Source organism: Anas platyrhynchos, chromosome 2, assembly GCF_047663525.1.
Source record: "Anas platyrhynchos isolate ZD024472 breed Pekin duck chromosome 2, IASCAAS_PekinDuck_T2T, whole genome shotgun sequence".
In the NCBI taxonomy this organism is placed as follows: Eukaryota; Metazoa; Chordata; class Aves; order Anseriformes; family Anatidae; genus Anas; species Anas platyrhynchos.
In genome coordinates, this window is record NC_092588.1 from 83,232,590 (window position 1) to 83,304,678 (window position 72,089).

The following is a 72,089-nucleotide window of genomic DNA, read 5'->3' on the forward strand; positions in this document are numbered from 1 at the left end:
CAGGGGAGAAGAGGGAGGAGGAAGAAGGTGAATAGAAAGTACAGTCTATCTTTCTTGAGAAAAGGCTGAACCTAGGTTCTGTTTTTCTGTGAAGTCTTTCTGCACTAATTTCTAGAAAAAGAGCAACGTCCTTCTGCACATGCATCATGAGGACAAAACCCTCCAAGTCTTTATGCAGTATAGCTTTAGACTAGTTTTACTGTAAGAGGAAATTGAATTTTATTCCCCGGTGAAAAGGATAGTGACTCCCTGTATATTGGGAAAAGCTTGTAGATGTAAGGATGCACTAATAATTTTGTTAGTCTTTATTGGTTCAGCAATAATTCCCCCAGCCTCCCTAGTGATTTTGTACCACAGCCAAGAGTTATTCACTCGGCCACTGAAAATACTAATTCAATGCTATCATAAATGTTACTGCCAGATTCAGCTCATTCTAAAGAGCAGTATTACCAATAATTATATCCTTTCACAGCAAATCGATGTATCTAGACAAAAAACAGAAAGCACATCTTGGTTTGCAACCGTCATTTAAGTACAGCTATGCTAAAACCATAGTTTTATTTTCAATTTGTTAAAAAAAAAGTGCCTTTTATATAGTTATTTTACATTATCTGTGTATTCATTCACAACGATGCCAATCTTTTTCAAGAAGTGATGCCTTAATAGTAATTCTAATACCAGCAATTAAATCCTTAACCTGCTATTCTTCTCATTAAAACATGTAACAGAAACAATTTACAATTTATTATTGTAAAATGATATTGGAAACCTATTTAGTGTAGACAAGGAAACAGGGGAAGACAGTTAAGCATAGAAAATGGAAGATTGTGAGTCTAATCTTTTTATTTTATAGGCAGAAGTTTTATCAACACAAAGTTACCAAAATTTGAAAGACAAAAATGTGTTAGATTTGTAGAAAAGTAACAGCGTGATAAATAGAATTGCTATGGAGATAGTTAGGAAGATGGGATTATTAACAATGTTAAGTATTGAAATGAGGTTGAGGACTCTTCATTAGACAAGAATAAGAGGACACTAACTACTTCAAGAGAAAGTGGTTTCTATGGAAGCCACAGCAGAACCTACACTGAGACGGAGCTCTATGAGAAAGCTTACTTCCACATTACATTGTTTTCTTCTTGACCTTCTCTGTCTTGTCCAGAATCAAGTGTATATGCATTCTGGGAAAGGTATCTGCAGGGGAGGAAAGATATTCTTAAGTTAAAAATAAACAAATAAGAAGAAAGAGAAAAAGATAATAAGGAAAAGTGAGGTAGGGGAGTAAAAGGATGCAAGCTCCTTGTATCTGTCTGGAAGGTGGAGGAATCTGTGGAGGAAAGGCTGGGAAAGAAATAAGCCACAAGCAGGCAGGATGTTTCATTTCTTTTTCAAAGACTTAAACTAGATTTTGTAGTTCACAGTGTATACCTGTGGGAGATTCTGGTAAAACATCCCACATTGCTCTCTGAAGGTAGTCGTTTTATGACAGTATGAAAAACTAAAGGTCACAAAAGCCATACACAAAATATATTAAATGTGTATTACCAATTTGCAAAGCATGACACAAGGGAAGTAAATTCCCACCTGACTACATAATTAGTAAAGTTATGCATTTTTTATTTACAGTTTAATATTTACTCTTTAAAAGGCAATGAAAGTTTAGAATTGCTATGTCAAAAAATGCCTTTGGTTTCACACTCAAGTTCTTTCGTGCACTGAATAAGGGTGTAGAATATATGTAGTGTTGGATTACTGGTAAATCACCATGGGAATATTCTCAGATATTGTGAAAACTTAAATTATGTTTTGTAGTTGAAGGGCACAGTCTGTATTTGCAGAGATTGATCACAATATGAAGTTTTGTTTTATTATCATTAATATTATCAGCTAGAAGAAGAGGAAAAAAAACAAAACAGTAAAAATATTAAAGAAAATCTGCTACACTTCTGAAACCACAGGTAAAAGACTTATTCTGTTGTTGCTTCCGCTGTTAAGTAACACATTAAAAATGACTAAAAAATATATACAGCAAAACAGGATCTAATTTTCTGGGCTACTCTGCTAAGTGGAAACAATTTTACTGATGTTTCTGATTAAACAGAATATATATATATTTATATATATAAAGCGGCTATCAACCTATTGATAAACATTCTTTGGAACCACTCTGATGGCAGAATCTAATTTTCTGGGCTACTCTGCTAAGAGGCAACAATTTTTCTGATGTTTCTGATTAAACCATGACCAGTATTGCTGACAGATGTGTAACTGAATAAAGACATTAACATTGCACTTTATTTGTAGTTGTTTTTAATGAATTAAGCAGTTTTGCTTTAACAGTAAAGGAAAAAAAATATATATACCAGCACATGTTTGATTGAATTTTCATATTTATGTTAAGAGACATTCCACCATTAAAATGAACAGTTGGTAGGTTCAGATTTCATACAATCTTGAATCTAAAGATTTAACGGATTTTAGAAACATATAATTATCCAGAAAACATGATTTTCATAGTCAATACATAGTTTTGATTGTCCCTGTGAATATGAAATTCTCACGGGTTTTGTTTAAAACCATTAATTTGGCAAAAAATTGCTGTTAACATTTAACAAAATTAATGATTTTGTTAAACAGCCGTCATCAATAGTATGTTTTTGAGTAAGCTCTTCCCTCTTTTTATTACATACACATTATAAAGCCAGCAAATGCAGACATTTATTCGTCTTTTTAGCAAAATATGTTCTGAAAACTAAGAACAAAAGACATTCTGAAACTATTCTAAAACTAGATGTACGCATCTGTATCACCTTGAAAAAAATAATTTTAACAGAACTAGTTTGACTTCAGAGACAATACAAAGACAACAGAGATCACTGCTGTTTAATTGGTTTTACTCTACCATTATTCTCTTTAATAAAATGAAGGCTACTATGTAAAAAATAAATCTATTTTAGATTGGTCTATATTATATATGGTATCCTCTAACCACACAGTGACAGAGAACTCCATTAACTGGTAAATACTGTGTAGGCAGTAATATCTTTAATTTTATTTCATAAATAATAACAGCATATTAATAATATAATCTATTTTTTAATAATAGATTAATAATCTATGTATTTTGTGAATTTTTCTTTTGGTATTTTCTACTACAGTTTATTCATTCTATGATTTATTCCATCTGTCTTAGGGTTTTAATTTTTGTTTTGGGGGGAGGAAGCTGTCTTTTTGTTTGTTTATTTGTTTTAAAGCAATTTCTATGTTGTTTGATTCACTCTGATATTTTTTAGGTATGGAACAAAAACATTGTCCCTATTTCCCAGATAGCAAACTGTGGAATGGAAAAAGAAAATGAGTACCTAAATCATTTGTTGTATTTGTTAAGAGATTCGATTTTGAAGTCAAATTTCATCACTGTCCATACCTTTCTTCTAAACTCAGTTTTACCACAATTTCAGTATCCTGTGCTCTTAATTCTAAGTTTTATTTGTATTGAAGCTTCAGGTTTGAACTTAATTATTCAACTTAAATATAATGGTTAAAAGCTACTTGGTAAATCTAATACAATTATATGGCTAACCAAATGCTTTTCAACATCCAGTCGCACTGAGCATTCTTCAACAAACTCTAATTTCTGAACATTATTATGGTATTTGTAAGCATCCATAAAGGATAAATTTTATCCCATTGAAGCATGAGGACTCTGAATAATAGTGAATCTCATAACCAGCAGCTTAAGCAAGCATCTTTCTGTCTGCAGGTCATCATCAGACATTTGCTTTGTTTTTTCAACAGTTATATCATGTACTTTGTTGTCAAATGTGCTTTTTGTTTTCCCTCTGTTGATGAAAAATGGGGGTGGAATGGAAGATAGAACACGGGAATCATTAACTGTGCCCAGCCTGCAATCACAATCAATTTACGCCTGATTCTAAGGGCCCTCAGAACATTTCCTCCACATGCTACCCTACACCATGGGACACAAGATGAGTTGCAGATCTTTATGATAAACCCAAGTCAGGACACTAATCATCAGTACCACATCATGCCATAAGAAGAAAAAAGACATGAAGGACACAAAGTCTTACATTCATGCAACAGTAACAAAATTAAATGACTTAGCACTGTTCCTGGTCTTTGACTGATTGCAGCTTACTGAAGCAGAAAAATAATAAACAGAAAACAACAAATGACATTTCAGGCACTTACATAAAGCCTTTCTCTTACTGAGGTACAGATGCATTCTGAATAGTAGTAGGTTAAAACTGTTTGTGCAGGTAAAAATGTGAAGAAAGTGTTCATGAATATGCCTGAACTGGAAACCATCAGAATCAAAATTCTGATTAATATTCAGGTACAATTTTTGCAGTTTTGATTACCTTTAGTTAGCAGCTTAACATTTTGCATGTAGTTCTGTGCTCCACAATATAAAAAATATATTAAGATACTCTAAAGTGTCCAGAGGAGGGCAACAAAGCTTGTAAAAGGGCTAGAAGTTATGTCCTATGAGAATAGGCTGAGGACATTTGGTTGTCTCATCTGGAGAAGAGGAAGCTGAGAGGTGACCTCATAGATCTCTGCAACCTCCTGAGGAGGGGAAGCACAGAGGGAGGTGTCAGTCTCTGCTCCTGGTCACCAATGGCAGGACAGGTGGGATTGGCAAAAAGCTGCATCAAGGAAAGTTCAGACTGGACAAGAGGAAAAATGTCATTATTATGAGGGTGGTCAAAAACTGGAACAGGCTTCCTAGGAAGGTGGTTGATGCCCCGTGCTTGTCAGTGTTCAAGAGGTGTTTTGACAATGCCCCCAGTGATATTCTTTATCTTTTTATTAGCTCTAAAGAGGTCAGGCAGTCAGACTAGATGATCTCTGTAGGCTCCTTCTAATTGAACTATTATATTCTATAGTGGTACCACAGAATGCACAAAAACACTGTATTTATTTCTCCTTGTTTAAAAGCTGTAAAATTATAATATTAACAGAAATATGTGTTAGATCCCCTTTCTTTATATGCAGCAGAAATGCAAATCACACTGAAAAGACAGCAGATAACAAAAATTGCAAATAATTCTGGAAGAAAATCAGGCTCATGGAGAGCTAGGAGATGCTCCAAATAAATATGCTTGCAGATCCTATATTTTATCCCCTAATGTATATGCATTATAATACAGTCTTTAACGGCTGTTTACATATTCCCTCCCCAGAAGACCTCCCATTCCATGCACAGTGTGGCAGACTTCATAAAGGGAGAGTTACTTCACATTTTGCTTAATATTTGTTACATAAATTATTTACTGCCCACTGCAGATAAAGCACTGAACACAGAGTTATCAGTTTTCTCACTATAGCTCTATTGAGGAGAGCTGGCATATCCATCTGATACCTTTATTCAAGAATTCTTCCAGAGTAGGAACCAATCCTCTAGGGTACAACAGACAAATTATATCTATTGCACATATTACACACTTTTCTATCTATAGCATACTAATTGTAGTCTACTTCAGGTGTAGAAATGATCTTGTCAAGTGCCTTTGCATAAGTACTGGAGAAAAAAAAAATGTATTACTACAGGATGCTGCTGTGAATTTGTGCAATATGATGGGTAGATAGTCTTTTAGTCATTCAGGGGTACAAAATCATGAGCCTTGCAAAGAGAAAGAAAAAAAGGAACTTAGGTATCGCCACCTAATTTGAAAGGCTTCCTGACTGTAAAGGAAGCCTTTACAGTCTGTTAAGTCTATTTAGCCTATGTGCACGAAGCCCATTCCCTAATATAAGGATTTTTTTTTTTTGTGAATTACCTGAAACAATATTTGGAGGGGACGGGGGCGGAATGGTTCTGAGACCACAGAACAGAATCTGCATTTCCTTTGATTCAAACAAGTGCTGTAAAAAGTAGGTTATCAAAACTATATTCATTTCAGAGCTTTCTTCCCATCTTAGCAAACTTACTATTGTGGTTTTTATTTTTTATTTTATTTTTTTTATTAAAAACAATATATTTGATTTTTATTTGTTTGTTTTTGGCTTTGTTTTGTTTTGCTTTTTTTTTTTTTCTTTTCTTTCAACTGCTACTGACTTTTAATGAGAAAAATGAAACATTCCCATTTAATCTACTGTTTCCACCTTCCCTTCCTACCCCTGCAATAGTTTTGTGGTTAGAGCAAGAGGTAAAAGATACTGATTTGGTTCACTACCAGCAATTATCAGAAGCAGAGACCTCAACTGACCTTGCTGCCTGGGAAAATTTTCTATTAGCTTAAAAATATATATAAAAAGCACCACTAGTTTTCTTTCAGGAAAGAACTGGATACTCTGTACTCTCTTTAAAAGAGAGTTTAACAGGTGTCTGCCTTCCCAAGAGAGGCAGAGGAATCTGAAACTTCCTTACTAAATATTTCCTGTAGCTGTGCAATGTCTTTGTGCTGCAGTCATCAGAGCTTCTGCACAGGTGCTGCATGGTCAGTTGACACAAGCACACCAAGCTCTCTGTTCATGAACAGATCTGGGGCATGCAGGAAATAAACAACACAGGATTTAACTGTTATTCATCAGAGTGCTCAAAATGACCACTTCTGTGGGAAATCCATTTTCCAAGAATCACTCAAAACAGAAAACAGGATGCTACCAAAGCAAAATAAAGGAGCTGACAATGTCTCAATAATGGGATAATAACCTAAATATCAGACCCCCCAAAATTGAGACATTTAACTGGAAGGTGTCCAAGTCCTTCATGAGATACTGTCCCAAAGTATGTACCCTCAAACTGTAATGCATAGCTTTTGAACACGTGAGAAGCAGGACAACTGTCTTTGTTATAAAAAGTTCTTCATTCTTTGTAAGTGCTATTAAGTAGAGAGTCTTATTATTCAAAGCATATGATATTTAGTTTTAATTTTTATACCCATGACTACACACTAATGTAACAGTTATCACTATTGATTTTTTTTTTCATTTATGTATGTTGGAAAAATATAAAAATTAAAAATCTGGTGTATTCAGATAAGGCAAGAGATAAATTGTTCAGTAGATACATAAATAAATAAATAGACCATCCACTTGGCAGTTCCTTTACCCTAATTGGTGGTGGATACAAAGTCAAAAGGATAAAGGAGTAAAGTGTGCGAATGCAAGTGGGGTCTAACAGCCAAACCATGCACTTAAAATGGATTGTTCATTTGGAATGATTGAAATTATCATCACAGGACTCTGTAAAACTACAGTGGTTTTCCTGTATTTTTATAGCATGACATACATCAAAGAAGTAACTGAGATTTCTTAGCATGCTTGTTGGGTAGGAAATTTCATCTGAAAAGCTTGTATGAATAAAAATGTTGGATTTGCCGTAACTCCTACCTCATTTAGTGTTGTCACAGAACTACATGTTCCACAATATTTTAGCAATCCCCTCCATTGCCCCCAACATAATACATATAACGTAGTGAACACTTAGGTTTTTGTTACTTTTTCCTTAAAAAAAAAAAAAAAAAAAAAAAAAGTATGTGATAGCAAAACTTCCCTTCATATTTTCTGTTTTTTGTTTGTTTGTTTGTTTTTTCCAAATTGATTAGCATCCATTGGTGTCATATTTACACTAGCTGGCATTATAGAACTCTGCAAATTGTCATGCAATTTATTGTGCTAATAGAGTTCAAACATTCTCCATTATCTTTCACTCTCCATATGCAGTTAAAGGATATTACTTGCAGGAATTTGGCTTGATAAATGTTTCATGAGTGGAAGCCAAAGTCTCCTTATCCTTCTTAACCACTAGACTATCTTTCACCAAACAAGAGTTTGTTATTCTGGCTCTCACTGGTAGGAAGGCCGCTAATCTGCTGTCCCCGGGAGGGAGCAGGGGAAGAAAAACAGCCATTCAGTTTGTGTTCTTGCTGCAACAATGTTATGAACCTTTCAAATTGCCATATGCCAAGAGAAGAAGCTCTGAGCAGCTATTCAATACTCCTCCAAAACTGATTGTAATGATGTTTAATTCTCCTCACCCCCTGTGATGCTGTTGCTACAGCAACTAACCATTCTGATCTGGTGAAGCCAAAATTGGTTTCAGAATTTAAAACATTTCAATAGCTTTTGTTTCAGTATTGCATTTTGACTTTGCACGGTTAGCAAACTGAATAAATATTTAAGCCAGAACCCTATGTGGACACAGTAAACAAGCAAATGGTAAACTTGGGTCTGACAGGAGTCTCTGTTGGTAATTAGGACATTCAGTAAAAAGCACTTTCATTCAGGAAAAGCATTTACCTAAACCCAAACACAAGTGAGCATATCTGCATATCTGGCATGTCTGCTTCATAAGAGTGGTCTAGCTGAAGACACACCTCGACACATGGAGTGACACATGGAGTATTTTCTTCCTTTGTTCTACTCTTTTTTCTTTTTTTCTCTTTTTTTTTTTTTTTTTTTTTTTACAGAAACCATCTCCTTTTTGTGCTAGAAGTCATCTTATTCCTTTTTTTTTTTTTTTTTTTTTTTTTTGAGAAATACAGTGAGAAGTGAGTAGGCTTGCTTATGCAGAGGCTTACTCGTTATTGCACACCTTTTCTCTTCTACTGCAATGCTATTGCTTACAGACTTAAAACTTGACTAACTTTTAAAGGCAACAGTAAGTATTCCCTCTGCATCCCCTGGCTTGGTCTGTAACAAGAAATATTCACTTTGAGTAGGAGTCTGCATTCCTTGTGAAGGTAACATGCTTGATAGCTTCAGTGGGAGTCTTAGCTGTAGAAAGAATTCAAGACAGAGCTTATAAATATGATGTGCAGCACTTCTGTGTGCTTCACAGGGCAGACAGAAATACAGATCTTTGCATGCACATACCAATTTTAAGAGAATGCTTGAAAGGATTATTGTGAGTTTAAACAAATTCAAAGTATGCAGTAATTGCTAAACAGTTTGTAAAATATGTCAGTATCATCCACAGGGAAAAATACTTTTTATATAAGATAAGGAGGGAAGGAGGGAGAGGAACTGCACAGTAATGAAACGTCTAACTTTGTGAGACAATGCACCCCTGTTGGAAGATTTCAGTAGATCATAAAGAGCCTCACGAACAACACAGTATATAGCAGTCACATGTATAAGGTGCCTGACCACCTTTAATAAGCATAGTTACTCATCTGTATGTTCTGGTAATATTAAAAAATTGAAATATGACTCTTGAAGACAAATGAATTTTATCCTTCAGGAGTTTCAAACTGAGACAGTGGAGACAACTGTTTTTTGTATCCTTTGCATTTACATAAAATTTCATATTGATAAAAACAACAACAACACACTAGGTAAGCAGTCCTCCAGCTAAAAGAGTTGGCTCCACAAAAGAACAAAATAAACATTTTTAGACTGTCCCTGGCTTCATATTATGGGCCAGGAATGGAACCAGGCTCAAAAACAGCTACCACAGCCAAACTGGAACAGTTTGAAGTTTGAAGGCCTGTCGCCCTCAAACTGCAGTGCATGGTAACAGCCACTGTGCCACCTCATGTGCCTAAGGCAGAGGGAGAAGAGGTACTCCATCAACATCCCCTATACGCTTTGCGGGAAAAGCCCTGTTCTAACCAAAATGCAGTATGCAGGTGCAGGAGAGCCTAGTACAGCAAGATAAAAAGTGCTAAGAAACAGGAATGATAATGGTTTAGGAGGTGAGAGGGACTTTAGCAGAAGAAAGACTAGCATATGGCACCATTTGTGTTTGAGATGGAATTAATTTTGTTGGGTCAAGAACTGAATATGTCTCTGGAGAAGAAGATAAACTGGAGTTAAAATCATTTTGACTGAGAACAAAGCACCATTGTTTATGGAAAAAACAAACAAACAAACAAAAAAACATGGAGATCTACAAAATGGAAGTGAAGCAGCAAGCAGAAATTACTTAAAATAAGCAATTGACTGACTTTTTTGGGGGGGCGAGGAGGGCGTAGTTAAATCCATCTGCTTGGACAATGAATGACAAAATTGCAAATAGTTGCAAACACAAGAACATAAAAAGAAGTAAGGTTATTGATTTCTCTCATATTAATGATATATATATTTATATTGGGTGTTTTTTTAAACTTAAAACATGAACTAAATTTAACCTGACAACAACTCTTAAAGGGGGATGGGATGGGGAGTGGAGAAGGAATGATCAAAAGATACAATCTTAATGAATATCACCTAGAATGTTCTGGAAGATGTTGTAATTGCTTAGAAGTGGAGAGTACTTCAATCTTAGATTTGGAAGCTTACTTGCCATAATAAAACCAAAGGAACTCTTTGAACTGTCAAGTACCACCGTTCAAGCCTCTTGCAACATGTTGCATGCAATATTTATGAAAGGCCCTTTAGAACAGTCCTAAATTTCACATATGGTTTTAGCCTAAAGGCAAAGAGTGTTCTGTTGTTGCTTTTAATGTCACACTACATCACATGCAAGTTACAGGTACATATCAACATCTTGCATTGTATAATCCCACCATACTTCACTGAAATGTTAAGCTTTCAGCACTCTCGCCCACAATATGATAATTAGAGCCATTCAAGTACTAAAATTGGCACATTTCTTTTCCACAGAATATCATGGGTTATTCAGACATTTCACACCCCACCTCCTTCTACAATTTTCTAAGTAGCACTCAGATGGATATAAAAGTGAAGACGGCAAATAGTGTGTGCCAGATAAGACTGTGAAAAGCATACCTTTATCTTCAGTTCTGTTCTTCACCTGTAACACAGAACACCAGACACTTGTTTTCTCTCCTCCCTCACTTCTCCTTCCCCCACCATATGATAATGTAAGATATTCTTCTTTGATCTTTCCAAACATATTTCAAGCTCTTTTGAAGACAGTGTATATATAGTTTCTATAAACCCTTTTAAATTTTTTATATTTCTAAAAGCTTCCTAAAGTATAAAGGGCTTTTAAAATTTAATATTCACACAGCCCATCCTCTTGTGTCTATCTTCAAGAAAGCCGTGAAAACCATGCTGAGTGACCTTGTTCTTTGTGTTACCCTCCTGGAATTTCATGGTTCCCTGCATGAGCAGTCATACAAATTTAGTTAGTATGGAACACCTTGAATATTTCTTGCTAGGAGCTCTCCTTCTGGTATGGATCACTACTCTGATTTTAGGAAGAATCAAGGAAAGAATGTGTTCTTTCTATTTTTATGATTTTTTCTTCCTTCCTTCCTTTCTTTCTTTCTATATATATACATATATATATATATATGCAGCAAGCAGAAATTACTTAAAATAAGCAATTGACTGACTTTTTTGGGGGGGCGAGGAGGGCGTAGTTAAACCCATCTGCTTGGACAATGAATGACAAAATTGCATATTTATTTATATATAAATAGATATAAATAAATAAATATATTATATTTATTTATTATATTTATTTAATATATTTATTATATATATTGCATATATATATATATATAGCTTTTATGAGGTGATGAAGTGCTAACGAGTAGCTGGAATTGAAAAAATTCCAGGAAGTACTAAAAGCTTAGAGAAAATATTACAAAGAGTAATTGCAATATCCCACTCTTAGCTTCGCTACCCATTTCAGTTTGAATTATATATTTAAGTGCTTTTAGTTACACAAAACCATATATTCACAGGGATTCATGTCCTACTAAAAAAGTCAGTCTTAAAATGAAAAAAAAATAAAAAAAAATCTATGGTGGTTTTTTTTTTTTTGACATTCCCAAGGCTGGTGAACTGAGTTTAGGGAACAAATGAACTGGGAATTATACTTTTCAAAATTCAGGCAGATTCACCAATTAAAATTTTGTCATGATGCTTCAAAAATATATCAGTCATGCATGACTGTTCACAGCCCGGAATTCACAACCTACGCAGAACAGCGTAGTGATGTTACTCCCCTGCTATGCAGCTAAAGGGACAGACATATGTGAAAGTTGCAATAATCACAGTACAGGTGCATTCTGTAACATCATTACTATGTATTGATTTAGAACGAGGGAGCTACATCCAAACGAAACGTAGCTCAATGGACTTGTGTAAATGTATTTGAGATGAACGGAAACAATGGAGGCTTTCATAAATCCTGTGTTACATCTTTATATTTCATTATTCAGTAAGGATATGATATGATTAGATGATATGATATCATATCATATCATGATATGATATGATTTTGTTAACAATCATAGATGAACTATGATTGTTAACAAAATTTAATTTAAAAGTTAGAAAGAAATCACTATGCAATGAAGAAACTAATGGCTGTGATAAGAGAATGGAGGGATGATTTGCTGTTTGTCTTAAGAACACTCTATTAGGGTCATTTAGTTTTGCAGTAGAAGCACACAGAAAGCATAGAAAGATTCAACATAAAAGCAACTGTTTCTGAACAGTGCCTTCTCTATGCAATTAACTGAAATGCCACAGAAGTAAAGGGACTTTAAAAGAGAGTCTTACTTACAATCCGAGAGAAAATCATCATGCACTTTAAACAAACAAAAAGCTGAGATATATTTGCAATTTACTATTCAAAAACAGTGCGGGACATTCATTTATAGCTGTAAATAGTGCATAAACTTTAATGGGTGAACATGAGTAATAGGTAATGGAAGTGATCAGGGGTGACCATGTGCTACGCTGTTATCATGGAATGTTTCTGATACCATATGCGAAAACTAGGTAACAGTCATTTCTTATTTTCATGGGATATATCTGAAACGCTTTATGCCATACTTTTATGCCATTACTTTGCTCTTATAAATTGCTGTCAGCCTTTATGAGTCCTGACTCTCAACTCTGTACACAGATATTTTTAATGTAACTATTGCTCCATTACAAGCAGGCCACAGCAACAACAGCAATGAGGAAAGAAGAAGTGGTAGGATTTTCCTTGTCAAGCTAGGCAGCATCAGAATTGCAGGCATGAGCTCTATCTGTTAAAATAGTTTCTCTTTTGTGCTGAGAAGCCAAGCAGCATTTGTCACTAGAGTAACACAGAAACAGGAGCTGCTGCTTTGTTACTGAACATTCAAAGGTATCTATTTTATTCTTGATAGCTCTTGCAACTCACAATAAAATCAATGAAGCTTAAACAGAGCCTCAGGATTTCATTCCAAGACCAGTACCATTTCTTAACTGGCCCACAGAAGAGGTGGTTTCCATTGTGTTCATTTCTTACAACAATTCTTAATAAAGCATTTGAGTCAGTCTTGATCAAATTATAAAATTATAGACTGTATATTTTTTAAGCATATTACCCTACAAAAACTAGTAAGTAGCTATTTACAGCCATAATTATTGCTTTTTAATTAAATGCTGTCTTTGTTACACAGTATTAAGATGACCAGGACATATTTTAAGATGATTCTTTTTTGGTTGTTATTGTTATTTTATTAAAATATAAACAAAAAGAATAATATATTATTTTAAGGAAAAATAAATTTGTTTGAGTCCTGGATGAATTACCTTGCTCCATGAAGATTAGGAATTTTGTCCTTCATAAAGTTGCATAAACAAGACTGGACCCCAAGGTCTATGAAGAATAGGAAATTAAAATTAATTAGTGATATAAGAGGATATTAGAACTCCATATTTTTCCTGTTTCCCCTATTATTGATCTATACTTCCTTTTTAGGTCCAGTATAGGACCTAACATAGGTGATGAATTTAAGTAAATGTTTATTATTTACACGGTTTTGTTTTATTTTATTTTTTGTTTAGTTTTATTATTTTCTAGGCCAAATCCTGAACTAATTTTTATTTACTTGTGGCCATTTGCCATGAAAATTGAACATATTTGAAACTGCCCCAAGAGAGATACAAATAATAAACAAGCTGAGAATAGTACTGTGTAGAGGAGGGAAATAAATAATTAAACAAATAACTAAGACAGAAGAGAGAAAAGTATCTAGAGAGAAAGAAAAAAAATAATAATTCTGAACCTACCATGGGAGAAAATAAAAAGAATTCCTGTTAATTACTTATAGAAAAGAGTGAAACATGGGAAATATTCTCTTAAGATGAACAAGAACAAACGATTTTCTTCATATATCTACTCCTTAAAGGCAACATTTGCATACTTTGAGAGTCATACTGAATAATCTTGTGATCTGTTTTCTAAGTCCATGCAAATACTTTGCAAGCCTGGCAGAAATTGTTAGTAAGGATTCAGCTGGCTCTGATGTTGGCTTAGAACATTTCAGGCTTGTTCAAAACATATCAAATTCAATATTCCTAGTGGGGAAAAAAATATATATATATATACACACACACACAATAAAGCTCCTGTATACTATCAGGAGGCTTTTTGCCTAAAAAGGCAAGCAGCATTATATTTCAGGAATAATTAGGGACATGATAAATTTACATAAGTCCATTGATCAGAATATGCAATCAATACAGTCTGATATTCACAAAGTGACAGAAGAAAATTACTGGATGGAAATAGAGTAGTCAAAACTGATGCAAAGCTGGCAAAGAATGGAGCTGAAAAGGAGTACTTATAGAAGAAATACATACTATAAAAATAAAGATCTATAGAAAAGGAAAGTATATAGAATCTATAACAAAGAAAGACAGAGTGGAAAAAAATGGAAAAAGAAAAAAAAAAAAATCAACAGATGAAGCTTGTTTCCGCTTCCTCATTCTTATTTCCCAGCACTTTAGCTTGAATTTTTCAATTTTTTTTATACCCAGAGGAAAGGAACAACGTGGTACAGAGACCATGGCTTGCCCACTTGCCATGGCTTGCAGGAAGAATAGTGTTGTCAGTTGTCATGGCAAATACTCAGCATCTTTAGCAACAGCTAATTGCCAAAAATAATAGCAAAAATAATACCTGCTTGCTACCTCCTGCAACTAATCACATTCAAACTTTGGTTACAATTAAGAGTTCAAAACTTACTGACAGATGAACTGTGAGCAGATAACCGTATTTCCTTAGGAAGCTATGCTTAAAATCCCTCAGGGCACACACACATACACACACACACGAATCACTGTGCACAGGACCTTACATTGTACAGTGTGGTTGAAATGATCTTCCTCTAATGTATATAAACAATAACACATACCAAACTGGCATATGCAGAGTATAAACAAGTAAAATACTTAAGAGTTTATAATCATGGCTATTGCATTATGTAGAAATTTTGACATGGGCTTTTTAAAGATACCTGGAGCAAGAATTAAAAAATGAAAAAAACCTGTGAGAAGATGAAATATAATAACTCTGTGGGAGACAAGGAGTACTTAAGGTTATATGGCAATTAACTTTACGATTTGCCCTTTCTCTTGTTATACCTTCCATTGTGTGCCTACAATATTGGATGTTCATCTTCAAATTATGTGTCATTATAAGGATTGTATGACATTTCTCCCCAGTATGTTTCATTTTCAGTTGACAGACTGGTAAACTGAGGCAGCATGATTTGAATCTACATAAGGCTATCTCACAGACTGAGAAGGGAGCCAAACTCTTCCATCACAATTTTGTGCTATACTATGTTGCAGGCTACCTTGACCAAAAGGCTTCATTAAAAAAGTAACAAGAAAAACAAGACATTTCACATCAAGACAGCACTTAGAACATAAATGTGAGGGGGAAACAACACAGAACAGATAGGTAAACTCTTCCAAGCCAGGAAGAACTGACCTCCTTCCAACATGTTATTATCCTTTTCCAGTGCAAAGGAGCTGTTTTACCTTTGCTCTCCGTGTCCTCAGCTGGTCTTCTAGTAATAACTCTGATAATAAGCCTCTGTCTCTCTCTCTCTCTCTCTCCATAGCAAGGAAAACTCCTGTCCCCAGAAGGCTACAGTCTAAACATGCAAAAACAAAATAAAATGAAAGACAACATAAAGAGACCTCAGATATTACATTCATATCATGCACCTTTGTCCCATTATTGTATTTTCTTTTGCAGTCCATCAGGGATAATTTCTATCCCATGCTATCTGCAAATTTATTTATTTATATTATTATTATTATTATTATTAGGAAAGCTTGCCTTCCTCTTTGATGTCCTTTCAGGTATAGATGTCCAAATAGATCTTGCCTTGGAAAAAGGGAGAGTTGGCCTATATCAGTTGCTGTAATGAAGCAGAAAGAAACAAAAATGTCTGATTGAGCCCAAATGGTGGGAGGAGAGAGGATTTATCTTCCCTTGTGAAAAAGGGGTTACACTAACAAAACTCAGCAAACAAGTGCACAAACTTTTTTCAAACTACCCTTCAAAGTACAAATCAGCACCACACTTCAATCAGGAATGTATCTGTCACAAATGACATTAATGCCACTGCTTATTTCAGCTGCTCTAAAAAAAAAAAAAATAAATAAATGAATTTTTCATCTCTGGGAAAGACTAGGATTAAAGTGCTTGTGTTTTGCTTTCACTGTTACAGAATTGCAGATAAGCATTGCTGCTGAAAATTTTCTCGTGGAATAGAAACTACAAAACATTTAATTTGGAGCTATTAAAATACAGTAGTGTCAGAACATGATCATAACGAAACTTAAATAGAATCAATTACTTAAAATAAAGCGTCACCTTTTCTTCCATTGATGGGAGAATTTGCAGAAAAGCCAGCACATATGCAAACAATAGAACCTCTTATACTATTTACTCTCAGAAACGTAAGGGTAAGACCCCATGTGAATCAATTTACATGCACAAAGGGAAAACCCTGAGCATGCCCTACATTTTGAAGTGCATACTGTTACTTGCCATCTAGGTAGGCTTCCAGCAGGCATTATCATGTACTATCCATCTCTTCTGACACCTTCATGTGATCAATATGAAACAGACAAACAGTCTGAAGCCCTTCCTGTAAAGTCCCCAGCCTCTTTTCTGCAAGGGCAAGTAGGATTTTAATCTTTTTGCAAGAGCAATACTGACAGTTGGAGCTGCATCTTGGGAGCATGGTGGGGCTGTGAATCCCAGAGACATTATAGGTATATCCACTTCTACTTTGTAAGCAAACATTTGTTTACATACAATAACAGTATAGGTTTTTAAACTAACAACTAAAGAACAGTTAGCCACTCTTTCTGGAATGGTGATACTTGAAACAGGATAAGGGTAGATCAGAGAGAAACATATGCTGCATTGCAACGACCATTCCAAGAAATGTTTCACAGTGTAAACAGAACAATGCACAGTGTAATTTACCTACAGTTAATATATTTACTGGAAGAATAATGCTATGTTTCATCTTATTTTATAGGCTAGCTGTTCTCCCAAGGTATGTCACTGAATGCACACACATGCAGCACAGGAATTGCACAGCACTTCAAACATGCAGAAAAGACACCATGAGTCTGAACAGATGACATAAAAGTTCTGATAGAGATTTGGGAGAAAACAAACAAATACAGTATTTAACCTTTCACCCTTAGTGTATGGACAACCGTATCACTATTGTTGTTGACTCTGGGAAAAATACACAGCTTTCATCTCAGTCTTAGAAGTGAATCTTCAAGTACATTATTGCACTTCAAATCAATATCTCACAGTTACTAAACCTTCATATGATGTAGCTTGAAGTGGAGTAAAAAAGAGAGCAGCTTTAACAAGACTGGAAAGAAATTGTTGTGTTTAACTCTATTTTGAGCTGAATACTTTTGTAGATGCTCCCTGATGATGAACTGTCATCCTTCAGCTCATTATGCAAGGTCCAAATGTGAATCCAGAGCACGGAAATAGGAATAACATATGTGTTGAATGCTGAGATGCCATACGCACTGAGAGCCACAGGCAACCCAACTCCAGCATCAAGTTAAGAGGGAAGATTGGAGTGTAGCAGAGTAACAGCGTGATCACAAATTATACAAAACAGTGGCCACCAACACAAAGGGGTGTGTAAACTGTGGTTTCAGTTAAAAATGACTGCATATATATCTGAATGAATTGGGGGAATAGAACTTTAAAATAAATAAATAAATAGAAGAGTTCAATGCCCCTTGCTAAATGGAAAATGTCTTGAGAGAACTATTTATTCCTTTAAGTTCCATGGGAAAATAAACAAATGCAACTAACTGGAAAACATAAATTGGTTCTCAAAAGTCATCCACAACTTGAAATCACTTTTTTCTCCTTGTGAAACAGAGGACAAACATACAAGAAAAACAGAAATAACCCTACACACTGAACACATCCACTTTCAGCATTAATTTGCACTTTTTTTTTTTGTTTGTTTGTTTGTTTTTGGAGGGGGAGAAAGGGGAAGGGGAAGGAAAGGGGAAAAAAAAGAGGTTGAAAATGAGAATACATCTTATTTCCACCAAAAAAAAAAAAAATAATAATTAAGGAATTGGCAAACAGATTAAAACTTTGAATATGGAAGAACTTGTTCCTTCCACCCTAGCGCATGACTTAGCCCACATAGTATTGGATTACTTCAAGAGAATGAGTGAGTTTTTACACTTCCTTTCTGACAATATCTTCATCGTGAATGACATTGCCACAGATGGTGATATTTCTGTTTATGATCATATTTAACTAGAAAACTGATAATGTTAAAAGGCAATTGTTTGGCACAGAGACAAAATTTTAACTCAAACAGAAGATTCAGGGCATTTTGAAATGTGCTCAAGTTAATAAAAAAAAAAAAAGAGAGAGGAGAGAGAGAGAGAGAGTTGGTGGTGTTTCTTACTATCATAAGACAATTACTTTATTTCTCACAACACAATTACTTTTGCTACCTTCTGCTATGTCTCATAACACTCTTTTTTTTTGTTGTTGTTAAATTCTTGTACTGTCATTTAAATTGCAAGTAAAATACGTATACTACTTTAATTCTACTGCAGGTCTCAAGTGAGGAAAGGAAAGAGGGACAAAAGAGGAAACTCTTCTATGGAGCCATAAGGAGCTTTTGAAATAATGCTACATTTACTTGCAGAAAACCCCTCAAACCCCTGTCATTCTTCAACACCAAAGTGCATTGAGAAGTTGTCATTTCTGATTTTGTGTATGCTATATATTTGCTGCATACTTGACAGAAGCTGAGGACTACATTTGGACCTGACTACAACATCAACAATTCTGAAAATTATACTGCAAGTCTCAAAATATTTGGGTTCTTCCTAAAAAAAACTCAGCTCACTGGAACAAAGCATTTACAATAGAGTTCAATTTAAAACAAAACAAAACAAAAAAAAACGTTTCTAGTCCTTATGTTTGCAGAGGAAAAGCTTCAAGACATGATTAGAAACTAGTATAAAACTTCCAAATAAGTAACTAGAAAAAAAAAAGTCAAAAAATATTTAATATTTTTTAAAATGTTTTCTTGTGTTGAGATTTTTATCATGCCCTGCTTACTTTCAGCTCACTAGATATGTAACTACTCTTTAAATTTAGTGCAACAGCAATAGTCATTAAAAATGACTAATTTAGTTATTTGACTTCGAAGTTCTTATTTTTGTAGGGACTTTTCCATTTGGCAGAATAGTTTCCTCCAAGGTAACATCAAAGGTGTAGAAGGCATTTTCTGGGAAGAAGTCAAGTGCTAGGAGAGTCTGAAAGATACCATGTATCTTTCATCAGCCATTTTAGAATGTAGTTGTGTGCATATGTGTGTGGGGAAAGTCAATTAAATAATAGGTATTGTTGCTATTTCACAGATAAACATCTTATTCATGATGTGGGAAATGAACAATACTGCAGGCCCTCTTTAGTTATGGAAATCTGATGATGCAGAAGATGGAGGAAAAGATGCCATATATTCCATCAGCAAAAGGTACCAATATTTTAACAGAATGAAAGGTGCATTCTTTGAGACTGGACATAGAGTAAGCAGTTCAGCAATTTGATCCACCACCTTCTGTTTATGGGGAGTTTTTGTAAAATTGGAACCCTGTGAAAATCGAGGAGAATTAAGATAGTTAAAATCTTACAGAATCAGGCTCTTGTATTAGAACAGTTTTTACAGATGGGCTTAATCAGCAGAAGACTGCCAGGACCTCTAAACACAGAGGTTGTCAGAGATTCATTGCTGGGTCAGCTTTCTTGACTCTTCATTCTAATAAAGACAAAATGCCCCATGCCATTTTGAATGACAAGTCTTTTTGTAATCTTTGCTAATGGGGATTTATTGTGAATGCAGAATAATGAATTGAACAATTCTGAAGTCAGTTGTAAGCACAAAGACCTGTAATTAGTGCTTCCAGCTTCTGACTCTAAAAAATTTACAGTCATTGAGCTGGTATTCAAGCTTTCATGACTGAATTAAGATTAAATATATACAATGAGGTTGTTTTACATGTAAGGCAAAAATTAAAGTTTCTTTAAAAAAATCTTTTTACTCGTAAAATGTAAGAAACCATAACACAATTACTTATAGGCTATCACTCTAGATTTTTCATAATGGATATACAATTGGCCTCTCCACCCATGATAAAGGCCTTCTGTGGCTATGTTGTCAGAAAGATACATGTAATGGCTTAACATCCTTAGCAAAATGAGTAACATAGAAAACAAACAAACAAACAAACAAACACAAAATAAACACCCCCCCCCAAAAAAAAAAAAAAAAAAAAAAGTATACTAGTTTCTTGAAACAAATATATATATATTTTTTTTCAGATTATTTAAATATTTTTTTGCCATTATTACAGCCTCTACTTAGGACTATCATAAGAAACATCATCTTTTATACGTGTAACTATGTATGCAACATCTATATGCCAGCACAAGTTTAGAACAAACTGCATTCATGTTATTTTCATGATATCAAAATAAACAAAACAACCAAAAACCAAATTCACTAGGTCATAAATTATGTTCGGCTAGTGAAGTATGTTGATGCATGCAAAATTTCAGAAGTCTTTGTAAATGAGACCCATTAAGGTTTGGTATAGAACCAGGAATAAAACTGGCCTTGTGATAATGGTGATGGACTGAAATACAGCATTTAAACAATCTTTACAAAATAGAAATAGAAGCGTTATCAACCTAGTAAAAGAAACCCAACAGAACTGTTTGGTAAGCAAAACGCTACAACCGTTGTCTCTATTTTTCAATGCAGTTATCAGACAGAAGAGTCTAAGCATTACCACCTTTGATAACAGCAAAACAGGAGGCAATGCCTGTCTCAGAGACAGATAACTTCCCTGAGGCAGGGGAAGTTTAGGCTTGACATCAGGAGGGGGTTCTTCACAGAGAGGGTGGTTGCACACTGGAACAGGCTCCCCAGGGAAGTGGTCACTGCACCGAGCCTGTCTGAATTTAAGAAGAGATTGGACTGTGCACTTAGTCACATGGTCTGAACTTTTGGGTAGACCTGTGCGGTGTCAAGAGTTGGACTTGATGATCCTTAAGGGTCCCTTCCAACTCAGGATATTCTATGATTCTATGATTCTATATCAAAACAAGAGGAGATGAACTAAAAATTTCCATGATAAACGTGCTCTCCTTAGCCTTCTCACCTCCACTCTACTATGTGAAAACAATAAACAAGAAGTCTCTTCAAGGGGATTTCTTAATGTTTTTGTATACATGGAAAACTCAAAAGCAAGACCAAGAAAGTTTTCACCCACCTCCAAGAGCAGTCAAATACACATGAAAACTCCAAAGGCTTATGACATCTTCCATTAACAACCAACTTCTCTATGTGGCCCAACCCCCAACTAATTTGGAATCACAACCTAAAGTATTTGACTCATTAAACAGATTTTACCACGTTCACTGAGCTTAGTAAAATGTAATATTTTTTAGACTCATAGAATCATTTAGGCTGGAAAAGACCTCTAAGATCATCTAATCCAAACTTCAACCTAGCACATTTTGGAAATTTGATCAATAAAAAAGCTAACACATAATTTACTTAAAAGACTCCCTTTGCGAATTAACCAATGAATCCAAAGGAGGCACATGTAAGTGCCCTGTAAGTTATCATAGAATTATAAGTTATGCAGCAGAAAGTCTAAAGAAAAAGCCTGAATAAGTAAATTTTATCAAGTAAAATTGGCAAGCTAGAGATTCAATTTCCAAAGTGATAGCCTGTAACACAGTCAAATTGCCCCTTCCACAAATTAATTTGACATTTTGAAATATAGCTACCATTTTTTGCTGACCACTGGTACCTTGATAAGACAGAAGAATGAAATAATTTCTCATGTAATTGGATCCTGAACACGGTTCTACTGTATAGGTCATATGCATCAACTCAGTTTCCTAACATCTAAAGGAAAAGAGCTATTCCATATTAATTTACATTTACTGAATTATTCAAAATATGCTCTATGGAATTGCATAGTATAGATATGATGACGTCTACTTTAATATTTACTTCTATATTGTCTAGAATACCATTTTACTGTAAAGAGCTCAGGATACTAAAAAGCTAATGGATAGATTTATGTGCCAATAACATTAACAAGAATCAACACGGAGTAGTACACTGCTTCAGAGTACAGAAATCAGTTCAGAAATCAGATGCAAGAATAAAATGAAGCTTCATAATATCTGACCCAAAAGAAATTTTCACTTTCCTTATGATGTCATTCAAGTTTCATGATTGAATATAACATATAGATATATACAATACATCGTTTTTTGTATTACATTAATATACTGATGCAGTTTTACTCACACCACCAAAAAAACATCCGGCACCACCAACAAAAAAATCCTCACAAAACCACACCTAAGAGACCTATGCTTGTCTTGCCTCTCATTGCCTTTGCTCTGGGGAAGACATGCAAGCAGTGGGACATTCCAACTACAGAGAAAGTGCAGGGAATGCTGGAAGCTGCCTGTGATACTCGTGAACCACATATTCTCTATAGAGTGAGATGAATCAACTCAGTGCAAGAAGAAGGTAATAGAAGATAAGGCAGATGAAACTGGGTGAGATGACAGTGAAGAAATGTCCCCTCTGGGGAAACCAGGCGCTCATTCTGTCTCAAAATTCAGAAATAATATCTTTTAAAAATTTCTCTCACTCTAAGGCACTTTTTAATATACACTGGAAAGTTCTCAATTGCTCATAACATCTCAAGTAATTGCACCGAATCAAAAGATTCAGTGAAATGAGATCTCTCCCCACTGTTTGAAATATACAATCTTAATCATAAAGTATTATATATTTATGTATAATATGTATTTTTAACTCAATTGTAACTGTGAATTTCTGTCACATTGGAAAAGAAGTCTTCCCCAAAATGCTGCAGACATAATTTTATTAATTCAAAGTCTTCAGCTACTTCACACCATTGTGGTGAAGCACAAGCATGGTACATCATGAGCATGATGAATTTAAACTCAGGTCACATGAATGAATACAAGAACCTACATGTCAATCTCAATGCCAACAGGAAAAAAGAGCAGTTTTCCAGACAGCTGAATTATCAGCAAAATTTCTTCCAGGCTTACAGAGTAAAACAAAGATTCCTTGACCAAAATTCCTGTGTGATCTTCAATGTTCATTGAAGTGATGATATGGACTTGGGATATGACCTGGATCACACCTTTACAAAAGTTTTCACAGAACTGGTACACCTTAGGAAAAAGTGAGACAGGATCAATGTCTTGTTTCATCTCCACATTCCTGCTTTTGAGGGCTCTCTTTATAACAAACTTCCCCCCCCCCCCCCCCAACCCCAACCAAATAGAAGGTCAAACGTTTACTAAATAATTTCACTATAATTTCTAGAAACACCTTTTTCATCTCATCATGTTGCTGGGTTAGGTTTGGTAAATGCAATAGAAACAAAATCATACTTGCCAATTCTCTTCTCTACCTTTCATCTTTCGCTGCACCAGTGTCCTTGAGCTCTTCTGCATTTCTTTTTCCTTACTCTTTCAAATGTAAAGCAAGATGTTTTATTTTTTATTTAGTGGTCATGAAAACATAATTTCTTGTAACTGCATAGCAATGTATGAACATATACTTTATCTAAGACAAGGCAGCTATTTGTTCTGTGTTACTTGATTCTTTATCACATAAAATGGACTAGGCATCTCCATAAGAGAAATATCTTGTAAAGCATGTTATACTACACTTCTCTTGCTATATTATTAAGGCATATATGTTACACATCTTTACTGCCAAGAACATCTTTGATATAACATAAACTACGTTGAATAGAAGAGACTAATGAAGTATGTTTGGAGTGATTTGTACAGTAAGTTCCTTCAGGAATTGCTCGAGTTTAAAATTGCTTTTCTTAATATAAAAGGGCTTATGGTGCTGTCATGAGGTTAATGGTTTTTACTGGCAAGTAATGTCACGTCATTAACATATCTCTGTATAAGTCCCACAGTTCATATGGGATGGCCTTATTTTAGGTTCATACAGCCTGGGGTTAATCTTTGATGATCCTCTTTATCTATCTGCCTATACACACTCAAAATTCTGTCTGTGATTATTGCTAACTTTTTCAGAAAAAGAGAATAATCATACTTCCCAATTAATTATTTTCGCCCCCCACCCAAAAAAAAAATAAATAAATTCAAGAAAGGATAAGGACATACCATTGAAAGGAGAGAAATTTGTTTGTCTCAGTTTTCCATAGATTTCTGAACACATGACGCTATAAAATCTAAATAGCTCACAGATTTTAACAGGTGCTTCACAGCACCATTGTGAAGCCAAACAGTGATATTATTCCCATTGTACATCTTGGGAACTAGAGCAAAGAGAAAATCTGTATGATTTTGTCATACCACCACAACAGAACAGGAGAGAATTCACGTCTTTATAGGCATTGGTAAGTGCCCTCCCAGATATCTAGCAAACTAGTTATCTGCCTTACCACATAGCAAGACAAAGAAGTAGGTGGAATCTTAAAGCAAAGCCCACAGAATGCCAGGCAAGTGAAACCTCACACATACAATCCTTAGTTTTACAACAAAAGCTTTCTGAAGAGGTGTTTTATTGCCAAGTCTCCACAACTTTTACAGAAAAGAGTGCGTAAACATATTACTTAAGTCAAAGGACAAACATGTACTTTACCACACATTCAGTTTCTCTCACACGCCTACCTGCTTTTCTTTAAGTCTTCATTATATAAACAGAACATACAGTGAAGACTGGGAAGCTTGCAGTTTTTAAGAGACATTGAGACCAGACCAAAAGCAGTCAGTTATATATGCAGACAGAAATCATCAACACCAACAAAAACCACATGAACTGCGCTGTATCATAGGACCCTAAAACCTTGCTAATAGACAGTGAGGGGAAAAGAAAAAAAAAAGATTGTATCAGTTAAGGGAGTCTGCCTTTTGTTTATCAGAGCTCATAATCCTAGACTTTTATTTTAATTTAGATTGCAATACCACATACAATCAGCAACAGATCTTCCATCAGGAGACCCACAACATGGCTGTTGCAACCCTTAGTTTTCAAGAACAAGAACAGCACTAAAAAGCTGCAAGTAATTAATCTTCCTATGTAACCTAGGATAATTTTAGTGTTCTGTCCATTACACTATGAACATTAAACTGTCTCTTCACAGACTACTACATAAAATTTAGATTTTTACATTTAATTTGGAGACTTGCAACTTTTAAAACTTGCACAAGTAATCCCTCTATGTTAAGACACAAACTCAGAAAAAATGTATCACTCTGTTTATCTCTTCTGTAAATCAATGAGAGAAAGAATGAATATAGTGCTCTTGAACAAAACAAATGCTTCCTACCAAAAAAAAAATAAATTAGAAAATCCAATTTTTTTCTGAGAGAAAAAGTTTGAATAAAAACTTTAGTATTTTCTAATCTGTTTTATATGAATGCTTCCACATGCTAAAGTTTTAAGTCTTAAACATTGAATGCTTTTTAATTTTGAGAATGGTATCAGTAATAACTACAGTTGAAATGACTGTGAACCTGATATATCTTTTTGTCTAGCATAACTCATCTTAGGTAACATTCAGCATAACATGGTCCATAAAGATATCTCCATTTTGAATTTGATACACTTTGTTCTAGAAAGGCACAAACTAACAGAATAAAGAAGTCTGAAAGACAGGTGAGGAAAGAAAGCATTTTACTGAGGACCTATCCTGACCCATGGATAGAAGAAGAAGAGCCCTTTATCTACAGGTTATTGTTTCACCCTTTACATCAGCAACAAAAGCCACAGCTGCAAGCTCTTAGGCAACATTTACGCCCCCAAAAAACTTGCACAAACAGTACATGAAAATTTAGTGCATCCAAGGTAAGCCCTCATTCAGGAGGCCTGAAAATGAGATAAATTTCTTGTGCTTTGTTTCTTATATCCTGTGAACCTACAGAGAGCAAAGCCACGATCTGTTATTCCTCTGGGAGGAAGTTTAAAAGTCAGCTTCAGACTTCAATGGAAAGCACCTGCTGTGTTTTTGCTCTAAAACACTTATCACATGAAAACAGTTTCATTGGATGTTTAAGGTGTAAGCACGCTGAGTAGAAACAACTCATGGCCATGTTTATTTTTGCTTAAACTTCTGATTACTTTTGCTTAATACAAAATTGGACTGCATTGCTCCTTTTGACAACCTGTTCTATTTTTCTTAGTGTATTAATCCAATTCATTTTTTGAACAAACTGAAAGTCTAAAGTTTTAATTTATGCCACATTAGTAGCAAGATTTACCCTCTTTTTTCACACACCATTGAGAAACATTTTCTTTGCCCCAATTCTTAAAAAAATAAATAAAAAATAATAATAATTTGTATTTTGAGATTATGTAACAAAATATTACTATAAAAAGACAAAAAGTGTGATGCTGAAAAAAATAAGTTGAGGGCTATGTCTTCTCAAAAGGTCTGTAAGACTTACGTACTCCATTCTAAAGCAGGTAAGTCAGGGAGAGCACATATCTAGCTTCCTTACTTCGTCTTTGAAAACATCACCTGTACCTTAACCACAAAATCATTAGTTTCATTGCCATGCAGTCATGAATCTGATAAGAGTGCATTGATGTGATTGATGTGATTTGATCTGTCCTTCTAGAAGCTCTGAACATTCTCTTGAAAAATCTTAAAATCTTGATTACTCAGTCTTTGAGTCTTCGGATTTTATTTATTTATTTTTTTGACTGTTGAACATTTACAGTTATGATTGATTCTTACCACTGATTCTATGAAGATTATCTGAAGGTTGCAGGACCTGTGCTATGCATCAATGTAGTAAGCAACACCTCCACAAGTTAAACTAGCCATGGAAGTATAAGAACAATATGGGCTCAGCTGCCTAAATAATAATTCCTCAGGATACCTGGAAGATTTTGTAGATCCAATCAATACTTACTGAAATTGAAATAAAGATACAGGTTCAGTCCCTGGATTTGAAATCAAGGAAGCAGGTTCATTCTGTCTGTTCAAGAGTTCTTCATCTGCAAGTAGAAGGGATATATCCTGATCATATGAATTTACTGTTTGTTTCTTATTATACAACACCTAAAGCAACTGAACACTTTAAATGCTAAGTTTACATGGTGCCCTGGTTTCAGTTAGAACAGAGTTAATTTTCTTCCTAGTAGCTGGTAGAATGCTATGTTTTGGCTTAGGATGAGAAGAGTGCTGATAACCCCCCGATGTTTTAGTTGTTGCAGAGCAGTGCTTATACTAAGCCAAGGACATCTCAGCTTTTTGCTCTGTCCTGCCAACAGGCAGGCTAGGGGTGCAGCAAGAGCTGAGAGGGGACAGACCCAGGACAGGTGACCCAAACTAGCCAAAGGGGTATTCCATACCATCTGACGTCATGCTAAACAATATATAGGGGTGGCTAGCCGGGGGAGGGGGGCCGGACTGCTCGGGGTTAGGCTGGGCATCGGTCAGCAGGTGGTGAGCAATTGCACTGTGCATCACTTGTTTGTACACATTATTATTAGTAAGACTATTATCATCATTGTATTATTATTATTATTATTATTATTTTCCTGTCTTATTAAACTGTCTTTATCTCAACTCACAGGCTTCACTTTCCGTTTCTCTCCCCCATCCCAGAGAGGGAGGGGGGAGGGTGAGCGAACGGCTGCGTGGTGTGTAGCTGCCGGCCGGGTTAAACCACAACACATGGCTAATGTTGCAATGGTATTAATGACATCATTTTAATTATTCAAATAACTCCGTTGGAGCAACCAGAACTTCAGTTTTTGGAATTGTTAATCAAGAGCTTTTCACCAACATTAAATTAATGAAGAAAAAATAATCTAGATATAACAAGAATGCTTACTCTCTTACTGAAGGTAACATGAATCTAGGCTGTTTTCTTTCTTTCTTCGCCATTTGCCGAGGCGATCGGCTCCGGGGCAGACGCGTTCTGCAGCGGAGCGGGGGATCGGGCCAGGCAGGGCTAACTTTCCGGCATCGAGCCGACTTCAGGGAGCCGCCAGGAGCCGGCAGCCCTCGTGAGGGAGGCTGACGAGGCGAAGGCGGAGCCAGCAGCGCCCCCTGCCCGGCCTTTCAAAAGCAGCCCCTAGGGAGCGCGAGCGACCAGGAGCGCGGCGACCAGGGCGGGCAAACAGGGAGTGGCGCGGCAGTTAGCGCAGGCAGGGCGAGCAGGAAGGGCGGAGAGCAACCCCCGCCCACACGAACGCCTCTTAACGACGGTCTCTAGCTAGGCGATAATGGTCTCCACAAGGCACGGAGCGCTCTGCAGGAGGTCGGTACACACCCAGACCGACTGCCCGTTAAAGAATGCAGCGGTTCAGGTCACGGGATGCAGGGAGTGTCAGAGCCTGCTGCTGCCGTCGGCGGGAGGCAGAGACGCTGCCTGCGTGAGATGTGAGCAAGTGGATGACCTGATCCGCATGGTGGCGGAGCTCAAGGAGGAGGTGGAGAGGCTGAGGGCCATCAGGGAGTGTGAGCGGGAGATAGACTTCTGGAGCAACTCCCTGCAGGGCCTCAAGGAGAGGTACCGGGGTGAGACACCCCAAACGGGGGTGGACCCCCTGCCCTGTCGCCGTCGGACAGAGGGAGGGGATCCGGGAGTTGAGGAGGAATGGAAACAGGTCCCTGCGCAACATGGCAGGCGATGCCCTCCCCTTCCGGCCCCACCTTCCCAGGTGCCCTTACAAAACAGGTTTGAGGCCCTGGAGAATGAGAGATCAACAGCAACTGAGGAAGAGGTAGAAAGTGTTCCCAGGAGGATGCCTAGGGCGAGGAGGTCAACTCCACGCATCAGGACTGCCTCCACCAAGAAAGAAAGAAGGGTGATTGTCGTGGGAGACTCTGTTCTTAGGGGAACAGAGGGCCCTATTTGTCGGCCTGACCCTACCCATAGGGAAGTCTGCTGCCTCCCTGGGGCCAGGGTCAGGGACGTTGCCAGGAAGCTCCCCAACCTGGTACGCCCCTCAGACTATTATCCTCTTGTGATAGTCCAGGCAGGTAGTGATGACATTGATGACAGAAGCCTGAAGGCTATCAAAAGAGACTTTAGGGGGCTGGGACGGTTAGTGGACGGAGCGGGAGTGCAGGTAGTATTTTCGTCCATCCCTACGTTGACAGGGAGGGGTACGGAGAGGACAAGGAAAGCCCACCAGTTAAACACGTGGCTCCGGGGCTGGTGTCTACGCAGAAATCTTGGGTTTTTCGACCATGGGGCAGTTTACTCAGCACCTGGTCTGATGGCCGTAGACGGGTCCCTATCCTTTAGGGGAAAAAGGATCCTGGGCCAGGAGCTGGCGGGGCTCATTGATAGGGCTTTAAACTAGGTAAGATGGGTGATGGGGCTGAAGCAAGGACTGTTGGGGCTGTGCCAGGGGGAGCAATGGCAAGGCCGGAGGATAAGGTAAAGGCCCAGCTGAAGTGCATCTACACCAATGCACGCAGCATGGGTAACAAACAGGAGGAGCTGGAAGCCATCGTGCAACGGGCAGGCTACGACTTGGTTGCCATCACAGAGACGTGGTGGGACCAGTCTCATGACTGGAGTGCTGCGATGCCTGGCTATAGGCTCTTCAGAAGGGACAGGCAGCACAGAAGGGGTGGCGGTGTGGCTCTCTATATTAGAGAGTCTTTCGATGTTGTAGAACTCGAGGCTAGGAATGACAAGATCGAGTCCCTTTGGGTTAGGATCGGCAGGGACAACAAGGCTAGTGTCCTGGTCGGGGTCTGCTATAGACCGCCGAACCAGGATGAGGAGACGGATGAGGAGTTCTACAGGCAGCTGACAGAAGTTGCGAATTCGTCGGCGCTTGTACTCGTGGGGGACTTCAACTTCCCTGACATATCCTGGAAGCACAACACAGCCCAGAGGAAGCAGTCTAGGAGGTTTCTGGAGAAAGTGGAAGATAGCTTCCTGACGCAGCTGATTAGTGAACCTACCAGGGGTGGTGCCCTGCTAGACCTTCTCTTCACAAACAGAGAAGGACTGGTGGAGGATGTGATTGTCGGGAACAGTCTTGGGCAGAGTGACCACGAAATGGTGGAGTTCACTATTCTTGGCGGGGCCAGGAAGGGAACCAGTAAAACCACTGTATTGGACTTTCGGAGGGCTGACTTTGGGCTGCTCAGGACACTAGTTGGTGGAGTCCCATGGGAGGCGGTTCTGAAGGGCAGAGGGGTCCAGAAAGGCTGGGCGCTCTTTAAGAGGCAAATCCTAATGGCGCAGGAGCGGTCTATTCCCATGCGCCCAAAGATGAGCCAGCGGGGAAGAAGACCAGCCTGGCTCAACAGAGAATTGTGGCTTGAGCTTAGGAGGAAAAAGAGGGTTTATAATCTTTGGAAAATTGGGCAGGCCACTAAGGAGGACTATAAGGATGTAGCGAGGCTGTGCAGGGACAAGATTAGGAAGGCCAAAGCTCATCTGGAGCTCAATCTGGCTACTGCTGTTAAAGATAACAAAAAACGCTTTTATAAATACATCAACACAAAAAGGAGGACTAGGGAGAATCTCCATCCTTTACTGGATGCGGGGGGAAACTTAGTTACAAGAGATGAGGAAAAGGCAGAGGTGCTTAATGCCTTCTTTGCCTCAGTCTTTAGCGGCAAAACCGGTTGCTCTCTGGATACCCAGTACCCAGAACTGGTGGAAGGGGACGGGGAGCAGGATGTGGCCCTCACCATCCACGAAGAACTGGTTGGTGACCTGCTACGGCACTTGGATGTGCACAAATCGATGGGGCCGGATGGGATCCACCCAAGGGTACTGAGAGAACTGGCAGAGGAGCTGGCCAAGCCCCTATCCATCATTTATCAGCAGTCCTGGCTATCGGGGGAGGTCCCAGCTGACTGGCGACTAGCAAATGTGACGCCCATCTACAAGAAGGGCCGGAGGGCAGACCCGGGAAACTACAGGCCTGTCAGTTTGACCTCAGTACCAGGGAAGCTCATGGAGCAGATCCTCTTGGGAGTCATCATGCGGCACTTGAAGGGCAAGCAGGCGATCAGGCCCAGCCAGCATGGGTTTATGGAAGGCAGGTCCTGCTTGACGAACCTGATCTCCTTCTACGACAAAGTGACGCGCTGGGTGGATGAGGGAAAGGCCGTGGATGTGGTCTACCTTGACTTCAGCAAGGCTTTTGACACCGTCTCCCACAGCATTCTCCTCAAGAAACTGGCTGCTCTTGGCTTGGACTGGCGCACGCTTCGTTGGGTTAGAAACTGGCTGGATAACCGGGCCCAAAGAGTTGTGGTGAATGGAGCCAAGTCCAGTTGGAGGCCAGTCACTAGTGGCGTCCCCCAGGGCTCGGTGCTGGGGCCGGTCCTCTTTAACATCTTCATCAATGATCTGGATGATGGCATTGAGTGCACCCTCAGTAAGTTTGCAGATGACACCAAGCTAGGTGCGTGTGTCGATCTGCTCGAGGGTAGGAAGGCTCTGCAGGAGGATCTGGATAGGCTGCACCGATGGGCTGAGGTCAACTGTATGAAGTTCAACAAGGCCAAGTGCCGGGTCCTGCACCTGGGGCGCAATAACCCCAAGCAGAGCTACAGGCTGGGAGAGGAATGGTTGGAGAGCTGCCAGGCAGAGAAGGACCTGGGAGTGATGGTGGACAGTCGGCTGAATATGAGCCAGCAGTGTGCTCAGGTGGCCAAGAAGGCCAACGGCATCCTGGCTTGTATCAGAAACAGTGTGACCAGCAGGGCTAGGGAGGTGATCGTCCCCCTGTACTCGGCTCTGGTGAGGCCGCACCTTGAGTACTGTGTTCAGTTTTGGGCCCCTCGCTACAAGAAGGACATCGAGGTGCTTGAGCGGGTCCAAAGAAGGGCGACGAAGCTGGTGAGGGGCCTGGAGAGCAAGTCCTATGAGGAGCGGCTGAAGGAGCTGGGCTTGTTCAGCCTAGAGAAGAGGAGGCTCAGGGGTGACCTTATTGCTCTGTATAAGTACATTAAAGGAGGCTGTAGAGAGGTGGGGGTTGGTCTATTCTCCCATGTGCCTGGTGACAGGACGAGGGGGAATGGGCTAAAGTTACGCCAGGGGAGTTTTAGGTTAGATGTTAGGAAGAATTTCTTTACTGAAAGGGTTGTGAGGCACTGGAACGGGCTGCCCAGGGAGGTGGTGGAGTCACCATCCCTGGAAGTCTTCAAAAGACGTTTAGATGTAGAGCTTAGGGATATGGTTTAGTGGGGACTGTTAGTGTTAGGTTAGAGGTTGGACTCGATGATCTTGAGGTCTCTTCCAACCTAGAAATTCTGTGATTCTGTGATTCTTTCACTACGTCTACTGAAAGTAGCTCAAACATTTATCATTCACCCTGATAAATCTTAGAGGAAATCATAGGAATTTAAATATATATGTAGCCTTGTTTATGAACACCCAAGATTGTCTTCAAATACTAAAGATTTACAGAGATTACTATACTAGCTTATTTATTACTCAACTAATGATTTTTTACCTGGTCTGCTGTAAGGGTTCATAAAGGACTTAAAACCAAAGTTAATCTACAATACAGACAACAAACTTGAGTGGAGGAAAAAGAGGTAGACTAAAGCATAAAAAGTATGTGGATGAAGAAAAATAATCATGGAAGTTTATGCAATCAAAATCTCAGAAGAAAACTCTCCATTATATAGAGTATATTTATATACTCTAGTCAAAATAAATGTTAATAATACCTGAAAGCTTTTTCCTGGTTTTGATCTTCCTTTTCATTCCTGTTTTGGTGTCATTTGGTGTCACAAGACAATACCCTCTCTCTCTTCCTCCTCCCCTTTCCCCCTCCTCCCCCAAGTAAACAGCTAAGGGACCCTTTTGAGAGTAAATTTTGTAGTCAGTAGAGTGTGTCAGAAGATGCCTGACAGGAATATTGAATGCCTATTTTATTGAATAATACAATCAAATAAAGCAGTAATACAATGAAATAATATCAAGGATCAAGAATGCCTTCTTCTCCTTCAGCAAAGACTAATCTTCCTCACTTTGACTTAAAAAGTGAGGTAGGCTGGGCAAATTGTTGTCCCTCTCATACCAGACTGCATCAAAAGAAAGACAGATGTTCAAAGTCATATTTTTGCTCTAGATATAGCTGAACATTAATCCTGAATGTTACACTTCTTGGTTCTACAGTTTAAATTTTTTCCATTGGCTTTTACTGATATGAAGTACAGAAAGAAAAATTACTCAGGCTTCATAATTCTTCCTATGTTTTTACACATAGTAATCATTTGCATATAAATGATTATTGTATGAATTACCATAAGTTTAGAAATCTTAAAAGCTTCCTTAGACAAAAAAAATAAAAATAAGTAAAAAACAAAACAAAACAAAAAATTATAAAACTTAATAAAGACTGAGTTAATAGCTGAACATCAAGACAAGACAGAGTTAAAAAGATAAAGGTGTCTTCGATCTCAGTGTAACATTAAACCATTCACGACATAGATGGTTTAGTACTGTGGGCCAACTTTTTAGCTGAATCACAAGTTTATTTCATGATTTAAAGAAAAAAACTAATAGTTGTGTGTTGTAAGTTTTATATTTCTCTGGGATTTTTTTTCAGCTTTATTCAATGAGTACTAAGTAACATTTTATTTTATTTTATTGTTTTGCATTTAAACAGTCTTTCTGCTTTCTAGCTCTTTAAGATATTCATTCATAATTGCATAGACTTTTTTCCCATTTATGCTTGTACTGTTGTTCATAGCTGGAGTGTGTTTTCTTCTTTGACTAATATCTGTTTATCTGTTGCTCTTTTGCTGGCTCGCTGTTGATGAGATTTTCTTCCTCCATTTCTTGCGGCCTATTTTCAATGCAACAAGCACTGGTTAAAAATTTACATATTTAGCAATCCTTATATTGCATAAACGTTTATGAGTCAAATCCTCAAAAATGCTGTGGGCTTACAGAAAGAGCCCACAAGAAGGAGAAGGGGTGTTTTTGCCAGTATCCTTACCATTCAGGGCAATTAATGCCAGGGAAGTGAAGAAAATGAGGAAGTTCTTCAAGCATTTCATTGTCTGGAACTAGGGAGCCTCAAAGACCTGAATAAGCTAAGACCAACTTTTGCAATGCCTAATTGGAGAATATATATTTTTCTTTCTAGGATTTCCCAAGGTTTCCTACTTGATTTTTTTTTTTTAATTCTATATGAAAAGGAAGAACATAATGAACAAGCAGAACTAGTCTTAGGAACAGATTACGCTGTAGGAAAGAGAAATGCAAATTCTTTCAAAGAAATATACTACCTTCCAAAATAAGCAATAGTGAATATTAAGCAGCTATATATTGCTTAGTGACATGTGGTGGACTTGGCAGTCCTACGATAAAGGTTGGACTAGATGATCTTAGAGGTCTTTTCCAACCTAAATGATTTTATGATTCTAGTTCAAATTATCAGAGATGTCTAAGATCTGAATCCAAATTGTCCCTTCCCAAAGTAGTATCATAATTATAGATTTAGTTTTGGTGTATGGGACACTACCACTCCTTTTTATTAGATGCAATTCCACTTTTCATGGAATACATGAATATTTTTGCCAAAGATCAAACTCTATAGCCTAACCAATAATCAATTTACCTAACTGGACATCTGAACATGTCCTGCTTTGAAGAGGTAGCGAAGTATTCCTAATAGAAAAAATCAACAAAATATATGGAAAGTATCCCAACTCCATACTACTCAAAAGCATTCTAATTTAAGTCAAGAGGGTGGACATGGAAGATGTCTTCCACAACCCGAGTGAGTTTCCAAGCTACTAAACTAGTAGGTGAAATCCAGTAACTGATCTAAAGCTGATGAAGTCCTAATAAAGTCTTCGTTTCCCTTGCCTTTCCTTCTACTGAAATTTGTTGAAATAAAACGTGCTCTCCTCATCTTAAATAAAACCTATTTTCTGTATAAGGCTAGTAAAAAAAATATATATACACACACATACATGCATATATACTTTCTTTAAGGTAGAAACATCCTCTTCCTGCCCAGAATTCTTCACCTATGAGCTCACTCTCACAGAAAACTATATCCGTCCTGTAGTCCTAGTTAGACGGATCAGAACTGAGTGTGGTTCAGAAACTGTCAAAGAGAGATAGTTTTACATGTAGATTGCTACTGCTCTTTGTCTCCACAATGGCTAGTTGTGTTCTTTACCAGCTAACAGCACATCAAACAATATGTTTGCCATGTTATGCTCAGCATTCTGTCTTTATTTCTTCTGCTCATTTTCACTCCTTTACTGCTTTTGCATGCTGCAGTCACATTTCTTACACAGTTCAATCTACGTGACTGTGAACACAACATATTTCATGTGCAGTAGTACACACTGATGCTGTGTCAGCTCTAAGCTCAAACAAACAAGCATTAGAATCTTATTTTATTTACACGTTTCTGACCATTATTTCACAGTAAGAACATACAATGAAATAGCATACTCAGCTGAGAAGGGATTTCAGACAAAACGGGTATGCAACAGTCTGCACCAAAAATTGAGTACTGAGTTGAGACAAATTATTGTTATTATTAATAATAATATTATTTAATATTATATATTAAATATATAATATTATAATGATATTATAATAAGTGCATAATATTATATATTAAATATTATTATTATTATTATTTGATTTTTTATTTTTGTTTTATTTTTCTTTTTTTTCAATAAAAAGATGGGTAGAGAAATTAAAAAAAAAAAAAACACACCATCATGTCTGCCTTGCTCTTCTTCCTTCTGTGTTCCTAGTGAAAGAAATTGAATGTTCCAGTACTATTTGTGGTGCTCAGGGCTCAGAGCTACTTTTTTATTCTTGTTCTATCTTTTCTACTCACTGCCAATTTAGATGTTAATTCTGTACAATTTTTTAATAAAAAAAAATCATGTTCTCTATCAAACATAACTGTTCAATACTGAATGCGCAAATTCAAAGAAATGAGTTAAATACCTTCACTTTTCATCTCTCTAAAAGAGATGACTGTTAAATTGTCATTGATAGAATGATGGCATATCATACGCATACATTTATGCAGTGAAAAGATCTGGCATAGCATTTGGTGAGAAAGTAATTACAATCTATGTTAACACAATATGTATGGTATACCACTGATTGAACACTGAGTTATGTTTGATGTCAGTCATTTCTGGATTTTTTTCCCCTTTACTGACTGCTGACTGGGGAGACAATAAAATAAAATAAAAATAAAAATATGATGGCAAGGATTTATTTATTCATTTATTTGACTGTTTTGTGGTTCTTTTCTTCAAATTACTTGAACTCAGGGAGAAAAATTGCTGTTAATGGTGGTAATAAGTTAAGTAGTACTTAAAAAATTTTCTCTGGAGATTTTAAGAAAAAAAATGCATTCCTAAAAAGATATTACCCCAGTGGAGGAGGCACTCCAACTATGAGGCACTCTAATACCTTTTGTTTCTCAAGCACAATATGTGGCAATTCCTTGTAGCTAGGACACATTGCAATAATTCTTTGTATCCTGGGACCAAGGCTGAAGGAGTAAATTTCAAGCATTTTTTTTTTTTTTTAACACTGAATATGCTTTTAAAATAAATAAATAAATAAAATATATATTCAAATGATGGAGAAAAAACATATCACCAAAACCCAAAGCATCTGTCAGTTTATTTCAACTGAGACCTGGTTCATACTTATTTGTAGCAGATGGGAACATTTAATACTATGTACCTTTTCAAGTTTTATATTGCTTAGACCAGCCAAGTCTCTTTAGAGATTTCAAGGTTATATTTACTTTCTAAAGTATTATCAATACCTTCGTGGCTAACTGACTCTTGGGGGATGTGCTGAGAGTAGATGTACTAAAAGCTATGCATATTGAGCTGAGCTAGTGGCATGGTTTATGGTAATATGCACACAGACACACACACACACACACACACACACACAAAATCTTTGAAACCTGGTAATACCGGATTTTTTTTTTTATTATTTTTTTTTTTTGTCCCTACATATAGCTTTCTTTCTTTCTCTCTCTTTTTTTTTTTTTTTTTTTTTTTTTTTAGAAAAACATCCTTTGGAAACAAAGAAACTGTCTGAAACTCCTTATTAACAAAATTCTTATTTCTTTATGTACTTTCAATAATGTGACTTTTAAGCAACCAGCCCGAACCTCCTACCACTTGGAAGGGCCTTCAAGAATTCCTGACCCATTGTTGGTTTTCCTATATAATGCTATTTCTTGCATATCACCAAACTCCACATTCCTTAAGAAAATCCAAAGCAGATAAAATAATAATAAGAAGAAAGCCTTTTACTTCATTCAATACCTATATTTGTGCAACGTGATGATAAAAATTGATAATCTCAGAGTGGGCACACAAATCATGATGACTTCATAGGCTACAAAGTGGTTCTCTGGCATTTTCCTTGTTTTTCAAAAATAATGATGGGGGAGAGGTGACGGGGTAACATAGATATTATATTTGAAATTTTTGGTTATATCTGGATTTTATCCAACCATTCTTGTCAAAAGCTTGATTGTCTCAGCTAGTGCTCATCTAATTTAACCACAGTGTTAAAACTGTCAGTGGTACCCTTTGTGCAGTAATTGAATGGTGCTAAGGAGCTTCATGACCTTTGAAAATGCCAGCTCCCAACCAGAACCTGATGTAAAGTCTCTGCCAGCACACACATCCTTGTACAAGAAGTAACTGTTGCAGCTGTCACACTCAATTTTTTCTAATGTCAAACTCAGTTTATCTTGTGTTTGGCATATTGAATTCTGTGCATGCTGATAGATGACAAGTCTTTATTTTATTTAATGTTTTCTAGCCATAATCAAAACCATAGTGCTGAAAAGCTTTTTTTTTCTTTTTCCTCCCTCTAAATGATGAAGGATAATATGTCTTATTTCTGACTACCTCCTAAGGTTTATGTATTGGTGGTCATCACCTGAAATGACTGAGAGTTTCCACTTCCTATTAGAATGCTACTTCACCTGTAGAATTCTTAGTATTTATTTCACAACAACATGTAATAGAATAGGTTATCTGTTTCCTACAATGATTTAAATGTTTGTTATAATGAAATTCAAGAATTGTTTGTTTTTTTTTTACAGTGCAGAGGTGTTACAGTGAAAAAGGTATCTATCCAATCCTATTTTATTAGTATCATCTAGTATCATCTCCATATGTTTCTCTACATTACATACATTAATGCTTCCACTCAGAGAGTAAAAAAAAAAAAAAAAAAATTGTTAAGAAAGAATATGTGTCACGAATAAAAGTATTGTGCACCAGATTCTGAGCTCAGTGAGAATTTTTTTAGCTAGTTCTCAGGAAGACTGAAGGAGTCAATGCCTATTCTTAGACATCTGATTCCTCTGGCAAGCATTATAATTCACCCTTGAGAAAGAATGAAAGCTAACATGCATTTAACAACTATATACATTAACAAGAGAAAGCTTCTGGCAGCAGAAGAGAGAGACTAGAATGGAGACAGAAAGATATACAAGCAGAGCTATAAGAACAGAGCTAGAGATGAGCTACTCTTTTTCAAAATTATGTACATTATGTATATATATGGTCTAGCTTCTGCATCACAAATAGTGAAAATAATATTAATTAAAATCAAATTTAATTTCATTTTTCTAGTTTGTTGTTGTTTGTTTTCTAGTTGAAACGATGAAATGATTTATTAACAATATTTCAAATCTACTTTCTTGCCAGGTCAGTAGGTAATATTTGCACAAGCATATCTTATCAGACTTTGGGTATTCGAAACAGATTCTCCTTCAGTCTCTTCACATAGACCTAAATTATATTACCTAAAGTACTTTCAATCAGTTGAGAGGAGAGATCATATCCTTAGAATTAAGCCAATAGTTTGAAAATATTTCAAACTATTACTATTACTAATATTTCAAACTATTTCAAACTATAACAAATATGGTGGTGCATTATCAATTCACGCAAAAGAGCCAGAATTTGAATGAATATCTTATCGTTAATACCTTGTCATATGGGTTTAGGACACTTCCCCTGGAAAGCAGGAACTATGGGCTCAGATTGCCTGAGGAGAGGAGATAAGTTTCTGAGCTTTTGAGTAGATAGAAAAGAATGTCACAGAGTTATCAATTCATTGCGAAGATCAAAGTATGGAGAAGAAATGTTTTTTTCTCCAACAGTATTATTCATTTTTTTGTTTTGTTTTGTTTTTCCTATACCTGTGATTAATGTTGGGACTACTGAGAACTTCTTTTCCAGAAATTGTGTTTATAAATTCAGGAGTTTGTTTATTCAGGTTCATCAGCTGATTTTGAAATGTTTGGTGATTTCTATTAGGAAAAACTCTAAAGCAGACCAGTACTAACATTTTTACCTCAGGAATAAAGTAGAGTATAAAACATTTTACTATAAAATAAAATAATAATTAATATAATCTCCTTCTAAAGCCCTATATATTTGATAACCCAAGCGCAATTAATTGTAAAATTAGATAAAGACGAGGAACTTTTCCCTTTCTTTCCTATCTATTAGCTAAAATACTTGATGTGTGTGATGTTCAGCATTCTTAAATTCTTAAACTTAGGTTACTGAGGACCAGTAACCTAAGTTTGACCTCAGTACTGAGGTCAAATAGGACCCCAGTTTGTTTTATGACCATTACCTAGAATTTCAACATCATTTCACAAATCTCCAAAATACATTATAATCTATGCAAAAGTTTCTATTTTTTTCCCACCATACCTCTCATATATGTGCTCAACTATAAGCTTGAAAACTACAGTTCATATGTATTCTTAGTATTATATTGTTTTTTGTCTGTTTTGTCTGAAAAATATTATTCTTGTCTAAAAAAAAAAAATTCACTCTTTAAAAATAAATAGATTCATGTTTACTTTTCTTTCTTATTGACAGAGGTTGAGTCTTTGAATTATATTACCCATCAATTATCTATCCCTGTTAATCTAATTTTTACTGACAGCAGTATTGTTTCTTAAAAGTATTAACAACCTCTATTGAGCTGTACGGCATACTGTCTTAAACAGAAATCATGAAGTCCTTTTCATTTTGAACAAAGCCAACAATGACTGCAATGCATTTAGACAAATGCTTTCAAGTCAAGAAACTATGTGACCTTTATCTAAGAAATCCATGCCACACTCTAACAGAGTTATCAATTCAAAACAACAAAGTTATCAACAGTTTTCTTTAGGCAAGCTGATTTTTGGCTGAGATTTCTATTATGTTGTCCTCTGCTGGGTTAGATATGCCTGATTAAAGTTTCTTTGAGGAACCAACTCATATATCTTCTAACTTCCACACATATTTTCTACATTACCTGCATGTTAGGTATAGGTACAAATGTCATCTATATTTATCTGATCAGTTTCAAGATAAATGACATTTTTTTTTTTTAATTATTATTAATTTGTCAGATTGACATTATACAGCCACATACCAGAGTACCTTAGTCATGATGTAAAAAAGTGTGTTATTCTGTGGTCAAAAGAAGGTAGAGTTAACTCTGGAACTTTGGAATTGTACACCATCCAAGAAAGTTGTTTGGTCCCAGATGGAAACTGCATCCCTCATAACCAACAGCTCCTCATTTCTTACACTTGTATTTTTCATTATGCACCAAGGGTGTGGAAGAACCTTGTTAGAAGAGGTCTTCTACTGTACTAAATATGTATTCAAAATAAAGCCAACACACAAAGAGCTCAGGAACTGGAAAAAAAAAAAAGTCTGGCTAAAATCAGGGCAAATCTGAAGCACAACCAACACATGCAGGGTACAGAGTAGAAAGAGAGGGCATGATGCAAGGTCACTCACAGGCGGAAAGGCAAGGAGAAGAGACCTGGCACTGAGGTTTTATTTATTGCATTTTCTGGCAAGGAAACTGCACTTACGATCTACACACAGGCTTGTGGTCTGTATTGATCTCACAATACAAGATAGGCAAGTGTACCAAAACCATCTATTACTGTCACAGGATCACAGAATCATCTAGGTTGGAAGAGACCTCCAAGATCACTTAGTGCAACCTCTCACCTAACACTAACAAGTCCTCCACTAAACCATATCATTAAGCTCTTCATCTAAAAGTCTTTTAAAAACCTCCAGGGATGGTGAATCAACCACTTTCCTGGCCAGCCCATTCCAATGACTAACAATCTCTTTCAGTAAAGGAGTTCTTCCTAATATCCAACCTAAACCTCCCCTGGCGCAACTTTAGCCCATTCCCCCTCATGTTATCACCGGGCACATGAGAGAATAGACCTATTCCCATCTCACTACAGCCTCCTTTAAGGTACCTGTAGAGTGTGATAAGGTCGCCCCTGAGCCTTCTTTTCTCCAGGTTGAACAACTCCAGATCCTTCAGCTGCTCCTCATAAGACTTTTTCTCCAGAACCCTCTCCAGCTATGTTGCCCTTCTCTGGACTCACTCAAGCACCTCAAAGTCCCCAAAGTATTGAGGGGCCCAAAATACATAACACTGCACAAATTTGCATGTCATCCTTGCACAGGGGCCATGCTAATGGTGCATATCACTCTTATTTCTAGTAGGCAATTCTTTGAAGATATTTTAATTAACTTATGAAAAGCCAAAAAGAAAGTTAGCAGTTTTATACACAAAAATGCAAAATTGCAATATGAAAATCAGTGGCCCAAGGTACAGTAAAGTTTATTATGTGTTAAAATTATTTTCTGTGCAAAAATTATTTAAATATGTGACTGTACAGGCCTGACCAAAAATACACTAAAGTCAACCTAAAAGCATCAATTGACCTGAGTGGGTTTTGGGTTAGTCCCATTGTTTATATAAGTAATGCTCAAATAGTTTTGCTGCTAGTCTTTTGAAGAGTACTTTGTTATTTATCACAAAAGTTGATATATTAAAATTACTAGTTTCTGACATGGTAATTTAGTCTGTAAGATTTTATGAACAGTAAAATGTTGTGTCACTGCTAATTCTTCACAAATGCCACATTTTCGTGTAAGATTTGCCTGGAATATAGTGCAAATGATGTTTTTTGGGCCTGAATTATTTTGCTGTAAGATTTGGGCATTTAGTAAATCAGAGGACTTAATTCTGCTTCTGTAGCTTTGCAAAAAATGCTATTGTATTTCCTACAGCAGTGCTTGATTTCTTGTGTGCTGTACATTAAGCAACACCTCTGGGAAAAATAATATATATTATATATATATATTTCTAAGGAAATACTTTTATATTTCAGAGCATTTTAGAAATAAATTTGCATTCCCATATCACCTTAGTGACCATTTTCTGTAAAACACGCTTGACAATCAAGAATGCCCTCTGAACACAGTCACATTGCACTGCTAGTGGTCTGAGAGCCACAGTGCTGAGAATGGATGTACAAATTATCTTTTTTAAGAGATTGTCCCTGTGGAGTCCATAGATAAACATCATACCACTGAGGATTTCTTCAGAGGTGACTACTGAGGCAAACCTGCTATTGAAGATTTAGTTTCCTTGAACTTGAATTTCCCTGATATATTGTTTCTTCCTCACAAGCTTAGAGTGGTACAATTTTACACCAATTGATACTTCAATCCCTGTCTTACAGACCTGATCTAGATTTAAAAGGTTCAAAATAAAATAAAATAAAATAAAATCATAAAATAAATAATAAATTGTGTTGCCTTTTATAAGTACATCAGGAAGCAGTATTAAACCCACTAAATACAAGCTGTGTAACTCTCAAATGGTGCTGGCTCTGAGGATCAAAGTCACATTAAGTTGTGTAAGAATAATGGCTAGTATTAGGCTCCCTACTCCTGCTTTTTATTTTATTTTATTTTATTTTATTTTTTGTTCCTGTGGGGTTATGGGAAAAAAAGAAAAAGAAATTCCAAAGTAACACCTCTAAATAGGACAGGGAAAAAACCTTCCTCAATGATAAATGACAGGATAATTGCCTCATGGTGTACCTCTAAAATTCTAGACAAAACACAGACATTTTTGAATAATAAAGGACAAGTTTCTAACATCCATTTTACACTTTTTACACTTTTCCCATAAAGTGCTTTCCAGGAGTAGGATGGTAAGTAATTGTAACAGTTGAGCATTGTATAAATCATTGCCAAATGAGCAATTCTTTGCTGCCTCAGCAAAGTGTATTTCAAAATAGAGTTCCATACAATGGTTTGCACATCTGAGATCAAAACAATTCTTCCAACTCTACTTTGAAACAGAGAGTTTCTTAAAATTCTCACCCATCCCTGAACAAACTAAAAGCCAATGTTAATCTGGCTTAATGAATATGAGATGCAGATGCAGCAGAAAGCAAAACCAAGTGAACTAAAACAGGGACTGTAACTGTCTCAGAATATGAAAATGTCACCAAGTTAAAATTATTAGTCACCCATTTGGTTATTATACCTTTATATCTGTTTAAAACACATATAGATGGGCTGACTACAGTGATGATAAAGATAATTCTATTCTTTCCTTACCTTATCATCACCATGTTTACTATATCTGACCTTACAGTCTCTGCTGAGAATTAATCTTGCTTCACTACAGAAAGTCATTTGGGGCCACTGATCTTCATAAAAGAGTGTTAATCAACAGCAAAGGTATACCACATTTATCAGTGTTCACATTGCACTGCAGAAAACATAGTCAGCCATTTGTGGTGTTATTTGTTGTTGTTGTTTGTTTGTTGTTTTATCAGTTACTTATTTTTATGTATTTTTCTGTGCACTTAAGACATGAAGTTTTAGGAGTTCTGACCAAAATCATATTGTTTTGTTTTGGAATGACATAAGGTTGGCTGAATTAGTATAATTAGTAGCATCCAACTCAAATTCCTAATTTATTTTGCATAGTCCATTGTGGAGGAGGGTCACAATCAAGTTGTATTGCAGTTCTAAGGCATAAAAATATTTGACAGAAAGCAACAAAGGATACACAAGGTTTGACTGAAAGTAGCTAAGAAACATAAAACCATGGTTTTTGAACTTTCTTGGAAGTCTGGAAATCGCTTTGTTTCTGTAAAGGTAATAGAAGATGATGGTTTGTATGCATACTGAAAGGGCAAACCTTCTTGTACTGATCTGCTAATGGTTGTTAGCTGGCATATGAGTATGAAGGCACTGTCCAACACCCAAGCCAATTTCTTCACAAACAGCTACACTGAGCAAGTAGAGGTAATACCATCACTCATAATATTAATTTTCTGGTATAGAGAAACTGCTCATTATGTCTGAACAGAGCTCACCATATTTAGAAGATTTTGCTGCTATAATGGGGGAGATAAGGAAGAGGATCAGGGAAGAAAGAGAAGAGGAAGCAGATAGAGGTAGGAGAAAAAAAGGGAAGGGAAGGGAAGGGAAGGGAAGGCAAGGCAAGGCAAGGCAAGGCAAAGCAAGGCAAGGGAAATGGAAAGAAAATGGAAAGAAAAGAAAATGGAAAGGAAGAAAAAAATAACTTCCAACACAGTTTGAACAAGCAAAATTAAATGATACCAGGAGTCATCCATTTAAAACTTTATTTTAAACTTTTTTTTTTTTTTTTTTAAACATTTAAACTCACAAGTGAGTTCCTGATTTTAAAATAAACAGTTTCAGATTGAAAATACTCTCTTGGAAGGCTGCCTGATGAAAAACACCGGCAGAACGGCCATCACCAGTATGACCTATATTTTTAAGTCATAGCTTGAATAAGTAGATCTTATCTCCTTTTACAGTCTTAAGCAGCAAACTGGCTTCCTGGCTTTCCTATTTTAACTGAAAAAAAAAAAAAAAAAAAAAAAAAAAAAAAAAAAAAGTAAGAAAGTCCAGAAATCTATAGCAACAACAGATGAATACACAACATCCCCAGTAAATACACTACCCATTATTCAAAAAATTTCTCTTTCTGGAAAAGCCAGTCAAGTCAAAGTGTCTATGCACCATTTTATATGCACACACAGAAGCAAATGCACACATGCACACTTCAGTGAGTAGATACAGGGTTATGGACAGTGCTTTGGATCTTTCTTTAACTTGAATTTAAAGTACAAATGGGACAGAGCTGGAAGGCTCTTCCAGCCTTGGCTGTATCTCAAGTGACAAGTGATATATATAAAACCTGTTAAGTAGGTTTCATTATGTTGAAGTGTTTTCTATTTCTTGCCAAAAATCATAGTCTACTATATTTCTGCTACTTTTTTTTTTTTAACCAGTTCTTAATATTTATTCTAATGAATAAATGTATCTTTGTTAGTGTTTTATTTGAAGACAGTTATAAATTTCCTGAAATGTATATATTATATGTGAAATAATGCACAACTCCGAGATTATGGAATTACCCATACATCAGCACTAAAAAAAAATACTTCCCCTAATTTAAAAAGTAAATTAGATACTTTTTTTTTTTTGATTGGAAGGGGAAGAATAAAATTATCTCAGTTTGTTAATTCTTTAAATGATTTTTAGTCCTTCAATAAAGAATGAATAATTTATCTTGACTGAACTAAAAATAATAATAATAAAAAGTAAACAAAAAGAGGGAAAAAAAAGGCTCACTAAAAGTGTTGGCAACAAATTTACAGTAATGTAACAGAGAATATTATAGCTTCTGTAATAGTCTGTTTAACATGCACCACTAAATGTCAGCAATAAAATTCCTTTTGTCATTTACCACTACGCTGGTCCCATGCAGTCTGAAGGATCTTTATGTGAACACAGAATTGATAAAGGCGATTAGAGAAAAGAAAGACCTTTTGTTTTATTAGGTGGCTTTGTTAACTATTGCACAAAAAAAAATAAACAAAAAGAAAAAAAAAAGATTTTGAACAGGATTTCTGTAGTTATATGAAAACCAGCTGAAATGAATATGCATCTTTTAGTTGAAAGTAGATACATCACCATAAAATAGGGGAAAATAAGATATAATATCATATTTGTTTACAGAAAACCTTCAAAATAAGTTTGAAAGAACATTCAAAAATGATGGGGGGGGAGGAGGAGGAGGAATGGAAGAGAAAAGACACATTAAGGACAAGTATTTCCAAGCCTTTAGAAACTTATTCAGTTGCTTATGGTGAAAAAATAACTTTAAGATACTGGTAGGAGTATAAAGCTGGGACATAGAAGGCATAACTGCAAATGTCAACCTTTAACCTTCTCATCTGAAATGACTTCAGTGTAAATATTCATTTGACTGATGCATAACCTGAAAGCTAAATGGTTTGAGAGCATTCTGGCTCTGATGACCTAAAGGGACATGCAGGTCATGCTTCAACACTCATTTGTTAGTAAAGCTTTTTAATACACACGAAACTGTGGGTACTGAAATCTTCATCTCAAAAAGAATTTTTTAAATTCCCCAAGCTGGATGAGTTTCTGTGACTCATTTACTCTGCTCCCTAGTTCTGTGCGAAGAGAGACAAATAGGCAGAATTCATGCAGAACCGTGCTGTGCTATGAAGGAAAAAGTGACTCTCTAGGACAGGTAGAATATTTTCCTTTATGGTTTTAAAATCCAAATGCATTTTTACAGTCAGTAAAGATCCTCTGCCATTGCATAGCCCTCATTAACCCCTCTACTTGGCAGAACATATGAGTGGGAGAGGAGGGCCTGGAGGGAAGATCAGAGTATGACCTAAAGCAAGTGAGATCATCTGTTTTCTTTCTGCCAGACTGTCCTGGCTTCATATGTTACTGATGCTTCTGGCTGCATTAAATTATACTGCTCATTCCCTAACCTCTTAAGTGAAGCCAGTGGAATTAAGAGGTTGAGAATGGATGGGTGGCAGCAGAGAGAAACCTTAGTTTAGGGGTGCAAGCCTGCAGAAACTCTGGTGTTATCTTATGGTGTCATATTCTGAGTAGAACCAATGTAGGGATGCCTAAGACCCCATACTAAAAGTCGGGTATATAATATACCATACTAAAATATAAATATAATATGCCATACTAAAAGACATTTGACACATTTCTCCTGGGGGAGCAATTTATTTATTTTTTATTCTAAAACAGGGTTTCCGGAACCAGTAGTGCAATTCTCATTCTAGAGGTCCAGCAGTATGTGAGATGAGGCCCAGTTTTGATACAGGTTAGGCTTAGGTTCCTCAAAAGGCTGAGCCAAAGTTACTGCTAAATTGTGATAAAGAGCTGTGAAAAAGATCAGAGATATCAAGATAAGAAAGGTAAGACTGCAGAAAGACTGATTTGAGACAGCAATAGTTAGCAGTACAAGGATTTAACAGAAACATTTAACTGACATTAGGAAGTATTAAAATCCTAAGGAAAAAAAAAAAAAAAAGAAAGAAAAGAAAGAAAGAAAGAAAGAATAAAAGGTTGTTATAAAGCGGCATCTCTACAGCACTCGGGATGAGCCCATTCCAAGTAGTAGTGGAAGCTGACCCTTACTATTAGATTGATGATTGTTTGGACAGCAAAGACTCATCTTTAATATTAGTGACTAGGGTAATAGCTCATTATCTCTAACTACCTGTTCTATGATTTTAGCCATTAAATAATCCCTGCAATTTAAGCTATGTATGCCCTGGTTGCAGAGGCACTTTGCTCATGTTAAATGTCTTCTGAGCAAAATAACTCAGAGAGGAAGTGTTACAGTGGTCTTACATAAGTCTAAGTTGACACAGAGAAGGGCAATGTCTATTCTGCCTTGGGATATTTGGTTAGACATAAGGAGAAAAGTTCTACCTTTTATACTGGAATGCTAATGAAATGCTGGAACAGGCTATGCATAGAAGCTGCAGGATGTATTTTGAAGTTGACTGCTACCTACCAACATGCAGATCAGAACGAAAGCTTGGTAATGACACTGTTGGAACTAACCACTCCTGATCTGAAGCTCTTCTTCCAGCAGGCAGGATTTCACAGCATGTGTATTAGATTTAGTCTTTCCATTCCATTTCCATTTTTTTTTATAATAGCGTCCTTCATGCCTTAATTCTTTCTGACTTTATTCTGTCCTTCCAAATCAAATAATGATACTAGAAGGTTGGCTTCAAAGCATACTGATTTCTAAATTGTTTTCTCAACACAGAAGCTTCACCTGAATGTGTCAAACATTGTAACTCTGCAATTAAGAAAATCTGTATTTGCTTACTTATTTGAAACTTGCTTGACAACAGTGAAAGTGAGTGACAAGTAACCAGAAGAGCACTGTGTTCTTCTTCTTTAAAATGGCAGTAGAAGAAAAAAAATAAATAAAATTTAAAAATTAAAAAAAAAAAAAGCATTCTAGAATATTTATCATTCACAAGTCTGTCACAGTATTGAATATATGAGCTTGATTCTGAAAGGCATGACCTACAACACCAAGAGGCACAAATTTTCAAGGAGGTTACCCCACAAAGTGATAATAGTGTTTGTAAAGCCTACTCTCTACAATATCATTGATAATAAACAGAAACCAACTTTATTACAGTTTTAAACACTTCTCAATAGTTTGAGCACTACATTGTTAGCAACCTTTCCAGAATGCTTTATGTTGCATTTTTCTCTCCCAAATTACATGATTGACACTGTGATGCCTAATCCACCAGGTCGCAGACTGTTGATTTGAATTAAGAGTGAATTATGGAGAGACAATGGATGCCAGCTAACAGGACGCCAGTCTGTCATTTTTTCAGTAGGAAAGAATTAAACATTTTTTCCACCTAGTATTATATATCTTCCCTTTTGGAATTTCTCCAGTAACTGAGGGAATATTATGAGAAAAATTCTTCCAGACATGATTCACAATTCATAGAAAAGATTTTCATACACTAATATCAAATTAACTTTTATTACCATCACAATAATGTTTGTCCCAGAACAACAAACTGAATGGTTACTAGCACAATTATTTTTTTTCTTTACAGTAGTTCAAATGCTCAAGTGCTCAGCAAGAGCTGAAAAGACCCTGTTTTCACATGGTTATGAAAGTTCAATATCATGCATCCCCTTGATTCCAAATAAATCCAGCCAGTAAGAATAAAGAATATCTAAAATCATAATTTCTTATGAAAAGTTATAGAACTGTAAATCACAGTTACCTTTGTGATTCCATCTAAATTTCAGCCGTTCTCTGTTTGACATAGGGCTTAATAATCTCATTAAATATGATGAGCATATCACTCACAGGAGCATTTAGTTGGTACACATCCTGAAAACCGAGTTTAGACTTCAGGATCAATTTTGAGTCAAACTGGAGTCTCATTTGGACTGCACTTCAATAACTTCATTGAGTGGAGATTTTACAACAAATATGTTGTAGAACAAACACATATAGCAAGCCACTTTCAATAAAAAAATGTAGTTTATTATTTTGTGTTGTCCATATATATGCTCTAAGCCTGTTTAAACAGTAACAATGTTATTTTTAACAATCAGATTTCCTTCAACATCCCAGAAGTTCAGTGGTAAATACTAAAGCCAACTTTGTAATTTATTTAACTAAATTTAAAATAAAAATGTGTATAGTTTGAATGTGTACATTTGAATCAGTTTCTCATTGTTACTTAAATATTTAACACAAGACTTTTTTTTCAAAATCATTATACAAGTTTCCCTTAAATTCACTCTTTTCTCCAAATTACATATATATGATATATGTATTCAAGACAGCAGTCTGATCTCACAAACAAGATCAGAAAGGTTCAGTAAAATTTAGCTACTTAGTTATTGATCTGGATAACTTAGTAAAATCCTGAGTAGAAGGATGAGAGAAAACTTTCCCCACTTTCACATACACACACATACTTTGGAAATAAATATATAAATAAATAGACATAGTTAAGAAACAAGGCAAAATATTCTCAAAAGTTCAATTCAATAGCCATCCCTGGAATTTATGCTTCAGGTTGTGTGAGGAGAATAAAGTTCAGCCAAACTCTCACCAGCACACAAAGCATGAAATTAGTAAAAGAAAGCTCTAGTCACATCTCATCCCAGAACACTGGGCTTAAGCCGCTACTTTTACCTCCATCTGCTCCTGTTGGTGTAATCAGCACCTTGATGACATTTACTTCGAGGGTAGGGTGGTCAAACAGAGGGCAGGAGGATGAGACAGACTGATACCCTATATGCCTACCCTTCCTTTGACCTCTTGGCATATGTTGTGATTCCTGCAGCTGAAGACCACCTGGTCTAGATGACATATTGCAGGTGTTGCCCACTGGATAACCTAGGACTGATCTATGCTTGCAAGGAGCTGATTTTCAGTTACTACAGCTGAAGTGTCCCTTAAAGTAGGAAGAGTATTATTGATACAGCAAATGATTTGTGCACAATCTGCAATGCAACCACATAAACTAGAGATGAGCTTTTGAAAGGAACATATTACCAGTTTGTGATTACTTGAAAGAGCAAAAATAACCACGTTCATAATAAGTCAAGGGAATTAGTTGTTGGCTCAAGTTAGTTGCCAGGGGATGGAAAGAGTGAAAATACTTGTCTTAAGTTTACCTTTGTCTTAAGTAGGACTTATCGCTAATAAAGTAATTCTATTCTTTGCCCACAGAAATGCTGCTGCAAAACTTAAACAAATATATAAAGCACTTTTTAGCAAATCATGCTAAGAATCAAGAAAAGAAACTTCATAGATGGCCACTTCCATAGATCTTCCCTATGAACATTCTGGAATATCTGAATCATCTATCAGTCATTCAGTGCAGGATCTTATATCAATGTTATTACACTAGTTCTTAAGTTTTTTTTTCTTTTTTTTCTTTTTTTTCTCAGATAAGTGCTTAACATAAGCACATTTTCATGGTAAGAAACATAAAACGGACCAGAATGGATAAATTATTTAGTAAAAGTGGATTTTACATTATGAGCAGGAAGCTTTGTCACCTCTGCAGGTTGGAAGACTACATTGTCTTTGTAACTAACAATCCCAGAAGGTAAAACCAACACTCAAGAGCAGAATGACTTAGGATGTGTTGAACTCAAATGCTGTCCTACAAGTAATTTTGTTCACTCTTACTAAAAATACTCCATGTCGTGTCCCACTATTCCTTACCCCCTCCCCCTCCTTTTTTTTTTTTTTTTTTTTTGATCATGCATGCAACAATCTTCTTCAGTACTGAAGGAAAACAAGGTATGTTTCTGTACTGAGGTGTACTGTCTGTTAAGGCACAGGGAGAATAAATGTAAAGATGAAATAAAGTTACCCTCATTGGGGAAGGTATACAATTAGCAATAGCTGTTTAAAACTGTTTAAGAATTTGTCAGATTTCAATGCCTGAATTAAGAAATATAAATAAAAAAATCAAAAAGAAAATCTATATGAGGAGAGTATTGCAACAGAGATATGAAGAGGTCAATAAAGGAATATGTTCCTGGGAAAAGGGCTGCCCCATATTGCTGTGTGCTGCCATAATCCACACTGTCCTTTGACTTCATTCCTCCTGCTCAATGTGTCTCACAGGTGTATTTATAATCCCTGTGGCAGTGTTTTGTCCCTGGTGTTAAAAAAATTTGTGCAGGTATAAAGGCCAAAAATAAGCAAGGGATGAGAAGAAACGCCTTCAATCCCAAACTGCAGATGGTGCAATGAAGTTGGCTGAATACACAGTCATGTCCTATCAGCCTGCAGAGCAAGCATTCCCACCTTCAGCATGCAGATACAAGGATGCTGAGAACACCTGCTTTGCCCCCCACCCCACCCATTCCCCCTTTTGCCTTATTTATGGTCTTATATGGCCCTAATACACAAACAAAAAGAAAGCAGAATGCAAGACATAGGTGTCATATTTTCTTTAAATTCCTGTAAACCGTAGTGGCAATGTTTTGACATTTTAATCATATAATTAGAGAAAGAGCCAGAACAACTCTGTTCATTTAATCTGAAGAGCTAAAGCCCAAAGGACTCATTCAAGCACATCGAGGCATATTGCATGGCAGACACTGTGCACACCAATACTGAAGCTCTTTGAGGTGCTGACTTCCAATAGGAACTCGGTGATGTTCATGGTTTCTCTCTGACAGTCTGTTCAGCACAACATGGTTAGATCAATCCCCATAGAAAAAGACAATCTCAGCTTCTTTTTCAGAACATTTAATGAAAAATATTTTTTCCCCATTTAGTTCTAGCCTTAATTTTCTGAAAATGTATGGGACGTGGGTACCCATGGGTGTGGATGGGTGTCTGCATTGTTGCTGCGTGTGGTGATGCCAGGGCTGCCCCGTAACGGCCGCAGTGGCCCCATGGCAGGGCATGGCTGGGCCCAGCAGCCAAGATGGCGGCGCCTCACCTCAGGGACAGCCTGGAAAAGAAAGGATGAAACAGCGCTGCCCGGCAGCTGGCAGAAAGAAAGAGAGAAAGGGGGAGAAACAGCCCTGCCAGCACCTGAGGAGTGGAAGGGGGCTCCAGGCACCGGATCAGAGATCCCCTGGGCAGGAGGCAGTGCTGGAGCAGGGATTTTCCTCCTTCAGCCCCTAGGCAGGCCCCACACTGGAGCAGGGCATGGTGTGAGGAGGAAGGGGCGGCAGAGAGGGGCTCTCAGGGACTGACCCCAGCCCTGCGCCCACTCAGGGGCAGGAAGTGGAGGGGTAGGGGGATGAAGGAATGAAGCTAAGCCTGGGAAGAAGGGGTAGGGGTGGGAAAATTGTTTTAATATGTCTTTATTTCTCACTATTCAGCTCTATTTTAATTGGCAATAAATTTAAACAATTTTCCCAATGTTGGGTCTGTTTTGCCTGTGAATGCCACAGAATGCTATTGCAAATTCCTTTTATCCAGCCTTTTAAGTTCACTGAAACAACATCAGAATTGCCACAACCAGCCAATAAATACCAGGGGCCATGCAAATGTTAAAAGACATGGATTAATTTATAAAAATAAAATAAAAAATTACAACTCGTCCAATTCCTAGGAACAGATATTGAACAGCTGTAATTCGTAGGCCTTGCTGATGACTTTTGCTCAGTTGAAGCACTGTCTACATCAGTTCTTAGGAATGATGCAGAAAACAACATTATCTTCTTTGGTTACTGGCCAGTCAGATGACAGGAGGGTTCTCAGGAGGCAGAACGGGAAGCAGATGAGAATATAGCCAGCAAAAATAGCACGAGTGAAAGGTGAGCATGTAATCTGAGGCAGTGATAACAAGGAATGAATGCAATATGAAGGGAACAAGAGAGAAATGGGTGGGCAAAGTGGTTGGAGAAGTTATTCCTGAACATTACAAGAGCAGCGTTCCTGTTGACAGTCAGGAATGCTGCATCATGCACATTAGTAGTTCAGCTCCACAGGGAACAGAAAGTGAAAGGAAAACCCATCAGTATATCACAGTCCAGACATGACATTTCTGTAACTGAGAGCACACAAGGGAGAAGTTCTACTGGAAACATATATTTCTACTACTTTCAGCATTGAAGGGGCCATATTCCATTTTGTATGTGACTGGTTAGAAAAAGGAGAGGAAGGGAGAACTCCTGAGTTTAAGCGTGGCATGACTTTCAAAATCATCAACCATAGTAGTGCCAAACTATCTGACAATACTTTATGATCACATCCCCCCAAACACATTCTTGAATATATATAACACTTTCAGACAAAATGTTTCCAAGGTTTTCAAACCTGCTACCAAAGAAAACAAAATAATCCTATTAAGTGTTTCCTGTCTGCCCTTGTTGTTGTACAGCAAGAGAGTTCTCAAACAATACCATTTTCTCCAAGCTCTGTAATGAGCCATTACCAGCTTTTGTGCAGCTGCCACTGTTGTGACTGGCCTTTGTATGAAAAAGTCATTGGCAATTTCCTATTTTACCTTCCATTTCCCAGGGTAAGAACCTTTACACAGAAAAGATTTTGAAGCTGGTCACCTTATCTGTCCCAGTTCGTATTGGAAGGTGGCCTATTTGCAAGAAATGACTACAACATCTGAGGATCCATTACCAGTTTATGGAAACTTTGGGGAGTTAAGATAGCTGAATTCAGGCTTTGACTAAATAAGAAGAAAAAAAAAAAAAAAGGTACAGAGACTGAGGAATTAATTAAGTTCTGTTGAGATCTGAAGGTGCAGAATGAGAAGAAAGTGAGTGTACTGTAAATCCGAAGTAACTCTGAGTATCTCAATTAATTCCCCACAGTCCTTCACTTTCCACTATTACTCATCACACCTTAACCATGCGTTTGTTTTACTAGACTGCTGCCTCCTTGTTATGGAATTGGACAGCTGGTAATGTATTTTGAAAGACCTCTTGCCAACTTGCCTTAAGCTTCAAGTTAGAAGTGACCCTATTTTTTATCTACGATGCTCAGGTTTAGTGTTATTGTTCATGTTCACGTTACATTATTTGCATTAGGAGTGATGTCTGTCTTAGTGGAATTAGGGTATCTGATTGTAGAGAGACTGTGCAACAACAGAGCAAAATTACCATCTGAAAATAAAATACAACTATATTGGATTTGTACTTATTATTTTAAAAAGAACATTTCAAGTTTCTAAAAGTTACAACTCAATAGGAATATAGCTTAATTTAAAATGCTAAGGCCCTGACTTGTTGCAATTACAGTAGTACAAGCAATTTTATCCTTGTATTTTTAAGAAAAACAATGGCAGCTCTTGAGGCTTTCAGCAGAGCTAGGAAATTTACAAGTAACCAAAAACTAATGGAGGGCTTGATCTTATATGGTTTTGGTTTGCAGGAGGGAACAGAGAACAGACAAACTTGATGACGCCCTAATGAAAGCTCCACTGCATAACCTCTCAATGTCCTGCCTATCAAAAATAAATAAATAAATAAATAAATCCACAACCAGAAGACAGAAGCAGAAGCTAAGCACATCATTTGTGATTTTTGCTTCTGTCTTTAAATTGTTTGGAGGAGCTGAGTTTATAGTGATGAATTTTTAGACAAGCATAGTATTTCCATAATGAACACTGCAAAAAAGTAGGAAGTTCAATATGTATGTTAACTGTAAATAAACCTGATTCAGACTAGAAGCAGCCTACCTGTAGAAGCACGGAGCATTGCTCAGGCAATTTTAGCTTGCTTCTCAAGTAGCTTAGCTCCTTCATGGCAAGTAGGAAGTGGGAACTATAGAAGTATAGAGTTATCATTCTTAGGAGGTCAGCATTTGACCTATATCTTTTTTTCTTAGCTTAGTTATAGCTATCCCTCTCTTGCTCTGTGCTTCAGAGAAAGGATCTATAAAACAGACTTATTTCTTTTTGGAAACAACACTGAAGAACAAAAACGGCCATTTCTAATGCCATTTTCTTAATATAATACACAAAGACTCTCAGGTTAAAGTAATGTTGCCCAGGAGATGCATCTAATTTTTACCAATTCAATTTAATAGCAACAAAACACATATTAAATGGAACACTTTTACCCATGTTTTTTGCCTTTATTTCTGTATGATATATCAAATTAGTCGTTAAGATTCTGAAGTGTTTGACCGAACATATTTTTACTTTCACACAATATATCAGGCAACAGCTTTTGTCTTTAGACCAGAGCAGTATCAATTTTTATTTCTTCCTAAACCTTCTGAGGTTTGTCTTGCCTGAGATACTCGTGTGCATTTTAGTTTTATGCTGCATGCCAGTGTTTGAATGTCTCTGGTTGTGTATGAGTGGTCAAAGACATTAGTTAACCTGCTCATACAGCCCGATCAAAGGTCATAAAACATTTGGTTCTCTTATGAGTGATGATAAGAGTGGTCTTAAAAAAGAATGTAAGAATTCAAATGTAAGTTAAGACAGTCCAAAGCAGCACCACTTTCCCAAAATTATGATCTCATTTACTAGTGGCATGGCTAATCATTAAACATAAGAAAAATGAAATGTAGAATATTATGGGAGATGTATACCCAAGCCTACAGTTAATATCCAAAAAGCAAATGGTCGTATATATAATATCACTGACTGGAGTTAGTCAAAAGATCAAAATGTGAACTATGATTTTTCCTCACATTCATGTTTTTCATGATGCATCCATCACTGTCTCGGGATGATAGAATTGTAGAACATTCCATGTTGGAAGAGACCCACAAGGATCATCAAGTCCAACTACAGGCTCCACACAGAACCACCCAAAAATCAAACTATATGTCTGAGAATGTTGTCCAAATACTTCTTGAACTCTGACATGACCACTTCCTTGGGGAGACTCTTCCAGTGCCTGACCCCCGTCTTGGTGAATAACCTTCTCCTGGTATCCAACCCGAACCTCCCCTGACACAGTGTAATGCAATTCCCTCAGGTCCTATCTCTGGTCACCAGAGAGAGTAGATCAATGTCTGCTTCTTTACTCCCATTGTAAGGATTCTGTAGGCCATGATGAGGTCTCCCCTCAGTCCCGTCTTCTCCAGGCTGCTCAAACCAAGTGACCTCAGCCACTCCTCATACATCTTCCCCTCTAGACTCCACTATCTTTGTAGCCCTCCTTTGGATGCTCTCTAATAGTTTTATATATTTCTTATCTTGTGGTGCCCAGAACTGCATACAGTACTCAAGGTGAGGCCATACCAGTGCAGAGCAGCACAGGTCAATCCCTTATCTCAAAAAGTTAGCAATGCTGTACCTGATGCACCCTTTGTGGTTGTGGTTGTGGATGTGGTTGGCCCTTTTAGTTGCCATGGCATACTGCTGGCTCATGTTAAACTTGCCATCAACCAAAAACCCCAGAGCCCTTTATGCAGGGCTGTTCTCCAGTCTCCGGTTCCCCAGTCTGTGCGTATATCCAGGTTTGCCATATGCCAGTTGCACTTGCTCTTGTTAAACTTGTTTGGTGATTGTCCAGCTCTCTAATTTGTTAAGACCTCTGCAAGGCCTCTTTACCCTTGAGGGAGTAAACAGCTCCTCCCAATTTAGTGTTGTCTGCAAACTTACTTAGTATACCCTCTAGCCCTTCATCCAATTCATTTATGAAAACATTGAAGAAAACTGGCCCTAAAATGGAGCCCTGAGGAACCCCAATAATGACTTGCTGCCATCCCAATGAAACCCCATTTGGTATAACCCTTTGATTTTGACCCATCAGCCAGTTGTTCATCCATTGTATTGTATATTTGTCTAGATGTATGCTGGACTTTTTGTCCAGAAGAATATTGTGAGAAACAGTATCAAAAGCTTTGCTGAAATGCAAAATGATCACATCAGCTGTCTTCCATTCATCAGCTAGGTGGGTAATCTTGCCATAAAAGGAAAGTAAGTCATTAAACAAAACTTTCCCCTCATGAGCTTGTATTGGCTGTGACCAAAGACTGCATTCTTTCTGATGTTTTTGAATAATTTGCAGCATAATCTCCATAATTTTGCCAGGGACTGAAATTGAGACTGACAGGCCTGTAATTACCAAGATCTTCTTTCTTGTCCTTCTTGAAAATTGGGATAATATTTGCCAGCTTTCAGTTGACTGGGACCACCCCAGATTATCAAGACTGTTGAAAAATAATTGAGAGAGGTCTCATGACAACATCAGCCAGCACTTTTGAGTACTCTGGGATGAATCCCATTGGGCCCCATACTTATGCTAGAGCAGCAAATTCCCCACAACTTTGCTAATCAAAGTCTTTATCAGGGAGTGTAGTGATAGGACAAGAGGTAGTATCTGTAAAGTAAAAGAGGGTAGATTTAGGTTAGATATTCAGAAGAAATAATTTACTCTGAGGGTGGCAAGACACTGGAACAGGTTGCCCAGAGAAGCTGTGGTTGCCCCATCCCTGGAAGTGTTTAAGGCAAGGTTGGATGGGGCTTTCAGCAACCTGGTCTAGTGAGAAGTGTCCCTGCCCATGGCAGGGGGTTGGAATTAGATGATCTTTAATGTCCCTTCCAACTCAGACCATTCTATAATAATATGATTCTATAAAATATTTATTAAGTCAGATTGTTCTGGCTAAAAGAATATTCATAGGAAAACTGAGAAACTAAAGCAGGCTTCCAGTGAGGTAGAGAGAGCTAGGAGAAAGGAAGAGACTAAAGAGAAGGGGAAAAAGAAGAATCATACTGTATGCTGGAAAATAAGTAGAAATGATATATAGAGAGATAAAGATGAGGGAAGGAGATATATGAAGCAAGTAAAGGTGGAAAAATAGCAAAGTGTGAAGATATGGAAATCAATTTTTTTTTTTTTTTTTTTGTACCTGGGTGTTGACGTGAAAGAGTTATGTAAGTGCAAGGAAAGGTGACAGTGGGAATTATCAGTTTCTCATAATAAGTTTTTAAAGAGGAAAAAAAAATGTGAAAGTCAAGACAGTGAATAGTTAACTATAAAATAATCAGCCATATCAATGAAAATAAATCCAGAGTGAGGAGGAGATTGAAAGAAAACAAGTCACAAGTATTGCTGTATCAAAGAACAGTGAGAAACCAAGTGTGATGGAAACCCATCTCTTTAATGTGTAGGGGATGATGTTTCAGAGAATATTGTTTCCATTTGAGAAGTTCCATGCATCAGTAAAAGGAAAGACTACAAATTAAATGATGACTTTTTAAACTTTGATTAAAATATGTTATGGTAACCTGATTTTATTTTTGCTCAGCAACAGTTTTTAAAGTGTTACTAAAAAAAGTAATTCAAAAGATGACTCAGTGAGAGTGGCAGAAAGAACTTAACTGGTGGTCTAGAAGGACCAAGTATTGGAGACATTATAAAGAGATTCATGTTTATCAAATATGAGGTTAAGTGCACAGCTGATGGAGTGAAGGAAAGATAGAAGACAGACCTAGGAAGTACACAGCTAACGATTCCACCACACAGAAAGTGGGCTGACCAACCATATTGTAGTAGGTTGAGTAGAGAACAAGAAAACACATGAGAGTGCAGAGTCAATATAAAGGAAGGGTGATGGAAGGAGGAAAAGGGTTAGTGCAGTATGTTTTAAAAGAGGAGAAGGCAGTCTGGAAAGTAATAATGTGAAATAAAAGAAGTGAGCATGAACAAGGCACAGGACCTTTAACTGAGCAAGGAGAGTCAAAACCAAAGAGCAATGATTGCCTTATTTGCATTGAGGCTTTCTTAACATGGTTTGTTTGGGTTTCAATAACTGGAACTTGGCACAAGTCTACAGGTTGGGTGGCATTTGAAATGCTTTGGACTTGCAATCAGATGTGGCTCCTGTTATAAATTCGGCCACACTTTCTGTGTGACTTTAAGCAAGTAATTTCATTGTTAGAGGGTCCATGTGAGATTCTATTATATTTTATGGTATGCCATATGGTTCTTAGTTCATGGATGAAGAATGCAATATTATTTATTGTATTTATCTGTTTCACTGAGGCTGTGAAGGACTGTTTTACTGTTTTATTTGTTGCTTGGAAAAGAGCTCACTCGTAAGTTTCATAATATGTAAACAGAAGAAGCAGGTGGGAGAGGCTGGCAGTAGGGTTAGCCACATGGAAAAATTATCACATTTTAAAGTGAAAACACAAGATAATTAAAGTCAGCTCAAATTTTACCAGGCACTATAATTAGTGGTTGGAAATAACAAATTATGTTCTTGTCCGTAAAAGGAAAAATAGGTAATCAACAATACAGATATTGTAAAGCAGATAATCTTAAAGAATCAAGGACTAAATTTTGCTCATGTTTATATTACTGTGAATCAAATGATACTGAAGACAAAAGTAAAGGCCAGTTTTAGCTTGCCATTAATGAACTAAAAAAATAATCCTGTTCACCCTTCCCTCTCCTCACAGCCACAGACTTCTTGGGATTTTTTCAAACCAGCAATTAATTATCTTTTCCAGTTCTTGAAGATGGCTATCCAAATGAGAGATTTAGTATTAACTTCCACATGAATGGAGAAGACATTTCTACACTATCTTTGGCTGAAATGAGATAGTGGAAAGTTGATTGCGTTTTCCATGTGTTTAACACACTCTTCTTAAATCAGTTTTTAATAACATGAAGTAAAACAAAGCAAATGAAAAAGAAACATTTAAAAATGCACATTTTTACTTTGCAGTTAAGAAATTATGTCATACATGTGTGACCTAAAAACTTCATTTTGCATGTCCTTGCATGTCCGCATAAATGTCATATATATGTATTCATATCTAATATCTATTCAGCACTAAGTACTCCTGATTAAAATTACTATTACCACAGATTTAGAACTCATTAAACAAGTGCAATAATTAGAGATCTTTGTTATAAAAAATATAGCTTAAAAATGACTTAATTTATATGGCAGAAATATTTAGGGGCTTGAGGTGGAAACCTACACAATGCAGATTTTTTAGAATTATTTTAATTTGACAGTTACTCATGTTTTCAGCATCTATAGTATAATAAAGTTTTAAATCTAATTAGTAAACATTCTGATAAGAAATGTATAATGATTAGGAATACATACATAATGATCTGTATCACAGAACAGATATTCATAATTTAATTCTTCAGTGTATACACGTATATTAAATGACTAATGTGAAGTTGAAAGGCTGCTAGAAGGATACATGTCTAGTCAAGGCAATACAGTCAGATTGACACCAAATACCTAGAAAAAAGGGCTAAAACTTAAATAAGCCAAAATTCACTTTCATCCACATTTCACAGAATCACAGAACCGAAGCAGTTGGAAGGGACCTCGAAAGATTATCAGGTCCAACCCCCCTGCCAAAGCAGGTTCCTTAGAGCAGGCTGCCCAGGTGGGCGTCCAGACAGGCCTTAAATATCTCCAGAGAAGGAGACTCCACAACCTTCCTGGGCAGCCTGTTCCAGTGCTCCGTCACCCTCACTGTGAAGAAGTTCTTTTGCATGTTGGTGCAGAACTTTCTGTTCTCCATCTTGTGGCCATTGCCCCTTGTCCTGTCCCTGCAAACCACTGAAAAGAGGTTGGCCAAATCCCTCTGTCTCCCACAATTAAGATACTTGTAAACATTAATAAGATCCCCTCTCAGTCTTCTCTTCTCAAGGCTGAACAGACCCAGGTCTCTCAGCCTTTCCTCATAAGGAAGATGTTCCAGGCCCCGTATCATCTTTGTGGCCCTCCGCTGGACTCTTACCAGGAGATCCCTGTCTTTTTTGTACTGGGGATCCCAGAACTGGACGCAGTACTCCAGGTGAGGCCTGACCAGAGCAGAGTAGAGGGAGAGGATCACCTCCCTTGACCTGCTGGCCACACTGCTTTTAATGCATGCCAGGATCCCATTGGCCCTCTTGGCCACGAGAGCATACTGCTGGCTCATGGTCAACCTGTCGTCCACCAGGACCCCCAGGTCCTTCTCCTCAGAGCTCCTCTCCAGCAGGTCATTCCCCAGCCTGTACGGATACATGTGGTTGTTCCTTCCCAGGTGTAGGACTCTACACTTGCTCTTGTTAAACCTCATTTGGTTTCTTCCTGTCCATCTCTCCATCCTGTCCAGGTCTTGCTGCATGGCAGCACAGCCTTCTGGCGTGTCAGCCACTCCTCCCAGCTTTGTGTCATCAGCATACTTGCTGAGAGAAGACACTATTCCCTCATCAAGGTCATCGATGAAGATGTTGAACAAGACCAGACCCAACACCGACCCCATGTACATGCATACAATAGATGAAAATGTACTTTTATGTTAATTTAACTAACATAAATTAGACTCCTATTTCTGCCTGTGTAGATATTAAAGAAGACAGAAGGTCAACATACATTATGCTTTCTCCTTACAGGCTTTAACATTTTGTGAAACACAGTGGCTAATATCATTATAAGGATTTTGCGTTGGATTAGTAACTATGTAGTTATTTAACATTAGTTATTTAATAGCTAACAGGAAAATTAGCTAATAGTTCATCCCTGTTATTTAATAGCTAACAGGTCATCCCTGTTTTCTATGGTGTCAGGCTTATCTTGTAGCTTGCTTCTGCTAGTTATGAAGCAAAAGAAAAGGTATTAAGGATACCCTATATGTCAGAAGAAGCAAAATCCTCTTGCAGGTTTGCAATGGTGGAATCGTCATATGGTTCACTACAAAATAAATCAATTCATCTGGCTTTTTGCAAGTCGATACCAGTTCATCAGAACCTTCTCTTAACTTTAAATACATGCTAAACCATTTGACAACTGAACTGTGCCCTATAGGCTGTTTGCATCTAGTTTGTTATGGCTTTTGGCTACTAATTTCTTATGCTGTGATTACTCATTGGATTGTACACTTCTGCTGCGGTACCAGGATCACTTGGGCTGCTCAGTCTAGGAAGTAGAAATAAGAAATAAATTATAATTATTATTTTTTTGTAATCTTACCTAAAATTTCACCTAACTTCAGATTCAAAAAGACTTTTAAATAATTAATCCCTAATCATCTTAATATAAATGTGTATCATATGCTATATCTCTACAAATAACAGACTAACAAAGCTTGTGCATAAAATTATTTACTGTTTCACTTCCCCTTAACTCATAATCCCTTACCAGTGGTACAACTATATAGATGCTATTTAAAAAATACATTTGTATAGTTATACAGTTTTGTGAGTTTACATAGGACTTTCTTCATCTGCTCAGTCAGTTCACAGAATTTCTAGGTTGGAAGAGACCTCAAGATCATCGAGTCCAACCTTAGTTGCAGCTAATGGCTGTAGCTGTCTTCTTTATCAAAGTGTTTAGAAACCACCCTCACACCAAGTAATTTTCTCTCCCATCCTAAAATTAATTAGCACATAACAGCTTAGTTATGAGTACTACTTATGGGAGTGTCACCACTGAATGGTGCCGATCATGGAAGTCTGTTAAAAACATCTAAAACTGGATAGAGTGTTGAATACTACAAACACTAAAATGCAGCTGAATTACAGAAAGAGCTTTTTGAACAAAAATTGTGTGAATATACAGGGATAGAACTACACCCCTGCAAGTACTATTGCAGTTAATATACATTGTTGGTATTTTTAATGTATCTCCATTGTATCATTGAATCTGCACAAATAGAATCCAAATGAAGAAAAGCTAGTGCAGCAGAGTTTAGGAGAACTTTTATAAGAAGTTGGAAGTGATGTCTTTAAAGTGTAATTAAAGACTTCATTATTTACTGAAATTTATTTTCACCTAAAAACCATTCCTGTTATAAATGAAATGTCAGTATGACTTTTGACTTTAGTTATTCAAAGACAGTTGCATCCTTAAAGGCATTATTAAAAAATTCAAGGTTTCTAGATACATATTTATCATAGCATACCATTCAGAAGCTTTAACTTTTTTCTTTTTTTTTAATGAATTAGCTCAAAAGTAATATTTTGCTCTTAGAAAAAAAAACGTGTCTTGGACATTACTCCCTTTCAGAGGATTGTAATTCCAGAACTAGTTTATAGAAAGCACATATTTTATACTTACCAGAGCTGCTTTATTAATTAATTTATTTATTTATATATTTATTTTTATTTCCCCCTTGGTGAACAGGAAGTATCTAAAAACATAGCTGAAATCAGTAAGTTAGGGAAAAAAATATTTTTAAGTCTGTTTAAAATCAGTTCTGTTGAGAGCTGACTCTCTTCTTGTGCTGATTGGAGGCTGAGTTAGAGCTGTCTGGATTCTGCAGCAATATTGGAGCTTTGGAGAGGAGTAACATATGCTAGTCTTGTGTCTAAGAGACTGTGTCTGACTTTCTTGGAGCGTCTCTCCTTTGCTGGGTTTTATGACCTTTCCAGGGATGTCCCTCTCCTATTTGGGTAGCATGCTAAGTATGGTCTTTTTGGCAGTGAGGCTTCTGTCTATGGTTTGTGCTGTTCTGTATATGTGCAGTGAAGGCCACAGTCCCCTGATGTGCCTTGGGGAGACAGGCAGCACTGAGCCTAGGATCACAACTTCTTCCCCTGTTTGTAGGATGGAGAAGTTGAGGTGGGGGTTTAGGTGTCCCCACAGGTAGAGGCAGATGAGATGGAACCTGCAGGTTTTGTGAAGGAAAAAAGGAGAGAGCAGCTCCCAAGGAGGATTTGTCTTCAGTTGAGCAATAGCCCTGGATACAGTTGTGGAAGCAGGACCCTGTCAATGCTGGAGGTATGATGGTAGGCTCGCCCTGTACATGTCTGCCAGCTGCATCCTGGAGGCAGATAATGCACAGACCTGCAGCTCCATCTCTGTCCAAGAAGTTTCCTGGTCTGAGAGGACACAGAGGACTGGGGCAAGAGCCACACATCCAGCTATGTCCAAGAGGCAAAAGAGGTGAGAACCTCATCATGTCCTGTGCAGAGGCAGAGGCACATGTGTAGAACTACAGGCAAGGGCTTTGGCCTGGCAAGTGCCTGCACTGTCTGGGACCAGATAGTTTATTTTTTTGTGTGACACTTGTTTTCTTACAGTAACCAGAAACCTTCCCAAACCACCATGATTTTTCAAACATTACTGAAAGTGACCTTGCAATGATATCGGCCAGCTCCCTTCACACTTATGTTGAATCCCAGCAGATTCCATTACCTTGTGTAGGTCAAGTGTGTTTATATGTTCCCTAATGTTGCTCTGTCAAGAAAGATAGAAGAATGCAAAAATTTATTAGAAGCAAACTGCTTAATCACAAACAGTTTCTAAAGTAATGTTTTAACTTTTTACACCTAGAAAGATGTAAGTCATTAAAACTGAGACTTTTTTTTCTATACGGAACAAAAATAAGAACTGAAACTAATTTTGTGTGTGTGTCTGCAGGTTTTCCTTGAGCATTATATTTCCCACAGAAATCAGCAGTTGCTGGTGGATATTTTGATATCAAAATGTTTCTGTATATATATATTTTTTTAACTTTATCATCTGTTTTTCATAGAGTTGACAAAATGAAATGTCTTTGGTTATTGCAATAGAAAACCAAATAAGAATAAAAAGACTAGCTGAAATCTTATAAGCTGTGGATCAGAGATATCAAATCATAAGAAAATGCATTTGTTTTTCATGTTTTCACAAGTTAATTCTTTTCATTTTTTACCAATGTGAAAGAAAAAATCCATGTGATATATTAGATACTAAAGTAATAATTCTTTGAAGCACACCAGAAGAGGCAAAGAGAGTAATGTTACTTCTTGTTTTCATCCCTAGTGTTACAGCCAACAGCTTCTGTGATTAATCACTAGACTATCAGCATTAAGGTGTGTCTGTAAGTATGTCTTCAGCTAGCTGTGAATATATGACTAAAAAGATAGTTCAGATAGACAACTGGCCAGCATTAAGGCTAACATAACTTACTTTTGAGGATGAAAAGACAACAATGTGCCTTACTAGAGTAAGGATGTTGTATCAGGTGTAGGAGGTGACATAAATGAAATTTCGAAGTTAGTATTGTGCTAACATTATATGTTATACTGATATGCTCTTCCTAAATGAATCTATTGCTGACTGGCATAAATATAGTCATGTAAATATTACAAGTACTTTACATTACATTCTGATGTTGTCTCAGTGTAATGTATATGTATATAAATGCATGTACACAATACAGCATATTTAAAATGTTCTTAGCTTTAGACTTCTTAGACTTCTTTTCCTTATAGCAGGAAAAAAATAGGTTTGTAACTGAGTGTTGTTACTGTTTTTGTCTTGTTTTGTTTTCTCTCCTTACACTTGACCTTGAAATGGCTTGCAGGTGACTAACAGTCAAGTAGAGAAACTAAACAATAATTATGTTCTGGAAGACACATTGGAAAATAGGATGTGACTGGTTGAAAGTAATGTTTAGTACAATTTTACTTTTTAGACAGAATGCTCCCCCCTTCCCCAGCTCCCCCTCCTTTGTCTTTTTATTTTTTCTCAAGATGGAAGAATTTTTGAATGGGAGTACCAGTGCAGTTGTCTTATAGGAAAATAATTTCCTTGCTAACATTTGAAATAAAAATAAACAAATATCAAATATACTAATAATAGTTCTCAGACTTTCAGTACATTTTTAATGTGCTATGCTACATTATAACAAACTTTCCTGAAACTTTCTCACAAGTGACAGAGGAAAGAGTAGATATCTAATTTAATTAATGATATCATCGTTGAGTTTTGGCTCCTCAGTAATTTGTATCTTACATATTTTCTGTAATCAAAATGTTTCCATAATATTTAAATATTCCCCTCAATAGGGGGTTTAACTATTTTAGCTATAAAATGCAGTTAATATTAATATTTCACTTTCATGAAAGACTATATCAGGTAAGTAGAACAGCATAAGCTATATAAAATTAGTGCATATATATTATGATAGATGTATGCTGGTTTCAACAATTTTTTTTTTTTTGAAAATACAGGTAATAGGTATCTGCTTTATTTATTTATTTATTTGGAGTTACTGGGTGGGCACTCCATTATCAGGTACATTGCAGATGGTATGCATCTTAAGTGGAGCAGATGCTTGCAGCTACCAGCTGTAGAGATAGGTGACTACAATCACCGAGCTGAAAGTACACACTTGTCCAGCAGGTCTCATGGGCATCATCAGCTGGGAAGAGTCCATGTTCAAATCAGGTTGTTCTGATAATCTCCATCTGAAGATAAGGAGGCTGGAAATACACCTTTAAAAGCATCTCTGTGATGATTCTAATGGATTTGTCATAGAAAAGTTTAGAGAGAGGTTAAAATTGGCTGTCACTCCACAGCATTTGAAAAGGGAATGAGATGCTTTGGAAGGTTTTGTTCAAAAATAACTCAGCTATTACCTTTAAAAAAAATGCACCCGCAACACTTAACTTAATATTTATATAAAATCAATTTTGTAATACTCAAACCTTAGGACAGGAAACATTTGAAGGTGGCATGACTTGATTTTTTTAATCATTTCTGTGTTATATTATTTACTTGATTAATTTACACATCTTCAAAATGAAGGAATACAGGTAAAAGGAACAGCTATGACAATACTATACTTACTGGACACAATGTCTGTTTGTTGTTGTTATTGTTTTTTAAGGAAATATAAAGACCTTAAACTAATAAAAATAATGAAAACCTTGAAATTGTATCAAAATTAATAGCATTGTTCAGCTTTGTATTTTTTTTTTTTCAGTTGTACCAAAAAAGCCTGTCCCAGATTCATATTTTTTCTACTTTGTTAGATTTAAAAATAATAATAATAATAATAAAAAATACTATGGAATGTAACAGAAAACGATTTTTCTACTAGAGACATTCTGAAGTTTACTCTGTGACATCTTTCCCAGCTGGGACTCCAGGTGGATCTAAGTATGACCTAGCAGTAATAATGCAGGCTGCAGTTTCCCACATAAGCTCTGATCTTGAACACATATTTAAAGTCCAACCTTCTAAAGGATACATGTAAATACTTTCTTTGTATTTCTCTTTAACTTTACACACAGGAAGAGCTACACTAATATTATAACCATGGGAATTATTTTTCTTGAATTCAGTAAAATAAATAAATAATAAGGTAAAACATGGGTTCTCTAACAAGCAATTCATAAATAAAAGATGGATTTCTACAAAAGTCAAAGAAAATGAAAATGATCCTGGTATTGAAAACATTTTATTTTTTTTTACTATTTTGAATGACTAGTTTCTTTCCTGCATTTCCCAAAGTTTCATTTACATAAAAACTTGCTCTTCTTTTTATTTCAAACTTTGGTTACACTTCTAACTTTATTGTCGCTTTCATTAAGGTGATAAGTATTATTATCTTAAATAATAGCTGTCTTCTATCTAGAACCATAGGGGGGAAAAAAAAAAAAGGAAAAAAAAAAGAGTATATATTTCTAAATGAAGTAACAGTAATTTTATTTTCCAAGCAGTTATATAGAAGCTAAAATAAATCATTCTTTCTACTACAAAAAGTTATAATAAATCATGTGCTCTGATTAACGGAAAAAGTAAAGCTAAATAAGCCATAAATTGTTCTAATATTTTGTCCTAGAGGGATGAAAGGAGCTTTCTTATGAAATCAGAAGGATCCCTACTGTAGATGCAATGTATTATCACAAGGAAGGAAAAAAAAAGTTACAACATATAAAGCAGTCATTTGTTCTAAGTACCAAATTGTGGCATAAGAATATGTCAAAACTTAATCAGCAAGTAGTGTTGCATTAAATTTTCATTGTGATCTGGCGTTGATTGCCATAAAATTTGGTTCTCTGCAGAGATCACTGCAATAGAGAAAGTGTGGCAGCAAGTTCCATTAGAATATTAATGTATCTCCTTAAACACCAGTATTTATCTTAATGTTGCTTTAAAGTAGTTATTTCTCTTTAGTAATGATTTATGTGAACTCAAAAGCATCATATTGCAGAAGATTAATAGACTTGCAAGATGCAATATTTAGGTCATTAAATCCTTGGTAGAATACTTTAAACACTAAAACATTTTGAAAAACATTTTTTATTTCATCCTTAGATGAGAAACTGAGTCAAAAGTTAAAAACTGAGTCAAAAGATAGCTTACATTTTTCTAAACTTTTCTAATGTTCTATAACTCAGATTCATTAAAGTTATTCCTACCTGAATTTTTCAGATTTACTCCTCTCTTGCTAATTTTTGTTGTTGTTTTAGTAGGTTAAGTATGCAGCCTCTCCCTCCACAACATAAATTTTGTTGGTGAACTGCACTGCTTGCTGTTAAGTTCAAAATGGAAAATATGTTTAATGCTTTCCATGATGTAGTCTGTACTTTCAAGGGATTTTTCACATACTACTTGTTTCTTTTGCCCATTTTATGATCTTACATACATGCTCTTTATACCTTTTTTTTTTTTTTTCTCTTCCCTGAGCTGGGAACTGATACAGTCAGTTCTGTTTCTCTTCACAAGTGCATTCATATTTGGTGAATAAAAGACACCAGAATTTTGTAAGGACACTTTGATGTGTGATGAAAAATATAATATTTTTTCAGTAACACCTCTGAGAAACAGTGTGTTTCATATAATTTCTTACTGGGATAGGTTTTGTTTCCCAAGAGTATATTTATTTATACAAAATTTTATATACAAATACGGAACGAATGAACAAATATGAACCTTGCATATGAGGGTACACTTCAAATGACAAATCAATTTTCAGTGACAGGACTACTTCTGAGAAAAGATTTTGACCTTCTAAGTTATTAATGGTTTTAAATACACCGAACCAAAGGCAAATTTCCTCTGACAATCAGATCCTATTAAGCTTTCTCAAAGACAACCTGTTTGACATTTTCTAAAATTCTGTTTTTTCCATTTGTCATTTAGTGACACTAAGGCAGAAAATACCAATGGCAGCTAGGGAAGATAAAGACTGTCAGGCAATAGGAAGAGAGAGCATATCTGTAGTGATATAGCACCACATAGATATTTCCAATCCTGTTTACAACTGTAGCAATGTATCTACCTAAGTGACTATAATTCAAGACCTAAACCAATGCTTGGGGCTGCCCAGCCTTGGCATGGCTTTTGTCTCTGAGACTTAAGAGCTATAGGCAAGATGTAAGAACTATAAAGTTATGGTGCTGTGCAGGCATGGGAAATTATGTAACCATCCCAATAAAATTCAACTTGAAAATCCACACTCCTGTTTGACTCAAAAAGGAGCACAACCCTATTGTCACTTTTTTCAAGGCTGAAGTCTCCTGTGATGCAGCTCTAGCAGCCTGGTACAAGAATTCAAGTGGCTCATGGAAGAATCTCTGACACAAATACACTGTGTCAAAATGACATGTCCTGAATTTCAAATTTTGGGCTATTTTGGAATACGTGAAACTTCCAAAATGCACACTGCAAAGTATAAAAGCTGAAAGAACTGCAAATTGCAGACAGCCATTAAATGTGCAATTCTCCATCACAGAAGTAAATCCATAATTCTATATTGGTATACAGCTTTATCTACTGTTATAGTTAACAGCTGTCCTAATTAAAATGACAGCTCTGCTGGTATTTTGTTCACACTCAAATTAATAGCAGCAGAATAAAATATGCCAAATAAAAAGTAGTGAATAAATAACACAAAACACAGAAGTGCACAACCATTCTTGGAACTGCAGTGAAGATCAAAATGGAATACAAAACTTTGCTCAGCAATCTGCCAGTCAGGCAAAGTCACTGAAAGAGATATTATTGAAGACATGCAGTGACCACCAAAAACCTTCTAGAATCTCTGTATTGCTCCAATGACTTATTAAAAAAGCTATTATTATTTTAATTTCTATGCATACTTTTTAGTCTTTAACTGTTATCTTGTTTTCTCTTCCATCAGCTGCACTGGGCGCTTGACAAGTTCAGACACAGAAGTAAGCAGATCAGGCTTCTCGTGCTTTTCCATGGAAGGTACATATCTGCAATACCTTATTCTCTTTTCCTTTTCCCCTTTCTCTCTTCTTCCTTTTTTTCCTTTTTTTTTTTTTTTTTTTTTCCTTTCAGTGATGGTTTATGTCTTCATACTTTGCTGAGTCAGAAGATGCAGTTCTACTGTGAGTCACAGAGTTTTTTAATCAACTGGTATGTAATTGTACCAGTACATTTGGGTGAAAATACATTTATGTACCAGTACATAGCATAAATATGGGTGCATTTTTAATACTGCTTTTCTGACAGCCAGCTTATGTTGGGGAGAGGTGGGAAAAGAGATAGATTGAGAGAGAAACTGAATACGATGAAAACAGCTGAGAGAAAATAGTTTTTTTTTTACTCTATGTTTAGTAGAGTAAATAGTGTTTTCTTTACTCTATGGCATGGCATATGATAGAGTGTTTGGAGGATCTACCAAAGAGCATTTGGTGAAACACCCAAAAGTTTAAGTTTATAGATTTTAAGTCTATAGAATTAAATTTGGTCTACTGAGAGACAGTAAGTTTTAGCACAATAGTTTAACTAGAGAAGGGAATGGGAAGCCATCAACTGATCAAGATTATCATACTGTGTCTGGCTGGGATGGAGATAGCTTTCTTCACAGCAGCCCATAGGCTGCTGTGTTTTCTGTTGGTGACCAAAACAATGTTCATAAGACACCACACTTTTAGCTATTGCTGAACAGTGTTTATACAGCTTCAAGACCTCCTCTGTTTCTTACTCTACCCCCAATAGACTAGGGGTGCGCAAGAGTTTGGGAAGGGACACAATCAGGACAGCTGACCCAAACTGACCAAAGCAATATTCTACACTAATTGATGTCATGCTCAGCAGTAAAAATTGGGGAGATTTTTTTATCAAAGTAGCTGCTTGACAAGAGGCTTGACATCAGTCAGCTGGTGGTGAGTGATTGATTTTGTGTCCCCTACTTCTTTTTTTTTTTTTTTTTTTTTTCTTCTTTCTTCATTTTCTCTCCCATTCTGATGAAGGAGAGTGGCTTGAGCAACTGGATGGGGGCTTACCTGGCAGATGGAGTCAACCCACCACAATTATTAAAATTATATGTGCCAAGAGTAAGGAGTCCAAATTACCAGGTTATAACAATCCCAACCCTGCCAATGCTTGCAATTTGTTCGTAATTTAGTCAGTAATCCTACCCTGCCCCCCCCAGTTGTTTTTTTTTTCTGCTCTAATGTTACTTGGGGAGTAAAAAGCACAATAAGTAATAAAACATCCATGAAATTATTCGATTTCTTCATTCATCAAATAATGCTATGGTCATTTATGACAGTCATGTAAGTTTATATGATTACCTTTGCAAATTCTTAAGCATCTTGTCTTTTTCTCTACCTTCCTAATAAACAGGAAAACAAAAACAAAAATAAACAAACAAAAACACTAACAAACTGTTTATATTTACGAAGGCCAGGGGGTATCTCAGATGGGGCCCATGGAAGTGGATGCTTCTGACAATGTACATTCTTCCCATCATGAAAATAAAATACACCCATATGGCAAATGAGTACTTTAGGAAGGTATGTCTCACAGCAGGGAACATCTGTTTATACTTTTTTTTTTTCAATACATATAAAAATAAAATAATGTATTTAGTGGTTGGAGAGCTGCCAGGCAGAGAAGGACCTGGGAGTGATGGTGGACAGTCGGCTGAATATGAGCCAGCAGTGTGCTCAGG

The 72,089-nt window shown here is 36.6% G+C and overlaps 1 long non-coding RNA gene across 1 annotated transcript; it reads right to left on the reverse strand.

Moving 5' to 3' along the window:
* Positions 1 to 8,564: 8,564 nt before the first annotated feature.
* Positions 8,565 to 50,307, reverse strand: LOC106014608 (uncharacterized). Its single transcript, XR_001186036.4, has 7 exons — positions 50,216 to 50,307; positions 27,221 to 27,305; positions 16,001 to 16,082; positions 15,697 to 15,812; positions 13,459 to 13,525; positions 10,702 to 10,726; positions 8,565 to 8,745 (listed from the first exon to the last, which is right to left on the reverse strand). It is a non-coding gene; the product is annotated as an uncharacterized lncRNA (long non-coding RNA).
* Positions 50,308 to 72,089: the final 21,782 nt, after the last annotated feature.